The sequence below is a fragment of the Salarias fasciatus genome, chromosome 20 (assembly GCF_902148845.1).
Source record: "Salarias fasciatus chromosome 20, fSalaFa1.1, whole genome shotgun sequence".
Classification (NCBI taxonomy): Eukaryota; Metazoa; Chordata; class Actinopteri; order Blenniiformes; family Blenniidae; genus Salarias; species Salarias fasciatus.
The window spans coordinates 32,000,143-32,067,888 of NC_043764.1; the positions used below are offsets into that span (position 1 = coordinate 32,000,143).

The 67,746-nt window shown below is 52.0% G+C and overlaps 6 protein-coding genes across 10 annotated transcripts; 3 read left to right on the plus strand and 3 right to left on the minus strand.

Annotated features, from left to right (window-relative positions):
• The first annotated feature begins 6,747 nt into the window (after nt 1-6,747).
• On the plus strand, nt 6,748-16,892 carry stk35 (serine/threonine kinase 35). The gene is made up of 3 exons (XM_030119837.1): nt 6,748-7,469; nt 8,701-9,508; nt 13,520-16,892. Exons 1-2 carry the CDS (start codon nt 6,851-6,853, stop codon nt 9,441-9,443), a joined length of 1,362 nt encoding a protein of 453 aa, XP_029975697.1. The 5' UTR covers nt 6,748-6,850; the 3' UTR covers nt 9,444-9,508; nt 13,520-16,892.
• A 12,204-nt stretch (nt 16,893-29,096) lies between these two features.
• On the minus strand, nt 29,097-35,103 carry kiaa2013 (KIAA2013 ortholog). 3 transcript variants are annotated; one of them, XM_030119823.1, is made up of 3 exons: nt 33,563-35,103; nt 31,404-32,257; nt 29,097-29,618 (listed from the first exon to the last, which is right to left on the minus strand). In XM_030119823.1, the coding sequence occupies exons 1-3, from the start codon at nt 34,518-34,520 to the stop codon at nt 29,592-29,594; spliced, it is 1,839 nt and encodes a 612-aa protein (XP_029975683.1). In that variant the 5' UTR covers nt 34,521-35,103; the 3' UTR covers nt 29,097-29,591. The 3 variants fall into 3 exon arrangements, with proteins under 3 accessions (XP_029975683.1, XP_029975681.1, XP_029975684.1); XM_030119821.1 differs by having other exon boundaries at nt 29,097-29,621; XM_030119824.1 differs by lacking the exon at nt 29,097-29,618 and having other exon boundaries at nt 30,059-32,257.
• A 786-nt stretch (nt 35,104-35,889) lies between these two features.
• Nucleotides 35,890-51,227, plus strand: plod1a (procollagen-lysine, 2-oxoglutarate 5-dioxygenase 1a). 2 transcript variants are annotated; one of them, XM_030119818.1, is made up of 19 exons: nt 35,890-36,117; nt 37,111-37,202; nt 37,337-37,470; nt 38,364-38,527; nt 39,691-39,803; nt 40,105-40,168; nt 41,665-41,762; nt 42,078-42,179; nt 42,259-42,390; nt 42,525-42,646; nt 43,312-43,416; nt 43,493-43,618; nt 43,842-43,983; nt 44,061-44,174; nt 44,786-44,851; nt 44,998-45,102; nt 45,220-45,366; nt 46,784-46,909; nt 50,761-51,227. In XM_030119818.1, exons 1-19 carry the CDS (start codon nt 36,030-36,032, stop codon nt 50,914-50,916), a joined length of 2,196 nt encoding a protein of 731 aa, XP_029975678.1. In that variant the 5' UTR covers nt 35,890-36,029; the 3' UTR covers nt 50,917-51,227. The 2 variants fall into 2 exon arrangements, with proteins under 2 accessions (XP_029975678.1, XP_029975677.1); XM_030119817.1 differs by lacking the exon at nt 46,784-46,909 and adding an exon at nt 47,103-47,228 and having other exon boundaries at nt 35,896-36,117.
• Nucleotides 51,228-52,096: 869 nt separating this feature from the next.
• Nucleotides 52,097-57,044, minus strand: tpx2 (TPX2 microtubule nucleation factor). 2 transcript variants are annotated; one of them, XM_030119820.1, is made up of 17 exons: nt 56,971-57,044; nt 56,621-56,733; nt 55,687-55,953; nt 55,492-55,606; nt 55,278-55,337; nt 54,816-54,925; nt 54,567-54,715; nt 54,142-54,316; nt 53,933-54,071; nt 53,631-53,850; nt 53,427-53,519; nt 53,146-53,319; nt 52,923-53,069; nt 52,730-52,841; nt 52,486-52,652; nt 52,272-52,413; nt 52,097-52,189 (listed from the first exon to the last, which is right to left on the minus strand). In XM_030119820.1, the coding sequence occupies exons 2-16, from the start codon at nt 56,715-56,717 to the stop codon at nt 52,303-52,305; spliced, it is 2,136 nt and encodes a 711-aa protein (XP_029975680.1). In that variant the 5' UTR covers nt 56,718-56,733; nt 56,971-57,044; the 3' UTR covers nt 52,097-52,189; nt 52,272-52,302. The 2 variants fall into 2 exon arrangements, with proteins under 2 accessions (XP_029975680.1, XP_029975679.1); XM_030119819.1 differs by having other exon boundaries at nt 52,162-52,413.
• Nucleotides 57,045-58,535: 1,491 nt separating this feature from the next.
• Nucleotides 58,536-62,343, plus strand: LOC115408884 (rho-related GTP-binding protein RhoA-C-like). Its single transcript, XM_030119848.1, is given in 6 exon segments — nt 58,536-58,608; nt 60,518-60,673; nt 60,783-60,903; nt 60,976-61,005; nt 61,008-61,105; nt 61,197-62,343. Coding segments are annotated over 5 exon segments (579 nt in total). The 5' UTR covers nt 58,536-58,608; the 3' UTR covers nt 61,371-62,343.
• Nucleotides 62,344-62,673: 330 nt separating this feature from the next.
• On the minus strand, nt 62,674-65,760 carry tpk2 (thiamin pyrophosphokinase 2). The gene is made up of 8 exons (XM_030119842.1): nt 65,598-65,760; nt 64,505-64,746; nt 64,019-64,082; nt 63,812-63,942; nt 63,588-63,706; nt 63,301-63,433; nt 63,100-63,196; nt 62,674-63,027 (listed from the first exon to the last, which is right to left on the minus strand). The coding sequence occupies exons 1-8, from the start codon at nt 65,659-65,661 to the stop codon at nt 62,981-62,983; spliced, it is 897 nt and encodes a 298-aa protein (XP_029975702.1). The 5' UTR covers nt 65,662-65,760; the 3' UTR covers nt 62,674-62,980.
• Nucleotides 65,761-67,746: the final 1,986 nt, after the last annotated feature.

Sequence of the window (67,746 nt, forward strand, 5' to 3'; positions counted from 1 at the left end):
TGGTAAACCTGCTCCCCCCAGATAACTGGTACAGGACCTTAAAGACCAGGACCAACAGTCTCTGAACCCCCTGTTCCACCTGCTCCCTTCAACGCTTAGCAAACATTTTAATAAAACAAATATTCAAAGGAACAAACCTGCAGAACCAGACTCAGAGGAGACTTCCTGCTGATCTGGATGGAGCTTAGTGGACAGAAATGGACAGAAATGGACAGAAATGGAGAGAAGGGGTGTGCTGGGTGTACTGGGTGTGCTGGGTGGGGTGGGTGGGGGCTGCAGTCACCGTCTTCCTGGCTATAGTTGATATCTGAAAGGAGTTTTTCATCTATATTCTGTTCAGCATCAGAAGCTTGAAAGTGGAGCCCTGACGTCTGATCCGGCTGCACTTTGCGTTCGGTGTGTTTCTCTCATGTTTCCAGGAGTGACGCTGAACGGACAAACGGCGGGTTTTCACAGAGCAGAGACCCGAGCGGATCCCACTTCAGCAGCACTACAGAGGGAACTACACACAAAAGACGCCGGCAGAATGTCTCCGTATCTCCATACATGTCCATCTACCTCAGCGGCGCTGGCCTTCAAGTTGCCGTGGTAACTCCGGCTATGAGCACGACTGAGTCACACGCTGAAGTGAGCGTCCGTGAAACTTGTGAAAGATTTGTATCCTTGAGCGGAACAGGAAAAGAATAGATACTAATGTCTTTAGGCAAGGAGACGACCAGAGAGACACCAAGGTCAACACACACACACACACACACATTTGAATGTGCATGTGCACGCACATTCACAAGGAAAACAGGCACACAAAGGCTCTCACACAGAAGTGTACACACGCACACACACACACGCACGCTCACTCACACACACACACACACACACACACACACACACACACACACACACACACACACACACACACACACAAACAAATTAAATTTGAGATTTAATCTCATTTAAATTTGCAGGATTTTAAATCACCAGATCAGATGTCCAGCTGTGGAGCTCCAGCTGTGGAGGAGCTCCAGCTGTGGAGGAGGTCCAGCTGTGGAGGAGGTCCAGCTGTGGAGGAGGTCCAGCTGTGGAGCTCCAGCTGTGGAGGAGGTCCAGCTGTGGAGGAGCTCCAGCTGTGGAGGAGGACCAGCTGTGGAGGAGGTCCAGCTGTGGAGGAGGTCCAGCTGTGGAGGAGGTCCAGCTGTGGAGGAGGTCCAGCTGTGGAGCTCCAGCTGTGGAGGAGGTCCAGCTGTGGAGGAGGTCCAGCTGTGGAGGAGGTCCAGCTGTGGAGGAGGACCAGCTGTGGAGCTCCAGCTGTGGAGGCTCACCTGGTACCTGATGCTCTTCGCTCCTCCCCCCGGCTCAGTTGCTTCTCTGTGGACTGCCTGCTGATGCCACATGTGGCCAGCAGGGGGCAGTAGAGCCTGCTGCTGACAGGCAGTGACTGCTGCAGGTGGAGAGAGCTGCAGCATCAATACCCAGAAGAAAAGCTTCCTGTGTCCTCCTTGTTTGCCTCTCCTGTTCGTGTTTGTCTCAAAAGCTCCTGCTCTACAATGTCAACAGGTTTCCAGCAGAATAAAGCTTTTAATGTTTTCAGGCTCTTCTTTCTGACTGCCAGGATATTGATTTAAAAAAAATCAATGACATTATTCAGCCATTGACAGACATCTGGAGTCTTTCTTTCTGAAGTGGTAAACATCAAACACTACTACTACTATGAATACTTTTTAAATGTGGGAACAGCCAGCAGTAACTAGCACTTTCCTTCCTGCCAGTTTTTCTTCATCTCAGAGAGAAAAACCTCTTTGAGGCTGGAACAGAAGACTCCAGAGTCAGTGTGGATCACGGGATCAGCACTTCTTCAGCCACAGTGTTTAACAGTTGTTTTACACATTATAATGAACATTTTCACACAGTTAACAGGTCTTTACACTCAAGAAGCAAAACACCTGTCCAGAGAAGCACAACAATCAGCTCAGGCTCAGCTTCACACTTTTTGTTAAATATTACACACAGTCATTCAAGCAGTTCTTATCCAAACACTCTTCCTTCCAGCTTTAAACTGCAGTTTAATCCTTCGGGTTATTTCGACGCCAGCAGCTCCCAGTCTCTGCAGCAGATGTGAAGGTAACCACCAGCTCAACGTTTCACACACAAGACAGCCTCTGCAGTCATGTCTTCAGGTTCTCCTCCAGTCACTTAGCGCCCCCTATTGTTCTAAAGAGGTGGAGTAATGGGACAACGTGCACTGTTGTCCTTTTTCCTCAACACTGTGGAGGATTTTTCCATGATGACTGTGGTGCTGCGACGTTTCTGAGAAGTACTGTGTGACTGTGAGCAGGGATGAAGCTGTGGGGATCCGTGGGTGTGACCAGACCAACACCTCAGGTTTCAGGCTGAGTTTGAAGAAACTTTACTGTTAAAAAATGAGGCAATCCCATTTTGAAGATTCAGATTCAGAAAACTCTATTCATCCCTCAAGGAACAATTCACTTGCAGCCTCAGTGAGCTTTCACATTCAGGCATACACTCATTCCACAACTCAATACATAATCAGTCGAATCAATCAGTGAAGGAAACAAGTCCACCTTTCATATGGAGCTGAGCGAGATTTCTGAACAGCACGTACAACCACATACAGAATAAAAACAAGGCAGTAGAAATAATAATAATGATAATAATAATAATAATAATAATAATAATAATAATAATAAAAACGCAATAAGACAAGAAATAAAATGTTCAAGCTGTGAGTGAAACACAGAAAGAAGGCAAACTTCAGGTCCATCGGGTCGAACCGCAGTCCCCTCCAGACAGCCTCCCAGGAGGAACCTGGCATCAGGCACAGTGGTCACCGGCCCCAAATGAAGAAATGACGCATTTCTAAATTTCTACGTGGAACGCTACACCTCAGAGTCTGGAAGAATAAAATCCCCTGGAGACGTTTCCGTATCCTAAAGTCGGTGGAGACAAACTGTTCTCACCAAACTCACCGGTGAAGCGCGAGGCAGCCGGACAGCTGTCAGTCAACCGGATAAAGACGATTATTAAATCCCTCTATTTGTTCAGATATTTTCTGATTTATTGAGCAGACAATAGCATCACTTCTGTGGCTGAATAAGCCTCTTTGCATCACAGTTCCCCAAAAGGCCAATCTAAAGGCCCATCATTGGGCATGTGGCATTAAGAAGCTTTGGTTGGTTTGACAGTGAAGCTGAAACCAGTCCCTCATGGGCTCCAGCAGAACTGCAGTCTTCAAGGTTTTCTTTTCAATTCCTCCTTACTGCACATCTTCCTCTGAAGAGGAACAACGTCTCACAGCATCTTGTTAACAACCCACTGATAATTTGGCTGCTGAGCGGATCTGGAAACATTATGGTCTGAATGGCGGTTCGACTTTGGCCCAGATTGCTATAAAACATCAGTTTACGCCCGACAGGGGCCTGCTCCATGTCAAGGATATTTACAAAGAAAACATTTGAATTGATTTTACAGTTTGCAGCCAGTCTGGAACTACTTCACGCTTAGCTTTTCTGCAAGCCAGGCACTTGGTCCAAAGCACCTGCCGTCATGTCCCGAACCTCCCACCTGGATCTCTGACCCGCTCCGTGCTCTCCCTCCACCCCGACCAGAGACGCTCCAGGCCTGTGGTGTAAACGCCGCTGATTCCCTCGGCTCAAACGACCACAGTGAAACAGACCTGGGTGGAGGATACACTGAGGGAGAATCAGTCTGGAGGAGCTACTCCTCCAAACCTGGCAACCCTTCAAAGACAATTTAGCTGAAACTACAACTCATCTGGAACATGATTTGCTGATAGGTTCAGGGTTCTGGCTAGCTGTTCTCGGAATTTATTTAGGAAAGTAGAAATGAAAAATTTCAGTTTTTTTTTTTTTTTTTTTTTTTAAAGAGAGAGAGCCTAATTAAATTAAAACCTAAAATTCCAAAGCGGATGTGGATCAGAAAGTTTGTTCAGTGTACAGTTATAGTGGATGATGACCTGAAGTCAGGAAGCGTTGCTTCCCACACAGCGACGTGTCCCTGGTTCAACTCCTGATGATCGCTACGCCGTGGTCAAAGCCTCTGTTAATTCCTTTTTTGATAAGAGCCACAACTGAAGCTTTGCTGACCGCTGAGCTGAGAGAATGGACAGTCTGACCCGTGAGCCCAGCCGCCTGGTATGCAGCTGAACAATGCCGCACGGCGAGGTGAGATACAAAGGCAGGCCCTGTTTTCATGTCGCTCTGGAGCCTGTCAAAGCAGAGGGCTGCATGCACAGTCATGCCTGCTGGTCGCAGTAACTACCACTGCACAGTAACTAGCATAAACTCTATTTCATTCAAAAATCAGTCAAATTGAACCCCAGATCTCAACAAGTCTCCACTTATTACATTGAACAAACACAAACAGAATTAGCTTGGTGTGCCACCCAGAGGCCTCATTTCTAAATGCTGTTTACTCACAAAACAAGGCCAGAACGACGGGTACGTCACTTCGTACGCAACATTGGGATTTATGAAAAAATATAAGCTTGATGCGCAGCGGCACGTGAATTTTGATCTTTGAGCACAAACATTTTGGAGAGAGAGGAAGGAGGACAGATGGTGAGGCGGAGAACTAAAGCCAGATTCATCCCATATCAGACTGATGGTTTCATGCAGCTTTCAGCAGTTTTTAACAGCATTACAAGCTGCATTTTCAGGCATGACTTCCTAAACTGCTCATCATGATGTGCACACTCTCCCCACAAGTTTATTTTGTGCGTAAGCGTTTAGAAATGAGGCCTCTTGGTTCTCGTTCATCATGAGTGTGTAGAAAAGGTTCTAAATTTTGCCTCACAAATGAAATTTAGAATGTGTGTGAGTGCAACAACAACAACGACAACAACAAAAAAAGACAAATATGCATGTCGTACACACACCAGCAGTGTTGTTAAATCCTACCTGTTCTTTTCCTCCATGAGGATCATTTGTCTCCGTAAATGCCTCCAATTCATCAGATATGTCAGCAACACACCTCTTTATAAGCAAAGCTGACCACAGCTCATTCTGCGGGGTCACAGGAGAAATCATCGCCAGCAGAACCAACGTTTTTTAAAAAGTGGTTTGATGTTAAACCGACTGCTAAAAACCCAGAGATCACAGCAGCTGGATGAGCTCTGGGACGGCTTCACTTCTTCACGTCTCTCCCTCCATAGTGTGTAAATCACAGCACAGATCCATTATTATGGTCTGTTACTGCACCACTGGACTCACAGAACCCTGCAGAACTCTCAGGCAAAACAAGGAAACAGAACTTTACCTCCTGAGACGACGCTCTGCGCTCTCAGCAAACTCATCAGCTCCACTCGGAGCACTGGCTCCCCTCATGGTTCTCCAAATCTTCCAGATGAGCACTTCACACATTTCAAACTTTCACATAAACTTCTGCTTCTGTAGATGAAAGGACTAATTGAGCACTTTGATAAGAAGGAAGCAGAGGACATCATGTGGTGTTTGAGACTGCTGAGCGGCTGCTTCGACCCTCTTCATGCTCTCTGTCAGTAGTTCCACTGTTCTACCTCTGGTGTGTGTGTGTGTGTGTGTGTGTGTGTAAGCATGATCAGAGTTGTGCTTGTGTTTACATACATTCTTAAGTACAAGAACAAGTTGATAAATTCCAGACTGTGCACAGGAATGTTGATACACACTCACTACACACACATCTGTGAGTACACTGATGAGGCCCTGGGACTCTTCCACTGAGGAGCTGCTGTGATGGACGGGGGCGGAGCTTAGTAGAGTCCACAAATCACTGATTAACAATATCAATGAATAAGATCAAATTAAACCATGGCTGCTGCTCAGGGAGGATCTTTTAGTCCATCACTGTCTGGTTTATAAACACACTGTATTTAAGTTAACAGCCTCAAGTTGGAGCTGTGGACTGTGGTAGTTTGGGGGAAAATTATTTGTCTTGGAATGATTTCTTAAATGTAAATGTACAAAAACAGAAATCTCAATAAAAAAATAAATAAAAGCCAGGGCTTGTATTAGAGACAGACCGGAGGAAACATTGCCAATGGAGACATTTAGACTGGCTTCCTTAATACTGGTTTTCCTAATGCTCCATAAAAATTCAGAGGAGAGCGACGTGGAGCTGCATGGAGAGTATAAGACTATGTTTCAGAAGTTATGTAACTGAATACTTCATTGATATGGAGCATGTGAAGCAGAAGAGATATTTACACTTAAATGTAAATGCTGAATTTTTACTTCAATCACAAAATGCCGATGCAATGCAACAGTTTTACCTCCTTTTTTTCTTCAGTGAAACTAATATTATCCATATTATTATTATTGTTACTACAGTTGTTGTTGTTGTTGTTACTATTGTTGTTGTTGTTATCATGCTTTATGCCATGATATATGATCACACCCACTAACCATGAGGCTCCGCCCTGAGACCACCACGTTCTCCAGAAGAACTCCGTGTTCCCTCGGATGTGCCGACAGTGGCTTCTTGCTGGATTTGCAGGGGCCGTGTTTGGTCCGCGGGCCTGGGGTTTGAAGCTCGTGCTGCGGCCACGTGCTGTGTCCTCTCCCGTGTCCGTCCACGCTGCTGCAGACACGCAGATTACACGAGGAGAACATGGGAACGGAGGACGGAGGAGGCGGGGCCGCTCCGGCAGCTCCCTCCAATCAGCGGGCGGGGCCGCGACCCGAAGCCCCGCCCCTCTGCCCGAAGCCCCGCCCAGTGTTCTCAGCCGAGCTGCGGGAACATTCTGTTTACACCGATGAGCCGTCGAGCCGGGCAGGTTTCAGCGCTCTGCCGTGTCGCAGCACACAGTTAAAGTAATGACAGAGAAACTCTCCCGTCCTTCATGCTTACTTTCGACAAAAAGGAAGTTATGGATATTTGCGACGGGAGGAAGAGAAGAAAGCTAAGCGGCGGAGGAGGCGGCGCCGCGCGGGGCTGCAGGCGAGCCGCTGCCGGCAGGATGAAGCGGGACGCGGGGAAAGTGCTCCGCTCGCTCACCCTGGAGGACAACAACCACAAGAAGCCGCTGACGGAGGACGAGGCGGAGGACTGCTTCTCCATCAGCTTCATCCGCCACGACGTGCTGTCCCCGGGGCTGCCGGGCCGGGACCAGCCGGGCCCCCGCCCGCCGGGTCCCGGGCCGCCGGAGCCGTCCCGGGCCGCGGCGCCCCGCTACAGCCTGCTGCGGGAGGTGGGCCGCGGCAGCTACGGCGTGGTTTACGAGGCCATCGCGCGGAAGACCGGCGCCCGGGTGGCGGTCAAGAGACTCCAGTGCGACGCCCCGGAGAACGTGGAGCTGGCCCTGGCCGAGTTCTGGGCCCTGACGAGCCTGGAGAACCGGCACCAGAACGTGGTCCAGCTGGAGGAGTGCGTCCTGCAGAGGAACGGCCTGGCCCAGAAGATGAGCCACGGCAACAAGAGGTCCAAGCAGTACCTGCGCCTGGTGGAGACCTCCCTGAAAGGTAACCCCCCGACCCCTGACCCCTGACCCCTGACCCCTGACCCTGACCTGGACCCCAAACCCGGTCCGGATCACCCTCAGCCGCTGGGCTGGTTGATTGAAGCTTCCATAGATCACCTGGAAACATCTGTCTGCTGCTTGAGAGGAGCCACCCTGAAACCCCTAAACCCAAACCCCTTAACCCCCCTGAGACCCTAAAACCCTCACCCCTTCACCCCTCACCCCTTCACCTCACATCACACTGCAAAGGATTTATCCATTAGTCACTGGTTTTGGTGTGTGTGTGTGTGTGTGTGTGTGTGTGTGTGTGTGGGGCTCCTTCACTTCATCAGAGTACACGGTGTTCTACTTGGCAGTGTGTTCCTGCTCTGCTGGTCTCGGTTGAAGTGTCGTCTCTCACAGTGGTGCTGCGGTGTAATGAGACGCTGGACGGCGTCCCGGCCGTCCTCGCTTCATTTTAAGCCCACTTTTGTTGTGTTATTGTTGTGTTCTTGTTGTGTGATTGTTGTCAGTCCAGTTTGACCTACATTCCCGCCTTTGTTGTCTTTCTGCCAGTTCAGTAAAATAAAGTTAAATCCGATAAACACGGCGCTGAAATGTAACACGAGAGCGTTTTGTGAGTCTTTCTGTTAAAACCTTGACGTGTCACGTTTAAAAGCCAGAGTTGTTTTTTTAATAGCTCGGATGTTATATAAGGGCAAACGGTGAGGCTCTGCTCATGAAATATTCATCATGAGGATGTTTTTGTAACCGGTGAGTCAAACCTGAGGATTTATTTAGTTAAATTCTTCTACCGTGTGAGTGGGGAAATGAAATTTGAAGTGAAATCGTCCTTTCGAGCCTCCCTTTCATTTTTGCCACTTAACCTAGTTTCGAGGCGTGACGTGCTGCCTGGTCACTCCCATCTGTCAGCGGCGCTCAGCCCGACGCGCTGGGCCTCCGGCAGCCTTCAGGCTCCACTCTCTGGTGTGTGCCGTGTCTTCTCTGACGGCGTTCGCAGCTAAATTTACCTTAATCCAGTCGGCTGCATGTGAAGCAGGCGGATCAGTCCTCAAACGTGTCTCAGCTCTCCCGATACGACCCGCTGCACCTCCTTCGAACAGCTGATCACGCTCTGCTTCCTCTTCGGCCTGACTTTGTGTTCACGTTTTAACTCGGTAGTTGTGGATGAACGTCGCGGTCCGACGGCTCGCTGACCCCCCTCTCTTCTCGTCTTCACCCCCCCGCTGCAGGAGAGCGCATCCTGGGCTACCCCGAGGAGCCCTGCTACCTCTGGTTCGTCATGGAGTTCTGTGAGGGCGGGGACCTCAACCAGTACATCCTGTCCCGCCGGCCCGACCCCCAGACCAACAGGAGCTTCATGCGCCAGCTGACCAGCGCCGTCGCCTTCCTGCATAAGAACAACATCGTCCACCGCGACCTGAAGCCGGACAACATCCTCATCTCGCAGAAGTCGGGCTCTCCGGTCCTCAAAGTGGCGGACTTCGGCCTCAGCAAGGTGTGTGCCGGCCTGAGCTGTAAGGGCGTGGAGGAGCAGCCTCTGGCGGGAGCGGGCGGCCGGGACGGCAACCAGAACAACATCGTCAACGTCAACAAGTTCTGGCTGTCGTCGGCGTGCGGCTCGGACTTCTACATGGCGCCGGAGGTGTGGGAGGGCCACTACACGGCCAAGGCCGACATCTTCGCCCTGGGCATCATCATCTGGGCCATGATCGAGCGCATCACCTTCATCGACGCCGAGTCCAAGCGCGAGCTGCTGGGCACCTACATCCGGCAGGGCTCGGAGATCGTCCCGGTGGGGGAGGCCCTGCTGGAGAACCCCAAGATGGTGCTCCACATCCCGCAGAAGGCCCGCAGCTCCATGTCGGAGGGCGTGAAGAAGCTCCTCCAGGACATGCTGGCAGTCAACCCTCAGGACCGGCCGGACGCCTTCCAGCTGGAGGTGCGGATGGACCAAGTCACGTGCGCCGCGTGACGCCCCCCCAGAACCAGTCCTCTTCCACCCTCACCTGTCGAAGAAGGACGACTGTTCTTTCCAAGGTAAGGACTCCCGGAGTTCTCCCGCCGCCGCCTGTAGCTCCGGTCCGGCTGCTCGAGGATCCCCGGGGAGGGACGTGGGTCACTCTCTGTACGGCGCTGAGAAAGGCCGTTAAGTAATCACTGTGGCATGTAGCAGCGCACAAGTGTGTGTGTGTGTGTGTTGGTTGGTATTTCCTCATTTCTAGTGTGTTTTTGACTGCTTTCCAACCTGCTGCCTGTTTACTCTTGTTCTGCGCGTCAGGCTTTGTGACTGCTTCACCTGAGGCGATGGAGCTTCAGGTGTGACTGCAGTGGCTGAAAGCTTTCAGACGAGGCCAGAAACAAAGTTTCCGACTCTTCCGACTCTGAAGTCTCCTGGTCTACGGCTGTGACTGAGCCCGATCGAAGGACCTGAACCAGTTGTTTGACTGGAGTATGTGAGAGAACCAGAGTCCAGGGAACACACCCTGCCAGTGGAGCTGCTGCTGGAGCGTTATCCTGGAGTAGAACCGTTCCTGGTTCATTTCCTCTCATCTGGACGAGGAACCAGAGTCTGCCGCTGCCCGCCGGAGCCAGAGCTGATGGGATTACAGCCTCAGCCAGCGGAGGGACTTCCTGCCGTCTTCACACTGTCATACGTCAGTAATGGTTCTGAGGGTGGAGGCTCTCCGCTCCCTGCAGTCCTCTGGACATTAGCATGTAGCCTTTAGCTTCTCTGAAGCGCGTACCAGACTCGGCGCGTTCCAGAAGCTTCCAGAAGCCGTCAGTAAGTGAAGGGGAGCAGGTCTTAGTGATTCTGGTGCTGTGAGCGTCTCGGGGTAAAGGAAGCTTAAAGCTGCAGGTGGAAGTCCTCCGGCTGCTTTCGGGTCTGGATGAAGTGCATTTTGGGACAGCGCTCTCTTCTTTCTGATGAGACACGTGCCGCTTCCCCTCTAAAACAAACAGGGACGCACAACAAAGGTCCCAGTAAGATGACAATCGTTTCAATCTGCTTTTTGGAGCGGAAACTTCTCGCAGCGCGTCAAACGGCTGCTGAGAGGATGTTCAGCGACCCGCGGCGCCGCCGTTTGTCTCAGGGTGAACCCTCCGCCGACCACTGCTAACCTGGTGTTTGTTCTCCTCGCCGTCCCGCCCACCCACCTCCCGTTAACCCCTTCCGCTGTTCACACGCTGACGTAACAGCTCCCGGTCCCCGGCCGGCGGGGCGCCGCCATTGGCTGCGGAGGCGGCGTTGCGTGCCGGGCCGCCCTGTCAGGCTGGCCTCGTTCTGTGGCTGTGTGATGGGATTGCATGTTATGCAACAGACCCCAGCCCCAGTTCACTGGGAGAGGGGAGGGATTAGCGGCTGGTGAGCGTCAGCGCTGTGACCACCGGACATGTTGACTCAACAATCCTCCTGTAGAAACATTCATGGTAATTCAAATATCTGTGAGCATAGATACGTTATTACTCCTGAGAGCTCCAGCAGCGAGACCAGCCTCTCAAAACTCAGTCCACGCACGATGTGACGGAAACTAATATGACTAAAGATGTCAGTGTTGAGCTACTGAACCAGTCTGAGATGACTGGAGCTTTATGCCATGGCGCGTCAGAAGAAAGGGATGGACATGGTCCACAGCAAGACTCAGCAGGCTGTGGCGTTGGAACCATGCTCAGTTGGTACGAAGAGGCCCAAAGAGTGGCAGGAAGATACCCCCCTCACCATTAGACCACCAGCAGCCTGAACCGCTGGTACAAGGTTGATACCCAGCCAGCCCAATGTCCAGCAGAAATCAGACTCATCGCACCAGGCGGCGTTTTTCCAACCTTCTAGTGTCCAGTCTGGGTGAGCCTCGGTTTCCTGTTCTCGGCTGACAGGAGGGGCCCCGGTCTGGGTTCTGCTGCTGGAGCCCGTCTGCCTCCAGGTTCGGAGATGCTCCTCTGCAGACCTCGGTTACCAGCTCCAACCGGTCTGGCCATTCTCCTCTGACCTCTGACCTCTGGCATCAACAAGGCATTTCTGCCCACAGAACCGCCGCTCACTGGATATGTTCTCTTTCTCGGACCCCCGGTAGATCAGCACTTTCTGAAATACTCAGACCAACAACCCAAAACGTTCAAAGTCTCTTAAAATCACAGTTCTTCCCCCGTTCTGATTCTGATGCTCGCTTTGAGCGGCAGCAGGCCGTCTTCACCTCGTCTACATCCTGAATGCACTGAGCTGCTGCCGTGTGATTGGCTGATTTGAAATTTACGTTAACGAGCAGCTGGACAGGTGTTCCTAATAAAGTGGCCGGTGAGTGTGTTTTTACCTCTGCACTCCTCTGTTTGATCACTGTCCTGAAACAAGAAGTGACAGTGTGTCCAGCAGACTCCAGAGGCCACACACACCTCCAAGGGGGTGATTTGGGGAATCCCTCTCTCTCTCTCTCTCTCACACACACACACACACACACACACACACACACACACACACAGTGCAGTGCAGCAGGCAGTGGTGTTGGACTGCTGTGATGAAGGGAATGTGAAGGCGGCGGTGGCCAGATGACGCTGGGGGAGCGGTGTGTGTCTGACCCGTCCTCTCGGCCCCTCCTCCTCTGGCGGACAATGAGAGCGCGGCTGCTGCTTTACAGCTTACGGCGGCTTTGGTTGGGAACATTTTGTGCTCTGTGCGTGCCAGCGCCGTGCCGCCGCTGCAGAAACCAGGCCACGGCAGCGTAAGCCGCGGCCCTCCCCGTGTGCACGCCTCCCGCTTTGGGAATTCTTGTTTTGATTTTATTGACGCTCCATCCGTCCCTCTGCAAGCCGAGGCATTTCCAGGGTGGAGTCCTCATGCTGCGCCGTGCATGCTCAATGAAGGACGAGTATCGTCTCTGGCGGAGCCTCCAGTCTTCTGGAGAGCGTTTTCACTCTGCTGACATGGTGAAGTTGTGTCGGCGTGAGACTGCTGCTGTTCAGATCGATCCTCTGTGGTTTTTTTCTTGAGGTTGCTGACGTCCCATAAGCACTGTGAATGTCTGCTCAGTGTGTGAAAGAGTGTTTTGTGAGGAGCGCTGTTGATGAGGTGAGGCGGTGAGTCCGGCGGCGTGCAGCCAGGGTACAGTATGTTCTCTGTGCGTTGAGTCGGTGGGGGGCGGTGAATGGGGAGGGGGCCTGAGCGGCGGATCACTGCTCTTATGTAAGACTGTCAGCAGCATCCAGCGACTGAGAAGGTTGTAAATACTTTCTGTGAGCCCTCAGGGTTCGGAGCTGCTCAACGAGTTCCTGCGCCTGTTTCCTCTCCACTGCTGAAAACGGCTGCAGAGAAAAGAGCTGTCGGTGTTGTGTCGGGCGGCTTTGGGAGCGCGGCGGCGGGGCCTGCCGCTCGGCCCTGCAGCCCGCCGCTCCTGCTGCTGCCCTGACGTCAGAACAGCGGGAGAACGCCGGCTGAGCCGGTGACGGTGTCTGGTGGAGCAGAGCGAAGCTGCTTCGCTTCACACACTGTCCTCAGGCGGTGGAGGTGTTGCCGTAGCGATTGACTTTCTGAAGCAGTCTGTCATTCGATAAAAGCACCTGATTGGACCAAACGACAGCGGTCGTGCAACATCTGTCTTCCAGATGTCTGCTGGACATCCTGAGACGTCCATGTTTGTTTAACATTTCCAGGACAGGCGTCCTCCATCAGGAGGCAGCGGCGGCCTGGAGCTCAGGTCAGAACCCCACAGGTGACAGATCACCCCTGTGGATCCCTGAGCATGACCCCTGACCCCGCTGCCCCCCAGACGGAGACGGCCGCTGTCCTTTGTGTCCTCTGCGGCCGTCACAATGCGTGGAGCTGCGAACGTCAGCGTGCATAGCGACCCGTCTCCCTGAGTGGAATGTGCTGCTTTGTCTTCCCGGTCAAACGCCGGGCGGCCGCTCTCACCGGGCGGGGCCGGCCCCCACTGCCGCCCGGACGTACCGGTTCCAGCCGGTTTAGGGGACTGTGTCCTCTCCGGGGCTGTTTTGATTCGTCCTCTGGTTCCAGGTTGTTTGGCCCCACGCTGAACGTGTCCTGCCTCTGTCTCCCTGCAGCTGTGTTTACTACGGGACGGACTCCAGTGAATTACCAGACTGATAACTGAACTGTGAAGAATCCACAATCATCCCAGACGGGAAGTGACGGACCGGCTGCTGACTCCAGGACTCTGGCCCGGGACCAGGATGCAGACCTGCTGGTGGTCGGCTGAGAAGGAGCTGAGAAGGAGCTCCTGGGAGCGCACGCGTGTGTGCGTGTGTGTGCGTGTGCGTATGTGTGTGCGCATGTGTGTGCGCGTGTGTGTGCGTGTGCGTGCATGCGTGTGTGCGTGCGTGCGACAGCAAGCAGGTGTCAGTCGTTTCCTGTCTGCTGATTGTCGATCCTCTGCGCCCCACGCCGACCCGCTCTTCCTTCACGCCCTCCGCTGAGTCCAGCACGCCAGACGCCTCCGCCGTAGTGAGGACAGTGTGTAAATAGCCGACCCAGAGACTCGACACTGCCCGTCAATCACGTGCCTTACAAACCACTCACACCAAGTGCGACAGCACCTCGCTAAACGACGACTCGGTGTCTCACAGCGGAGGCTCGGACACAAACACCCTCCCTCTGCTTTTCAGTCTGTTTGCTTTCGTGACGTCACCTTTTTCAGTAGTTTTAGGACCACAGCGACTTCGAGGTCTCAGACACTTGGTGTGAACTAAAATGAAAGCTTCAATGTCAGACATGCACCTGTTGACACGTTTACACTCCCACACACACTCCTGAGGTAGAGGACGCCCGGCGGGGTTCGTGCCGGTTCACTGTTGTTTTCCAGCTGTGCTGTGAGTAGCAGGCCTGCATTTCCAATACTGTAGTGTTGTAACCAAACCATCCGGCCGCTAGGTCCCGTTGAATCCAAAGAGCGGCGGCACCGACGTGTTTACAGATTATCATAGGCCTGGAGAGGCAGGACGGCCTGTTGGGGGAACATCCTGGATGTCATTCAGCCTGAGATGTGAATCCCACCGGTTATCTGCTGACCGGTTCCCCGGTCAAACATATCGGAACAGGCCAGGATCAATAAAGCTATTGAATCGGAATGTGGGAAAAAAAAGGACTTGAGGTAGAACAAAGGGAAATGTTGTACAATAACCTCCGTTCTGATAGAAGTCCTGGGGGGCCAGCTGATTCTCTGCTCTTCTTTACGCCTGTTAGAAACACATTTTCAGACGGTGTGAATAACAGTGAATGTTGTGAAGTAATGTTAGTGTGACGTTCTCTCAGTGAGTCTCTTCCTGAAGGCAAACCTGCTTCCTTGATCATGTTGCTCATCGATGCTTCCTGTTGGTCCGTCAGCTTCCACGTGTCTCAACATCAGGTCGGTGCCAGTGTTTGATTAGCGTAGGCCAGGCCTCAGTCTTCATCCCCGGTACCTGCTGTAGCCAGCACCACCGGCCAGACGTGATGACCGGGGACGTTTGGGAAGCTCTGGCAGCAGAGCGGGAAGAAACCCTGGCTTCTCCGTTTTGAATGTTTCTCCACTCAAATGAATGTGGCCGTTCTGGGATCCGAACACAGAAAATACCAGGATCGTGGTTAAATTAGCCGTCAGTCAGACGTGTGAACGGCTGAAGGAGTCCTGTGTCATTTGAAGGGACAGCCTGGTCCCTGAGCAGTATTGAGCCGACTGGCAGAACCTTTCTTTCCTCTGATTTGAAGCCTGTCCCAGGACACTGAGGATTTATCCCCTCGTCTGAGCGCTCCCGACCCTCACTCCACTGAAGACGTTCAGACACCACCATGTATTCAGTTTCTCCCGGTTGGTGGAAGCTGGTAACTGTGAGTCGATCCTGAGGAGAGACGAAGACACTGCAGATGGAGGACGGACAGCAGAGGAAGCTCGCGGTGTGTGCGGTCCTACCTCATCCTCAGCTCAGCCCACACTGACCGTCTCCTCCCCGGAGGGACGACTCTTACCTCACAGCCAGGCTCTGGGTGGTCCTGCTGAGCACCGCTGCATCTCTCTCTGTAAACTGGCTGCTGGACGCATTCAACAACTACAGCGCCGTGCAGAAGCGAGAGGGAAGCAGCGCGTTATCTGTCCGCTGATAAGCATTAGAATGAGTGAATGAATGAATCACTGCCACATATCATGTGACAGCTGCTCAAGTCGGGCTTTATTTTTGACAATCTAAGTAATTCTCTAACACTGACCTTCATCCACACACCTACCAGTCAGGTTTCCCACAGTGACTACATCGGTTTATCAAACGTTAATTCTCTGCTCAAAAAATAAAGGGAACACTGCTGTGAAGTAACCTGTCCGCTAGGGGGCAACAGTGAGTCCACTTCACCTGCTGCTGTGCAACCGGAGCAACGAGCAACAGAACCCTGGTGGTGACCCCAGAACAGCTCTCCCTCCTGTGACGGAGTCTGGAGGCGCCGTGGAGAGCGCTCTGCTGCAGTATCCTCCGGTATGACCGTCTGGGGTCAGTGATGGTGTGGAGGCACTTCTCTGAAGGCCACACAGCCCTCTACGTTCCAGCCAGAGGAACCCTGACCCCCATCAGGTAGCGGGATGGGAACCTCCGACCCTTTGTGAGAACATCTGCGGGTCCAGTGGTCCCGGGGTTCCTACTGAAGCAGGACGATGCTCGGCCTCGTGTGGATGAAGTGAGTCGGCAGTTCCTCCATGATGGAGGTATTGATGGACCGACCTGATGGACAGATCTGGAGCATCAGGTCTGGCGCCATCCACCCGGTGTGGAGGCCCTCGGGAGAACCGCCATGGGACGATCATTCTCATTCACACTGATTATTTTTATGTTATCATGTTCTCAATGCATCCAGTATGTCCTGAATAAAGATTTTCAACTGGAACATTTCATTCATTGACATCCAGGATGTCTTTAGTGTTCTCTCTGTTTTTTGAGCAGGATATCCAAACCACCAAAACAGTCTTTTACATTGAACTCTCCACCGTAGTTCAGTCACTCCCTGCAGTAGCCGTGGCGTTTTGGTAGGAGAGGTCCGGTTTTAGCAGCGAGGCTGACCCAGTTCCAGACCATGAGAGCTGTAGTTGTTGAATGTGATTAAAGCGGCGTGTGTGGTCACGTGACGCTCGGCGGAGCTCACCAACAGGTTTTATCAGGTCACTGCTGTCTGTGTGTCTCCGACCACTCCAGCCTCGCAATGATTCCACTTGAAAACACTTTGACACACTATGCAAACTGGTTCACTGTAAACACTGTGCAGAGCCGCACCGTCTCAAACCTTCTGTTACTGCAGATTTCCAGTGTGTACAGAATTGTTTTTCAGATGTCGTGTAAAGTAAAATGTTTTTGTTATTGACGCTGATAGGAGCCATCAGATGTTTGAGAAAGCATCACGTTTTTCTTTTTTCCTGTAAATATGTTTGACAACTTTTCTTGAAATAAACCATCGAAGCTATTTGTGGGTGTGTTTTGGCTTTCTGAGCTCACTGAGTCATAGAAATATGATTGAAAGGTTTAGTTTTGAGTCGACTGCTTCTCTGCATCCTGAGGAATCAAACCTACAACCAGCGGTTTGGAAGACGACGGCTCTGCTTTCGTGAAGCTCGGGACTGCCAGCGTTTCTAAAAACAGACATCCAGGTCAGAGAAGGACAACAGCTGGGAGAGGAAGCTGTCACGTGGGATTCTGTGCTGCAGCAGAGATGCTTCCTGACCCGGCGTCGCTTCATCAACCTGAGGAATCAACACCTAGACCGAGTGTTGGTCGGTTCCGCCTCGTCTGCGGCTGCTGGTTGTTTACTCGGCCTCAGGCGCCCGGCACGAGAAGTTGTTTCCCACAGTCCACTAATCCGCCGAATCCTGGATGGATTAATCCACCGGGTTTGTTTGGTCAGTCTGGAATCAGCAGACAGGCTGCAGGCCAGCGCTCCAAACAACAGCCGCCACGACTGTACAACAACCGCCCAGCTGTACAACAACTGCTACGACTGTACAACAACCCCCACAACTGTAGAACAACTAATATGACTGTACAACAACCGCCACGACTGTGTAACAACCGCTATGGCTATACAACAACCGCTACAACTGTACGACAGCCACCATAACTGTACGACAACTGTTATGGCTGTACAATATCAGCTGAGACTGTACAACAACAGCTACAACTTTACAACAACCACCACGACTGTATGACTGCTACGGCTGTACAACATCAGTTGAGACTGTACAACAACTACTACAACTACAACTTTACCTCAACCGCCATGACTGTACAACAACGGCTACGACTGTACAACATTAGATAGGACTGTACAACCACTACAACTTTACAACAATTGCTACAACAGTACAACACCCACTACAACAGTACAACACCCACTACAACAGTACAACAACCACTACAACAGTACAACAACCACTACAACAGTACAACAACCACTACAACTGTTCAACGACTGCTGCGACTGTTCACCACCCACTGCCACTGTCCATGTCCATGATCCCTCTTGAGGAGTCGACTGTCCTGAAAGTGTGAGTAAAGTCGTGTCAGAAAAAATACAACTTCGCTGTAAAACAATATACACTTTCAGACTTGCACTGACTTGAATTCTATTAATTCAAAGCACATTTTTCATACAAAGTACATAAACATCACGTCATGGTAACTGGTTTTGGTAAACCGGTAAGAGGCATTCTGTTGTTTTCTGTGTTGATATCAGTGTGAACCAGTGTCTTCTCACGTTAACCACTCCCATCCAGACTTAGGGCACGGAGCTGAAGCAGCTCAGACTGTTCCTTTGTGTCTCTGAGTGTGTGAGTGTGTGTGGTGTGTGCAGTTTGATGGGAGTGCCGGCGGCTGTAGCAGCAGCTAATAGGTTTAAGGGAGAAGAGAGCAGTGATCGGATTGGAGGGGGAAAGTGGGATACCCCCCGCCGCCGCCACAGTGGGCAGTGTGAACGTCTCCCCAGGAGGTCCGGCCCGTCAGCCCCGATCAGAAACAAAGCCCCGCGTCTGATTAGCCGGCCCGCTTAATGAGAGGGTGTGGAGTCATGGGGGGCAGGAAGACCCCGGGATGGGTGGAGGGGGGGCAGTAAGACCCTGGTGACAGGCCCACGCTGTATCCCTCACCGTCAAACAATGCCTCGCTCTCTCACACCGCAGACAACAATATGCTGTTAATCTGTTCCCTTCATGTTCAGCCGGGGACACAGTGTTCTGCGAGCACAGGGAGGGGCAGATAGGAGGGGCAGATCGGGGGGGGCAGCTACACGCAGTGAGATGGAACTAAAAAGCAGGGGGCGGGTTGAAGGGATTTCAAAAGACGCAGCAGAGTGTTAGAAAGATAGAAACAGCTGTGACAGCAGCGCTGAACGACCAATAGGAGAACAGCGCTCCTGAAAAATCACAGTCAAGCAGCAGCCGTGTCTCCGGTGGTCTCCTGAGGAGGAGGAGGAGGAGGAGGAGGAGGAGGAGGAGGAGCAACTCTAGCTGTCATTAACTAATGTGAAATTAATTAAGAAGAACATGTGATTCAGTCAGCGGAGCCTCCAAAACACTGAGGACAGTTTCAAAACTCAGCTCAGGAGAAAATGATCATACTGTCGTTATAAAGCATCAGAATGTGTTTTCAGTGACGAGGTTGGCTACATCCATGTTTCCCTCCAGAGACCATGTGCTGACAGGATCAACTGTTGGACGTGTTGTCCTTGAGTTCTGGACCTCAGACTGTCACTTGCTGCGGAGGCCGACCTGTTCAGTACCGTGTCTGATCACACTCCACTGCCTGCCTGGCCTCACATCACCGTCAGTGAATCCTGTGCTCACCCCACCCTCCACCCCCCCAAACCTGCAGAGCTCTGCTGACTGGGTCCGAAAGGTCAGCTCAGGTCAGGAGGCTGTGAGGAGGCTCTGCTGCTGACCGACACTGACACACACCGGAACACCCAAACACACACCGGAACACCGGAACACACACCGGAACACACACAATACACCTTAAAACACGCCAGAACACCTGAACACACCCGGAGGACCTTAACATGTTCAGAGCACTTATACACACCTTTAGAAGCACAACACATCTACAGCATTGTGTGTGTGTGTGTGTGTGTGTGTGTGTGTGTGTGTGTGTGTGTGTGTGTGTGTGTGTGTGTGTGTGTGTGTGTGTGTGTGTGAGGTCATTCTCAGGCCGGTTCACAGAGAACAACATGTTCCTGATGGTATAGAGAGCAGGTGGGGTGTGTGTGCGTGCGCGCCCACACACACACACACACACACACACACACACACACACACACACACACACACAACACACACACAGGTGTCTCCCGTCAACATGTGTGGTCTTCTGTGTGAACTGACATCGATTATCTCAAGCCAGCCTCAGACTCTCATCAAACCTCCAGACAGAAACGTCTCGTCTCCTGCCTGCTGCCCATGTGACGAGCTCCTCCCTGTTCCTGTCACCAGCATTAAATATGTATGGAACTCCGTCTGATAGGTCCTGAGCATGAGATCGATGTGGATCAGGGATCAGTGTGAAGATCCGGGATCAACATATCATCAGCTGACCATGAAAATAAAAAATGAAGGATTTCCTGCAGAACCAGACTCAGGTGAGGAGGCGTCCTGCTGTTCTGGACGCTGTGGTCTCTGATGGTCTTGAGTCTCCTGGGTTTTGAAGCCAGTCTCTGTGATCCAGGGCGTGTCTGCTCTCCTGGATGCAGCGGATCATCGGTCCAGCTGTCTGTTCAGTCAGAGTCTCTGTTTCTTCAGTTCTCTTGTCTTGGTAGACTCAGACGATGTTCAGCAGTTCACTGGGATCGCTGGGAGACCACTGGCTGGACGCCGTCTCTCTTCAGTAAATCCAGGTCTGAGGGATCCATGGTGCCTGGACTCACAGAACCCAAACAGAACCCGGACTCTGCTGGCCCTCTGTGGCTCTCTCTGACAGGCGGGGCTTTGTTATTGTCTGAGTTGTTTTCTTCATTTCATGTAAAACTGTGGCACAGATTTGCCCCTCAGGGGTGATAAAGCCTCTTGATACCTTTTCCTGCTTTGCCCTGGTGTTTTGCTGAACTCAGTCTCTTGATCTTTCAGCGCTCCATTAGGTTCCGTCTTTTCAAACGCTGAGAGCTGATTATTTATTTTCTCCGGCTGATGATCTTGAATGTGCTTAATGTGCTGTTTGAGGAATCTAACATCCTCATTAATGGGGCTAATGGCCTGCTTTTCTCTTTGGATCCTCATAGAGAAAGCATTGATCCTCAGTCAGGCCTTTGTTCAGGCAGAGCGTCCAGAACTGAAAAGGGTTTGATCAATCATCCTGTGAGTCTGAAGGTTTGATCCCATCGTCTGTTTTTCGGTCCAGTCTGTCACGGACTCGAGAAAAACAACCTCGATCACATACGAGTGGAAAACAAGTATTAGATGCTCTCTTTATTTTTCAAGTGTTGAGAAAGAACAGAGAGGTGTGTGTATTTACACTTTAACAGCAACAGACAGAAAAAAACATGAAAGAGTGATGCTTTAATAATTCATTTGGCTTTATTGCATGAAACAAGCAGCTGATCAGCAGCCAGCCAGCAGGTTTTCCAGTCTGTCCATCAGGACATCAGGGACGGCTGTCCATCCGGGAGGGGTGACAGGATACGGCGGGATTAATGGACACGAGGTCACGTGGAATATTAGATCTGATCATATGATGGTGATCAGGTTCAGACTGTAGAAGTGAAGACTAAATGGCCCCAGATCTCCCTTTATTTCTGCGTGGGGCGGTTCTGTCGGCGCTGCTTCGTTGGGATGTTTGGATGAAAGCGGCGGGACGGGAAGCGTCAGGTGGGCGTGAAGGGGACGGAGCAGCGGCTCTGTTTGGAACCATTCATGGGATTAACCTGCGTGTCCAGTAGTGAACTCGGCTGTCTCCGTCCCGCTGCTGTCGCCGCTCGCCGCTGACCCGGTTCCCCCCGGCCCCTGGCGTCTGACCCCTCCACCCACCGCCTCTTCCTGCGCCCTGCTCAACTGACCTGCACTCAGGCTGAGGTGTGCACAGGTATCTTTAGGCCGCCCTAATCCTAATCCGCATGACTTTAATCTGCTGTGAGAACCAACCGTGGAGGAGCGGCCCCCTCAGGATGAGCCTGACCTGGTCCAGATGACGCAGCGGCGTCCGGTGCCGGGCCGGGATGACGCGGCCTGACTTATGGACGGCGCAGATTACAAAAACATAATCTGTTCTGTACATTCAAACAATTATGTAACATGACACATAACCAGCGGCTCCACGCTCACATATAGCACGGTCCTCTCCTTCTGCTCTAAGAATGGCCGCAAATCTCTGTCAGGGCCCACCAGGGAAAATGAGACCAGCAGAGAGTGGGCGGAGCCTGTCACAGGTGGCCTGATGATGGTTACAGTCAGCAGCTAACCTCACACACCAAAACACACAAACCCCACAGTATTCGTCCTGTGTGTGTCCAGAAGTGTTTCAGAGCGATGCTCAGACACCGGCAGGGTTTAACCCACAGCGAACCGTGAGGGAGACCAGGCTCTGGACCGCCAGACCGCCGGTCCGCCGGACCGCCGGACCGCCTGACCGCCAGACCGCCGGACCCAGCAGCTGCTCCTGGTCTGACGGAGGGACGGAGGCCTGGTGTTTGTGTGCGTGCAGCAGCACACTGTGTTCTGTACATCATGTCCCAGCACACACACATACACACACACACTCTGACACGAGGAGCTGCAGGAATGAGGTGGTGCTGCCCTCTATGTGTCAGCAGAGGAGCTGCAGGTGTGAGCCTCTGACCATGCTGTTAGATGGAGTTCAAACTGACCCAATGTTTAGAATCGGTTTATATTCTGCTCTTTGTTGCACCGACTCTTTTTTAGCAGCAGTTCTATTTCTCTGATGACCAGAGAGCAAGTTCCCCTCTCTCGTTGGCGTGTATCTGCAGATGAGGTGTTTGGAGGAATGGCGGCGGCAGTGAGGAGGAGGTTTCTGCCCCACGCTGCCCAGCTGCAACAGAGGCCAGTCAAGCATCTTTATGGAGGTAGTTTATGGAGAGCAGATCAGGGACGTTGAATGTGAAAGAGTGTTTTATAGTCAGATAAAACTCAGCCGGCGCTGAGCCTTCCTGCTCTAATCCTGCCTGTGTGGGCCCGGTCTCCAGAGCGCAGGACGGAGCTCAGGCCGGAGCGCTGCAGGCCGGAGCGGAGTGAGTGTGAGCCTGTTTGATTTAGATGCGGCTGATGGGCCGGCGCTCTGCAGCCCCCACAGCCCCGCCGCTCCACCGAGGAGAGAATTACACTGAGCTCTCTCTGTGAGCTGCTACCTGACCCATCAGAGTTTATGTGTTTGTCTTGTAGGTAGAGTCACGTGTGGTCTGGAAATCACCCCGGAGCTCCCAGGCCGCCGCAGGGCCGGCTCTGAGGCTGCCTTCCTTTCAGAGTGACTTCCAGGGTCAATGATCACAAGCAGGGGGAGCAGGATGAAGGCCATGATGGAGCTCGAGGCACTGAGAAGGACAGCTCGTTCAGAGGGTCTGTGCTGGGAGCAAGTTTAGATGTTATCTGACTCGACTCTCAGCTCAACTTGCCGTGTTTCACCTCATTCCTGCCTCATGGTGAACTTCAGGTTGCTCCGATTCTATTCTATCTTATTCTATTGGAGTCTCCTCCTCTGAGTCCGATGTGGAGACCTTCAGTCCCGGTCCCGGTCCCGGTCCCTGAGGAGCTCCTGGTGGACTGCATCTGTGTCTGACCTCCAGAGGAAAGCACTTCCTGAAGGGAAGCTTTACTGAGAAGCAGTTGCAGTTGATGTTTTCAGAATTGTTTTGTTTTTGTAATTTATCTCTTGTTTGTGTTTCACTATTGCAAAACTGTCACACAGTATTTAGCACCTTTGCCATCGAGGGTTAACTGAAAAATATCCATGCATGGGTTTACATAGAAAATACTGAAATGCCCTTGAAACGATTGTAGATATATATAATAACATGACTGGTATTAGCGTAAAACTCTGCATTCCGACTGAGAGAAAGCAGTAACACACGACCTGTACTGCTGAGAGGAACCTGGATCTTATGAGAACGTCTCAACCTTGAATGACTGACTTTGAATGAGCGATCGCTCCTTTATGAAACACGACGTGACGCTGAACAGCGTTCGCGCGGCGCACACACACGTGAAATAATGAGTCTGTCACATCTCAATCTCCACAATTAACTTCAATCAGAGTCCCGGGTCCTTATCAGCCTGCAGCAGCGTGCGGCTGCTCAGAAACAGCGCTCTCTGGACACGAGAGCGGCGGACAAACCGTCTGATGACAGCAGGGCCACAACAAAAGCATGCTGGGAGTCGGATGATTGCAGCCACTCGGGAGACAAAGGTGCATCAGGTCAGGATGGAGAAGGAACGGCGCTCATTCAAATGAAGTGATTGAGACGGCGATCCATTTCCTCGTGTCTTAACAGGGACGACCGAGCGCCCGGCGAACGTCAGAGCGGCGGGAAATGAAACGGTACTGATGAGAGGAGGAGGTCACTCTGAGGCTGAAACCACAAGCAAGACAAATCAGAAACTTCTGAAAGGTTGAGCTGGTGATGTTAAAATCTCATAAACACACACTTTAATGTTCTCTGCTTCCACATGATGAGACCCCGCTCCGTCCATCCGCCCGTCTTCTGGACAGCTTTAACCTGTCCAGGGGCTGGAGCCAATCAAAATGAGGTGGAACCTAGACAGGTGAGGACAGGAAGGATAGTCAAGGACAGGTACGAGTAAGTAATCCAGACCAGAGGTTCTGGTTCCACATGTCCACACACACTGGGCTGGAGCTCATCAGATGCCATGTGGACAGGGGGGCAGCCATGATGGAGGACTCCACCTCCTCACCTTCTGCACACTGCAGCCTGGATTCAAACCTCAGTCTGCCTGTCATCATCTGACAGAGCCAACCACTACACCACTGCACTGCAAACTCACTGACGTGAACCGTGAACCTGGTGGACCGGCCTGAGACACCTCTCATTTCCACATCTGGACGGGACGAACACATGAGTCCAGTTCCTCAGCTGCTCTGGTCTGGTCTGGTCCGGTCTGGTCTGGTCTGCTCTGGTCTGCTCTGGTCTGGTCTGGTCTGGTCTGGTCTGGTCTGGTCCGGTCTGGTCCAGTCTGCTCTGGTCTGGTCTAGTCTGGTCTGGTCTGGTCCGGTCTGGTCTGGTCCGGTCTGCTCTGGTCTGGTCTGGTCTGGAGCGTGATTCAGACAAGGTCAGACGCACTCTGCACTCCTCTTTTCAAGTGTATAGGTTTCTGAAACATGTGTGTGTGTGTGTGTGTGTGTGTGTGTGTGTGTGTGTGTGTGTGTGTGTGTGTGTGTGTGTGTGTGTGTGTGTGTGTGTGTGTGTGTGTGTGTGCGCGCGCGCGCCTTGGTAAATTGGAACAAAGTGAGGCCGTTCAAGCTGCTTTATATCAATCTGAGCTCCAGACGTTTCCATTTCACGACCTGCAGCCTCGGTCTGGCCTCCTGAATCCCGTCTGGAGGTTCCGTGGACGTCGAGCAGCCGCTTCTCCATCAGTCATGAACACACCTCATTTCGGTCCCTGGTGGTGGAGCGGGAGTTTTTCTCCTCCACAGAGACTCATAGCTTCATGTGGAACTTTGGGGTTTTTTCAGTAAAAGTGTCACAGGATGACCGTCCTGTTCCCGGTCCTCTGTAAATAAAGCTGAATTGAATTGAAATGAAAAGAACAGCAGTTCTTCTCCAAACGGCACGTGGTGACAGAACAGACCTTCTGCTTCACAGAGTCTTCATCAGATCTGCTGCTGTCAGAGAACAGGGCTGCTGGATGGAGGAGTACTGAAGGGGCGGAGCGCCCCCTGGTGGATGGTCGAGGAGCTCACCATGAAAACACAATAAAGCCTTCTGTCCATGTTGGTTAGCGAGCAGCCATGAACTGACTGGACACATGTGACTGTTCAGCTGAACATTGTGGCTCCTCCATGGGGAGGGTCGAGGGTCACTCAGTGAATATGGACAAAAAAAGTTTGAATCCAACAATACAGGAAAATAATCCAATCAAATCTCTTGCAACACTTTGCAAAGTTTATAATGCCATCTGTAGTTGAAACATTCTTTAAATGGGTCCTAAACAGTCAGGTCTAAGACATTAAGCAGTGCAGACCCAGTGAAGAAAATGTGGAAAACTTTGTGCTGCCAAACAACATAAAATATTATATTTGGGCAACCTTCTCCTTCCTTTACTGCAGTATTTCCTTCACCTCAGTTGAATTCAACTAGCAGATGAGTTCTGTCAGAAGCGCTCCTCAGCTCCGCCTCCTGGTTCACGTGAAGCCGTTAGAGTGGGCCGGATCTGGAAAGGCTTTTACCAGATCAGGACTGGAGTGCTGCAGTGGCGAATGGCGGCCTCAGCCAGTCTTCAGTCCCATGTGTCCAGCTGCTCCGGAGCGCTGCTGCTGATTTTTCAGGCACGTCCAGACGTGAACACATCAGCCTCGTCGTCTCTCCGCTGGCCTCCGGTTTATTCTCCATACCTCCACTGGCCTGGTGACCTCTGACCTGTTTCCGTGACCCTGGCAGGGCCCTGGGCTCTCCAGGTCAGCTTCTGCTGGAGGTCCTCAGGGCCAGGTTCAAGCAGTGGGTGATGGTTCCTCTGCTCGGATGCTCCTGGACTGTGGAACAGACTGCCAGACATCCACACCTCCTGATCCCAGTGGTTCTAAGCTGAAGATGAAGACCCTCTGTTCTGAGGGGAGCACTCTCATTTTTCTCGTATGTATTTTCTTCTGTGCTTTTATGCGCTCTTCTGAGAGGCTTTATTACCTGCAGCACGACGGCGCCTCCCACAGCCAACTGTTTCATGATCTCTGAGCTTTTTCCTGTTTTCTTTATGTAGAGCCCTTCGGTCAGCTTATGGTTTTGTAAAGTGCTGCAGAAATTAAATTTGATTTGATTTGTTTGGAAACAGAGACTCACATGGAAAGACGACATCGATGACATATTTCACAGCAACTCTTATTCTGCTGAAACTCACAGCACTGAAACATGAAGACAGTTCACTGTCCTACACTCAAACGTCTGTGGTGCTTTCTGCACAATTCAGACGTGACACATGTCAGGCTTCACCCTGCAGTGAGGCTTCATCCTGCAGTGAGGCTTCACCCTGCAGTGAGGCTTCACCCTGCAGTGAGGCTTCACCCTGCAGTGAGGCTTCACCCTGCAGTGAGGCTTCACCCTGCAGTGAGGCTTCATCCTGCAGTGAGGCTTCACCCTGCAGTGAGGCTTCACCCTGCAGTGAGGCTTCATCCTGCAGTGAGGCTTCACCCTGCAGTGAGGCTTCATCCTGCAGTGAGGCTTCATCCTGCAGTGAGGCTTCACCCTGCTGCAGTGAGGCTTCATCCTGCAGTGAGGCTTCATCCTGCTGCAGTGAGGCTTCATCCTGCTGCAGTGAGGCTTCATCCTGCAGTGAGGCTTCATCCTGCTGCAGTGAGGCTTCATCCTGCAGTGAGGCTTCATCCTGCAGTGAGGCTTCATCCTGCAGTGAGGCTTCACCCTGCAGTGAGGCTTCACCCTGCAGTGAGGCTTCACCCTGCAGTGAGGCTTCACCCTGCAGTGAGGCTTCACCCTGCAGTGAGGCTTCACCCTGCAGTGAGGCTTCATCCTGCAGTGAGGCTTCATCCTGCAGTGAGGCTTCACCCTGCAGTGAGGCTTCATCCTGCAGTGAGGCTTCACCCTGCAGTGAGGCTTCATCCTGCAGTGAGGCTTCATCCTGCTGCAGTGAGGCTTCATCCTGCAGTGAGGCTTCATCCTGCTGCAGTGAGGCTTCATCCTGCAGTGAGGCTTCATCCTGCAGTGAGGCTTCACCCTGCAGTGAGGCTTCATCCTGCAGTGAGGCTTCACCCTGCTGCAGTGAGGCTTCATCCTGCAGTGAGGCTTCACCCTGCAGTGAGGCTTCACCCTGCAGTGAGGCTTCATCCTGCAGTGAGGCTTCATCCTGCAGTGAGGCTTCACCCTGCAGTGAGGCTTCATCCTGCAGTGAGGCTTCACCCTGCAGTGAGGCTTCATCCTGCAGTGAGGCTTCATCCTGCTGCAGTGAGGCTTCATCCTGCAGTGAGGCTTCATCCTGCTGCAGTGAGGCTTCATCCTGCAGTGAGGCTTCATCCTGCAGTGAGGCTTCACCCTGCAGTGAGGCTTCATCCTGCAGTGAGGCTTCACCCTGCTGCAGTGAGGCTTCATCCTGCAGTGAGGCTTCACCCTGCAGTGAGGCTTCACCCTGCAGTGAGGCTTCACCCTGCAGTGAGGCTTCATCCTGCAGTGAGGCTTCATCCTGCAGTGAGGCTTCACCCTGCTGCAGTGAGGCTTCATCCTGCAGTGAGGCTTCACCCTGCAGTGAGGCTTCACCCTGCTGCAGTGAGGCTTCACCCTGCAGTGAGGCTTCACCCTGCAGTGAGGCTTCATCCTGCAGTGAGGCTTCATCCTGCAGTGAGGCTTCACCCTGCTGCAGTGAGGCTTCATCCTGCAGTGAGGCTTCACCCTGCAGTGAGGCTTCACCCTGCTGCAGTGAGGCTTCACCCTGCAGTGAGGCTTCACCCTGCAGTGAGGCTTCACCCTGCAGTGAGGCTTCACCCTGCAGTGAGGCTTCACCCTGCAGTGAGGCTTCATCCTGCAGTGAGGCTTCACCCTGCAGTGAGGCTTCACCCTGCAGTGAGGCTTCACCCTGCAGTGAGGCTTCACCCTGCAGTGAGGCTTCATCCTGCAGTGAGGCTTCACCCTGCAGTGAGGCTTCATCCTGCAGTGAGGCTTCACCCTGCAGTGAGGCTTCACCCTGCAGTGAGGCTTCATCCTTCAGTGAGGCTTCATCCTGCAGTGAGGCTTCACCCTGCAGTGAGGCTTCATCCTGCAGTGAGGCTTCATCCTGCTGCAGTGAGGCTTCATCCTGCAGTGAGGCTTCATCCTGCTGCAGTGAGGCTTCATCCTGCAGTGAGGCTTCATCCTGCAGTGAGGCTTCACCCTGCAGTGAGGCTTCATCCTGCAGTGAGGCTTCACCCTGCTGCAGTGAGGCTTCATCCTGCAGTGAGGCTTCACCCTGCAGTGAGGCTTCACCCTGCAGTGAGGCTTCACCCTGCAGTGAGGCTTCATCCTGCAGTGAGGCTTCATCCTGCAGTGAGGCTTCACCCTGCTGCAGTGAGGCTTCATCCTGCAGTGAGGCTTCACCCTGCAGTGAGGCTTCACCCTGCTGCAGTGAGGCTTCACCCTGCAGTGAGGCTTCACCCTGCAGTGAGGCTTCATCCTGCAGTGAGGCTTCATCCTGCAGTGAGGCTTCACCCTGCTGCAGTGAGGCTTCATCCTGCAGTGAGGCTTCATCCTGCAGTGAGGCTTCACCCTGCTGCAGTGAGGCTTCACCCTGCAGTGAGGCTTCACCCTGCAGTGAGGCTTCACCCTGCAGTGAGGCTTCACCCTGCAGTGAGGCTTCACCCTGCAGTGAGGCTTCATCCTGCAGTGAGGCTTCACCCTGCAGTGAGGCTTCACCCTGCAGTGAGGCTTCACCCTGCAGTGAGGCTTCACCCTGCAGTGAGGCTTCATCCTGCAGTGAGGCTTCACCCTGCAGTGAGGCTTCATCCTGCAGTGAGGCTTCACCCTGCAGTGAGGCTTCACCCTGCAGTGAGGCTTCATCCTTCAGTGAGGCTTCATCCTTCAGTGAGGCTTCACCCTGCTGCAGTGAGGCTTCACCCTGCTGCAGCGAGGCTTCATCCTGCTGCAGATTGGATCATTTTCCTTCAGGTTTTAGAAAAAAGCTATTATTCCATCAACTGACACTTTTTACATCTGTTTACCGTAAAAATCACAAGTGAAAGAGTTTTAACACCGATTAGATTTGAAAAGTAAACCATATGAATAGCACATGTGGTGTCCTACAAATAATTCTATCTGATCAAAAGAAAAATGATTTTAGCCATCAAATAGAGAGCAGACAGGAACAGGAGGCTCAGCATCACCAGAGCATCCTGCTTCAGCCTGATCAATCCCCGACACGCAGTGGAGTCATGAAGAAGTCCAGTGTCTGGTTCTCCATGGAACCCAGCCTCCTGCTGGCTCAACAACACTGCACAGTTCAGCAGGTTCCGGGCAGCCTCGTCAGCTTTCCTCCACTCTGCTGGAGACCTGCTGGAGTCAGAGGGCAGAGTAGAACATGAGGAGCCAGCTGCCACCGTCCAGATCCACACATCCAGCCAATACCCCTCCCATGATCCCACAACCCTACCCATCATCTCAACCAATCCCCCCAATACTCCACATACACCCAATATCCCAACCAATCCACTCACAACCCTACCTGCCCACCCACAATCCAACCCATCCACCCACCCATCATTGCACCCCTCATCCCAGTCTTCCATCCACCGCATGCAGCACTCATGATTCCAGCATCCACCCGTCCTCCCATTATCGCACTCAGATGCTATAATCCCGCACATCCACCCACCCCCATATTACCCCATCCACCGCACTCATCCGTGACCCCACCACCCCAGCAGAGCCCTGACATGCAGCAGAGGACAGGCGTGAGGGACATCAGGCGGAGGAAGGAGCAGAAGCCAAGCCACCGTTTCTTGTTAATTTAATCGAGTGATTCAATATAAAACATCATCAAACTGCAGAGGAAAGAGGAAAAGCAGAAAACTCTTCTGGTGAGCACAGTCCACACTCCTGTGAGGGACACTGTCCACGGCCACAGTCCTTTGTCTGTCCTGCTCTTTTACAGCCAGTGTACTCCTCTCAGTGAACAGAGAGACACCCTCCAGCTCCACTTCACATTTCTGTACAGAGGACATGAGGGAGGACATGACGGAGGAGGACATGACAGAGGAGGACATGACAGAGGAGGACAGGAGGGAGGACATGACGGAGGAGGACATGACAGAGGAGGACAAGAGGGAGGACATGACAGAGGAGGACATAACAAATGAGGACATGAGGGAGGAGGACATGAGGGAGGACATGACAGAGGACATGACGGAGGAGGACATGACGGAGGAGGACATGACAGAGGAGGACAAGAGGGAGGACATGACAGAGGAGGACATAACAAAGGAGGACATGAGGGAGGACATGACAGAGGACATGACGGAGGAGGACATGACGGAGGAGGACATGAGGAAGAGGACATGACGGAGGAAGACATGACAGCAGCACTGCAGGAACTGGAAACTGATCAGTCAACGCAATGAGACACACACACACACACACACACACACACACACACACACACACACACACACACACACACACACACACACACACACACACACACACACACACACACACACACACACACACACACACACACACACACACACACACACACACACACACACACGGTTGGGATATTCAGGCAGCAGGTGTTTTTAATGAAGTGGCAGAGTGAAGGTTGGAGTCCGTCTGTCCGTCTGCGGGTGTGAGGAGGATCGTCTCCAGGACGTCCAGCGAGGCGTCTTCACCGCGGGGGGTCTGACTGTTCAGGCTGACCACGGTGTCAGACGGTGGAGGTGAAGACTGACTGGAGACCAGAGGCAGGCTGGCCCGGCGGCCCAGACGGCTCAGCAGACGGGCGCCGTCACCGCTAACCGCTCAGACTCTCAGAGGAAGTGGACTGGACGTGCCGGACCGCCGCCGCTGTCCTCTGGGCGGGACGGCGGTTCGAGGCTCAGGACAACTCGACACAGGAGAAGAAGTTCACTGACAGAGAAGGCGAAAGTCCAAACCGAGAACCGAGAACCCAACAGAGAGAAGGAGGTTTGGGAACACACACTCACACAAACACAGACCCAGACCCGGACCCAGACCTGGACCGGACCCAGACCCGGACCCAGACCCGGACCCGGGGCGCACGCCGGGGCCGGGCACAGCGGACCGGCCTCACTCCTCGCTGTGCTTCTGGACTTATACCTTGCTCCTGAAGAGGGGCTTCGCTCCGGGGCCACAGTACTCGTTGTAAATGAGCTTGAAGAGGAAGAGGTGGAAGAGCGTGATGAGCGACGCCACGCTGAACCAGAAGAGGAAGGGCAGGCCCGGGTACCGGTTGGCCATGTGCTCCTCGTGGGCCAGGATGGCCTTGAGGTGCAGGGTGTGGCGCAGGTCCTGCAGGTGGCGCAGGTCGGTGGAGATGTAGAGCAGCGGCGTGATGGGCTGCGTCACCATCACCGGGAAGGTGTGACCCTTGACCTCGGAGGTGAGCTCCACCGGCTCGTTGAGGCAGCCGGCCTCGCAGGCGTACAGCTTGACCGGCGTCTCCTGCGGCTTCACCGACACGTGCAGGAAGGGCTTCCCCTCCACGTCCAGCAGCACGGCCAGGCTCAGGGTGTCCTGGTTGTAGTGGATGCCCCTCAGGGCGTAGCTGTTGTGCAGCACGTCGGGGTCGGCCTGGAACTGGAGGTGGTTCTCGGTGAACTGCAGCCCTCCGAAGCTGAGCACCATGCCCTGCATGGCGCCGTGCGCGCCGGCCGCCACCAGCACCTTGCAGCTCCGCTTCTGCAGCGTCAGGGTCCACAGGGTGACCAGCTGCAGGATCTGGGCCGTGCTGCTCAGCCGCTCGGGCCACAGGTTCTCGGCGTGCATGGTGGCGTGGCCGCTGAAGCAGTGGTCGGCGTAGCTGAGGGTGGACTCCAGGCGGGCGCGCTCCTCGCCGCTCAGCCTCCGGTCCAGCAGGGGCGCCGTGGAGGAGGACAGGATGTAGTAGAGGGTGGTGTTCACCGTGCGGCTGGACGGCGTGTGGGAGTCCGTGATCTTCCTCATCTCGATACCTGGAAGCAGAAGAAGCAGAGCGCCGCGTCACTGCGGTCCAGTGCGGGGGGGCGTGGTCAAACCGAGGAGGGACCGCTGTGATTGGTGGAGGGCTGGGTGTGTCTGTCATTTGCATCCAGCACTGGAGGAAGCTGCCATGGGACTGCTGAGCACAGGACCGTCACCATGGCGATGCTCAAACCATTTACTGTGCAGCTCTGTGAGTGAGGAGAGGATGTCCTCATCCAAGATGGCAGCCACACTGACGCGTGAGCGCTAACGGCCAGCAGCAGGCAGTGAGGAATTTAAACACGTGTGTGTGTGTGTGTGTGTGTGTGTGTGTGTGTGTGTGTTTTCTACATCTGGAGTGCACACACCCCAGACATACAAACAGAGGTGTGCGGTCCAGCATGTTTAGCGGAGAGGAGTCATTTCAACACATCTGAACAGGAATCCACTGGAATTACTGGTAATCAGAGTAACTCCTGGCTGAGGTTCAGGGGAAAGAAATGCATTGCCCGTCTGCTGATTTACATGCTGGACTCTGATCGTGTGAGCAGATATGATTGTCTTTGAGAGTGTGGATGTTGAGCCTGGACCGTGTGTCTCTCTGGCTTGCCTCTGTAAGACACTGTAACTGCTAAGTAATACAGAAATCAAAGAGCCACTAAACCCTGGAATCTGTTCTGTATCGGGACACACCACCAGCCGGTCTGCTGACCCGCCTTCCTGCTTCACAGCCATTTGACGCCTCCATTTTAATGCAGCTCAGTGAGTAAACTGTGTGGAAGAAGTGACGTTTCACAGCAAACCACGGTGTTTAGCAGCAGCGAGGCCTGCGTTTGTCCTCAGCTGCAGTTTAAACAGACCCCCAGATAACCTCAATATTTGCTTCATTCCAGCTGCTCTGTGTGTGACTGAGGTGTCTTCTCTGCAGAGAGCAGCTGGAGGGCAGAGATCGGTCAGCTTCAGGGGATCAAAGTGTGTCCTGCAGACGCTCTAGAAGCTTTTTGCAGTTTTCACACGCTGACTGTGCTCAGCGACGGCTGAATGCGACCTGAAGCTGTTTTCTACGAGCAGGACGATGAAGCCCAACCGGACGGGGCAGGGTGCGGACAGCTCAAAGTTCAACTCAATACAGCCTGTTTACTGCCAACTGCACACATTCTGACATTCATATTCACCGTTTCAGTTCTTTAAAGGGAATTCAAGTGATGAGTCTGTTAACGGCTGAAGGGCTGCAGCTGGAGGCAGTACTGACGGTTTGTGTGGTGTTGTGTAGTTTGTACCCTCAAACGTAGACGTCAGTCACTGCCTCGGCTCACCTGAGATGAACAGGTCCATCCAGGCCTTCTGGTGATCCATCACCAGGTCGTCCACGCTGGATCTCAGGAGGTCCGCCAGCTCCTTCTTGGCTCCATCTCTGAGGGCACTGAAGGTCTCCTCCAGTTTGGAGGGGTCGATGGGCTCCGAGGTCCACACCACCGACAGGACGTTGTCCGTGTAGTCCGACTTCGCAGAGACCTGGATCCTCACGTTGAGCTTCTTGGTGACCACCACCACCAGCACCATCCGGTTGTTCTCCACCGGCACCCTGCCGGAGGACAGCACGACCTCTCGGTCCTCCAGCTTCTCCACGCTGGTGGAGAACTTGCTGCCAAAGGAAGGATTCCCAGAAAACACGTCCAAGGCGGCAGGCCGGTCCGAGGGGTTGTGTATGTTGACCCGCTGCAGGTAGACATTGGGTCTGCTCCTGTGAGCGATGAACTCCTCCCTGATGGTGACACAGTCCCGGACCGACTGCAGGCTGGGAGGCAGGGCGCAACGGACGGACAGGACCGCTCCTTTCCGGAACCAGAGCAGGCTGGCCTGGACCTCGGCCCGCTCCCCCTCCAGATGGATGCCCACCCTGGGGGAGAATTCGGTCTGATGCACGGGAGCCGATCCGGGCTGCGAAGACGACGCCACCCACAGTCTGTTGGAGTCGACGTCGATCAGAATGTGGCCGTTACCCGTTACGAACGGCGTGTCCAGCTGTTCCTGAGGTGTGCTGTATATCCCCTCTCCACGGTCCACCAGAGACCGCCACCTGTGGATCTCAGCCAGGAGACACTGTCCGGCCGCCCCGCCGGGCATTGCCGAGCCGCTGAAGAACCTCCATCGCTGCTCCGCTCCCATGTACCAGTAGAAGATGAGGAAGAGCAGCAGTCCGATGAGCATCCTCCTGGCCCAGCTGCTGGACAGCAAGCCTGGCAGTCCCTTCAGGCGCTGCTGGAGCCACATAGTCCGAGCAAAGAGGGGGAGGCCGGCAAAGAGTCTGCGTCTGGAGACGGCACCCAGCGTGCAGACGAAAGCCTGTCACATGGAGTCCTGTCCTCCGGGTCCAGCGGCTTCTCCCACTGCCGGCTCAGGGAGCGAAGAGCCCGAGTCTGGAACCAGCAGCCAGGCTGGAAGGAAGTCACATGGAGACCTGTCCTCCAGCTGCAGGTCCGCGTCCAGGTCCAGGGGCATCAAGGGGAGCTGGCAGATTGTCTGTTACATGGAGATCCGTGCTCCAGGTTCGGGTACAGGTTCGGATCCAGGTCCAGGAGTACCAAACACACTGACTTCTCTGGTGGCTAATGAGTGAAGCTAGGTGGCTAACACGGTCAACGACAGCTGGAGAAAACACCCCGTTAATTCTTTCATCGCACTTATCTTCCTCGGGTGTGTCTTTCAGTCCTCAGGCTGTCCTGTCTCCTTTCATTCCGCTCGATGTTTGCTTTAAATGAGCAGAATTTTGACAGTTTGTGGAGGATTTCTGCTACGTCTGGGCACTTCTGGTTTGTCACAACTGTCGTAAAGCAGCACGGAAATGTCGCAAAACCCCGAACGTTTCCGATAAACATCGATTCTTCTTTCTATTATCTGAGGATGATTCTGTATAAAAACGTACCATTATATCTCATTTTATGTGTATATGCTGTTTAAATATTTCTTTGACTTTTTTTGTGTAACGCTGTGCCTTTTGTAAATAAAGATAATTATGTACGTCACCGTCTGCGCCATCTTGGTCCGGGCAGACTCACCTCTGACCTACAATGGTGAAGCGATAAGTCACATCTCCGCCATATCGGTCCGGGCGGATTATACTTTAAAAACATAATTATTTTAATTATATTAGCAATATATTGACGAGGTTTATGATCTGCATACGAGGTTTAGAACCACACCAAATCATGAATTTAATTGTTTTCAATTCCGTTTTTTTTCAGTTAAGGTGAAACATTTAGTTTGTTTAAAACTCCTTAGAGGATCTCAAAAACTAAAGATACAGTGTGATCATGAACCACTCAGAGAAAAACCCGCTTTAATGTCAGTCTGTGGGTCTATTCGGGATTTATTGACGTGTATTTGAGTGAAAAAAAGTCTCTTTTTTAAACCTTTTTCTCAGTTTGAGCTCAGGACATCTGCAGCTTGGCAGACTTTGTAAAATTCCAACAGAAAAGAATTCAGAGGAACTTCAACCTGTATGGACAGAACATGAGGACTCGGGGACTCGGGGTCTGGGGTCTGGGGTCTACGTGCGAGGCCTCATGTCCACTGTGGAACCCTTGCAGGCTGGAGGAGGGAACTCCCGGTGTGGAGGTGGACCCTGCACGGGACGGTCCTCCGGAGCAGGGTGTGTGTGGCGGTGTGTGTGTGTGTGTGTGTGTGTGTGCGGGAGCAGAGGCAGACAGGCAGCAGTGGACAGGATCTCCTGCTAGAGGACCATCGGGCTGCGGTGTGGAGCTGGACCGGGGCTTCCTGAACATGGACCGGGGCTTCGTGCTGCTCTTCCTGAGTCTCCTGAGTGCGGATCTCCCTCTGACCGCCTGCGAGCAGCAGCCAGCGGCCGCAGGTAAGCGGAGCTCCGAGCCCCGTCTGTCCGCTCTGTGCAGCGCGGGTCCCGGGTCAGACCGCCGCCGAGCCCCGGTGCTCCGCCGCCCACACCCGGGACTCGGTGCTCGGGGAAGAGGCGTGAGGAAGTTTGTCCTCCGGGTCTTTGGTTGAACCGAACGAGCCGCGGAGGAAAGTTGAGATTTAGAAGTTTGGAGTAGACAGAAAGTTGAGTTTGTTTGTGAAGCAGCGCCGCAGGAAGCCTCCCTGCAGCCGCTGACGTGGACCGGCGGCCCCGGAGCCGGGACCGGGAACGTTCCAGACAGCAGAACATGGAACGTTCCAGAGAACTTTCCAGACAGCAGAACATGGAACGTTCCAGAGAACGTTCCAGACAGCAGAACATAGGGCATTCCATAGAACATTCCTTAGAACATTCCATAGAATATTACAGATAACAAACCATAGAACATTCCATAGAACTTTCCAGAGAGCGGAACATAGAACGGTCCAAAGAACAAGCGGACCACCAGAACAGACCATTAGACCACAGAACTGACCTGCAGAACTGTTCAATTCAGCTTGTGTGTTTTGAGCAGCAGGTACAACACTGGTATTTCTGGGCACTGTTTCAGAGAAAAACACAGTTTTTCCACATGAGCAGCGTAAGAGGCTGTGGAAAGAAAAACTCTCTAGTTTTGCAAGTTGTTGCACCTCAATGTCTGGTTCTGCAGAAAGTCTCCTCTGAGTCTGGTTCTGCAGAAAGTCTCCTCTGAGTCTGGTTCTGCAGAAAGTCTCCTCTGAGTCTGGTTCTGCAGAGGAACCCTAGCCTCATGTTTGGCTGCCCAGCTTCTGGTTCCACAGATCTGTCCTTAACAGTGCAGCTCCGCTAAATTAAATCCATTACTGCACATTTAAATGTAAAATATGTGATTTTCTCTGTTTTCTCTCATAAACTCCGGCTAACCTTTCAGTATCTGTTTCTCACTTCCTCTGCCAATGTTGTGTCTTTCAGAAAACCTTCTTGTTGTGACAGTTGCAACCAAAGAGACTGATGGCTTCAGGCGTTTCTTGAGGTCTGCCAAACACTTTAACTACAGCGTAAAGGTAGGACCAGTGAGGACGGACGTCCAGCCCAGTTCTTTCTGATCTGACGCAGTCTCTACAGCCCCGTCCTGTGTCTGCTCAGAGCATCAGTCGACTACCAGCTGCAGTAAAAATCTACTCCCGTTTGTTTCCAGGTTCTGGGTCAAGGTCTGAAGTGGGAGGGGGGGGACTACATGTCTGCTCCAGGAGGAGGACAGAAAGTGCGACTTCTTAAGGCTGCTCTGGACCAGATGAAGGACGAGGATCAGATCATCCTGTTCATTGACAGGTAGAGAGACAGTAGCAACCTGCTAACAGCCTGAGACCTGCTGCCTGCTAACAGCCTGAGACCTGCTGCCTGCTAACAGCCTGAGACCTGCTGCCTGCTAACAGCCTGAGACCTGCTGCCTGCTAACAGCCTGAGACCTGCTGCCTGCTAACAGCCTGCTAACAGCCTGAGACCTGCTGCCTCCTAACATCCTGCTAACCGCCTGAGACCTGCTGCCTGCTAACCGCCTGAGACCTGCTGCCTGCTAACATCCTGCTAACAGCCTGAGACCTGCTGCCTGCTAACATCCTGCTAACAGCCTGAGACCTGCTGCCTGCTAACCGCCTGAGATCTGCTGCCTGCTAACATCCTGAGACCTGCTGCCTGCTAACATCCTGCTAACAGCCTGAGACCTGCTGCCTGCTAACATCCTGCTAACAGCCTGAGACCTGCTGCCTGCTAACCGCCTGAGATCTGCTGCCTGCTAACATCCTGAGACCTGCTGCCTGCTAACATCCTGCTAACCGCCTGAGACCTGCTGCCTGCTAACAGCCTGAGACCTGCTGCCTGCTAACAGCCTGAGACCTGCTGCCTGCTAACAGCCTGAGACCTGCTGCCTGCTAACAGCCTGAGACCTGCTGCCTGCTAACATCCTGCTAACAGCCTGAGACCTTCGACCTGCTGACATGTAAACCCTCTGACATGGTCTTGCTGGAGAGCCGTATGTTCACTCAGCTTAAAGTTAGTGTGTTGTTTTATAGTATTCAGCCAGTAAGCAGAACCACAGGCAACTTAACTCTCCGACTAAAGCGTGCTGGCATTCTATAAAAACTACCCCTTCATTTGTTTTAACGATGTGACTGGCTTCACACGCCTCAGAGCCTCAAACACTCAACCTTTGTTTTTCCACACAGCTACGATGTGATTTTTGCCTCGGATCCTAGAGAGTTGCTCAAAAAGTTCAAGCAGGCCAAACACAAGGTGGTGTTCTCCTCGGAGAGCCTCATCTGGCCCGACAGACACCTGGAGGACAAGCACCCCCACGTCAGGGAGGGCAACAGGTTCCTGGGCTCCGGGGGTAAGTCTGCCGAACCATCCCATTGGTTCAGGACGTCTGGACATCCAGTGGACAAATCTAGAAGTTTGAACTGGAGGACTTGGGGTTTGGCATTGAAACTCTGAGGGGAGGTTTTTGCTCTGAGGTGCAGATCATCTTGGGGCTCAGCTCAGACCTGCTGCTGACTCTTTTCCACAGATTTTCCACCTACTGTGAGCGAATCATTGGAAAAACCTTGAGAAACAAGTGGCGAAACTCAGGAACTCCTCCGTGAGCCTGTTTGATCAGCCATCGGACTTTCCTCATCCACACAGCAATAACAAGAGCGGAGAGGAATCTGAGCAGTGTGTGAACGGGTGGTGTGTGAATGGAGAGTGAACCGAGTGTGTTGTGGGGTGGAATTGATAGCTCTGCCTCTAACCCTCCTTTATCTGGGCTTTGAACCAGAAAACTGACCCAAAAGAGACACTTTGGCAGTTACTTAGGGCTTTTTTTTGGTTTGGTTTACTTTTCTGAAGTTGGAAGATCAATTGGGGAAAAAAAAAAAAAACCTGTCATTGTGGGAAGGTGGTGGGAACTCGTCTGTCCCCGATTCAGGTTCATTGTTAGTTTTTTCCTCTCTAACCCGGGCGGGACCAGCGGCTGCTGCTGGAGGTGCTGTGTTCCCCTGACCGCCGGGAGGGGCTCACGGCGGTTCTGTCCCACGTCGACCGTCTGTAAACTCCCTCCTGATGGTTGATCTGGAAGGAAGCGGTCACAGCTCACATGGAAATCAGAGTCAGATGACAGTAGATCTAGATAACGTTTTCGGAGCTTCTACGGGGATTTGGATTGTCTTGACTGGAAGTCTCCAGAAGGACTGTGAGGACTCTCCCAGCATGCAACACAACGAGCTTTTCTTTACAGTTATTTTCGTCCACCGTGGCAGCGACTCACACATTCCTGTAAAAGCGTTCTGCCCATGTGGCAGACTTCAGTTTACAGCCGGTGTTTAGTCAGCAGGTGGCTGAGGCCGTAAAACCGGGGAAAGAGTTGACCTGGCAGCGCTCATTAGAGGAGGAACGGTTCTTCATCAGAGGAGGAACGGTTCCTGTGTGCGTCTCAACGTGCACGCTCTGCACATGCTGAAGCTGAGCGGTTTCTCTAAACATGCGCTTCCTGCCTCATTCTTCCTTCTGCTTCAGGTTTCATGGGCTTCCTCCCCAACATCAAAGAAATGATCTCCAACTGGACCGGAGCAGACAGCGACAGCGACCAGCTGTTCTTCACCAGGATCTACACCGATCCAGCAAAAAGAGTGAGGCCTCTTCAGTACTCGCTCCCTTTGAGGAAAGCTTCCACACATTTGATTTGACGGCGTTTTGTCTTTAATTCAGTCACATGAAACGACGAGAAACACTTTAACATGGGATTTCCTGAAAACAGCACTTTCCAGTTCATGTAGCAGGAGCTGTACTTAGATGTTCTGAACATGTGTCACATTTAAATCCTTCCTGTTCCTGGTGGACTTTTAATCTGAAACAAGATGAACATGTTTAATCTGACTGATAATCCCGATGCAGTGTGTATTGACACTGTTTCCTCCTCCAATGTTTCAGAAATCCATCAATATCACCCTGGACAGCAAGTGCAGACTGTTCCAGAACCTCCATGGTGCTCTCGGTGAGTAGCTGCCAGTCCTGCTCCTGCCAGGAGAACCTCACTGTTCTATATTCCTCTGGATAGCGAGATACTTTCCATCAGTACGCCTCAGACATCTGTCTCCACATCTGAACATCATCTCAGCATCTCAGCATTATCTCAATATCTGAATCCGTCCGGTGAGTCATCTGCCCGGGGCCTGTTGGGCCTGGTAGATAAGATCAGAGTATTGATGGCCATCCAGGTTCAGTGAGCTGACGGACCTGTGTCCACCTCCACATGTTCAGCTGATGGGGGCCTGAGCCGGCCGGGCCTTCGTCGGATCAGAGGAGAGGGCTTTCTGAGTGGCAGCTGTGGTGATTGGCCCAGTAGAATTGCGCTGTGCGTGTTCCGGTTCTCAGGAGTTACCCAGCAGACATGGTCCACGGCGTCGGCTCTCGTTCAGAGGTCGATTCGTCGGACCGCCACTTCCCTCTGTCTGCCTTCGTCGCAGCGCAGAGCGACGGCTTCTCGGTGGAAGGGGTTCAGGAGCCGCTGCACGTCGAGACTTGACCTGAAGTCTCAGTAACACTTTGGCATTTTTCCCTGTGAGCCTGAGGAAGGAATTCCTCACATCTGTGTGAAGCGGATGTGTCTGTAACAGCTGGATCCAGAGGCATGAATGGATTCATTGAGGCCTGCTCGCATTCATAAAGACCCATTTTGAAAGCTCTCTGAAGGGATCCAGACTCATTAACAGAGGGATCTCCTCTCTTTAGTAGGACCATCTAATCTTCCTCTCACTCTGAACCTCATGCACTTCCACTGGAAAACACAGACGACACTTCTATTTGTGGTCCCGTGTCGTCCTCCAGCTCCAGACTCGAGGTTTTTATATGAATTGTAAGAGTTTCTCTCCAGTTTATTTAAAATCGTTGTAGTGGCTGATTTTAATATTCATGTTGGTGTTGACGAGTTCATTATGAGTCAGACTGAAGGTTAATAAATCCACTCATTAATTCAGTCACACCCTTGATCTTGTTCTCACTGATGGTTTTGAGGTAAATCTGTTTTCGCCATAGCCGTCTGTTGTCTGGTCACTTCCTGATATTGTTTGAGTACATATTAACTTCTATAAAGCACCTGAAAGAAAATAAAACATGGGAGATATCTGTCAAATAATGCTGGGACCAAATTCAAGAAAATAATCCATCAATATTGACTAATTTGATCTGCGGTTCAATGGAGAACAGCTGTGTTAGCGTTAGCATTAGCCTCACTAGCCTCACTAGCCTCACTTCACTTTTGATTCTGTTGATGTTGAGAGGAGGATAGCTCCATGGAAGAACCAACAGCTGAGAACATGAAAGAACAGGAGAAGAGGTGGAATTTGTATCGCCTGGGGAGATCGTTTGTTCATCTTTAAAAATCCAAACTGCCTACTGTTGATTATTAACAGTGTCTGTGTCTGTCTGTCCTGTTCCATCTCTTCCATCCGTCTGTCTGTCTGTCTGTTGTCTGTTGTCTGTTGGTTCCAGATGAGGTGGTGCTGAAGTTTGAGGATGGTCGGGTGCGAGCCAGAAACGTGCTGTACGATACTCTTCCTGTCATCGTTCATGGAAACGGTCCAACGAAGGTACTGAGCGGAACTCACCGGTCTGAAACTGCTGCGAACCGTCGTCTTCACTGATCAGACTGAAGCCTTCACACAACTAGAAAAGTGGACTGACTGGGACGACTCCTTAAACCTTCATCTGAAACTGAGACGTGTTTAAATAAAAACTATCAAACCTGCTTCAAGGATGACGGAGCTCTAAAGTGAGCAGCTCTAGTTTCCAGGCTCCAGCGGTGGAGGTCCATGTTGGTTCTGGAGGGTGTTTCACTTTAGGAGAGTGTCTCTGAAGTTCCCTCCACTCTGGACTGTTTCCAGTGACGAAACTCTGTTTTCCAGCTGCAGATCAACTACCTGGGTAACTACATCCCCAACATCTGGACGTTTGAAGGTGGCTGCAGCGTGTGCGATGAGAATCTCCGTCCTCTCGAAGCTCTCCAGGTTGGTGAGACGCTTCTGAAAGAAAGTCTGCCTGGAGGTGACAGCGATGCTCATTTCCTTCTTGTCTTGAATGGGCCAGGAGAGCGAGCACCCCCTGGTGATGGTCGGGGTCTTCATTCAGCAGCCCACTCCCTTCGTCACAGTGTTTTTTGAACGTCTGCTTCAGCTCCAGTATCCGAAGAACAGGCTCAAGCTCTTTATCTACAATCAGGTAAAGCGTGAGACTAAAATCATCTCTTGGTGTGCTTCTGGGTGAGCTTTCACCCCGTTTAGTGTGTTTCCGGTCGTGTGTGTGTGTGTGTGTATACTGATCTGGATGAATGATTGTTTTCTGTTGCTCTGCAGGAAGCTCATCATAAGCATCATGTCGACGCGTTCCTGCGGGATCATGGGAACCTTTATGAGAACATCAAGAACATTGAACCTGAAGAGGAGATGGACGCACCCTCCGCCCGCAACCTGCTTTTGTAAGTGAACTGAGACCATCGTTCACATGATAAACACATCTCCATCACAGACGGGTCTCCACTCACTTCACAGTATGACAACCAGTACCCAGGGTTACGGTGTGATGGTCTGCACACTTACACACATTGTGACAACACACTACCCTGCCCTCTACCCTGCCCTCTACCCTGCCCTCTACCCTCTACCCTCTACCCTGCCCTCTACCCTACCCTCTACCCTGCCCTCTACCCTGCCCTCTACCCTGCCCTCTACCCTCTACCCTCTACCCTGCCCTTTACCCTGCCCTCTACCCTGCCCTCTACCCTGCCCTCTACCCTCTACCCTGCCCTCTACCCTCTACCCTACCCTCTACCCTGCCCTCTGCCCTCTACCCTGCCCTATACCCTGCCCTGTACCCTCTACCCTGCCCTCTACCCTCTACCCTACCCTCTACCCTGCCCTGTACCCTCTACCCTGCCCTCTACCCTCTACCCTACCCTCTACCCTGCCCTCTGCCCTCTACCCTGCCCTCTACCCTGCCCTCTACCCTCTACCCTCTACCCTGCCCTCTACCCTGCCCTCTACCCTCTACCCTGCCCTCTACCCTCTACCCTCTACCCTGCCCTCTACCCTGCCCAGCTGCCTCCTGCCATGCGTTCATCTCAGTGTCTTCTCTTCCTGTTAGCGAGCTGTGCCGTAGGGATGAGGGCTGTGACTACGTGTTCAGCCTGGACGTGGAGGTGGTGCTGAAGAATGACAAGACGCTGAAGATCCTCATAGAACAGAACCTGTGAGTCCCTCGTCAGTGCACTTCCGCCAGTCCTTTCTGAAGGTCAGAACTCAGACAAAAACTACTGTTTTTCTAGTCCGATGATCGCACCAATGATCACTCGATCTGGTCGGCTCTGGAGCAACTTCTGGGGAGCGCTCAGCGCAGACGGCTACTACGCCCGGTCGGAGGACTACGTGGACATTGTTCAGGAACGGAGAGTGTGAGTTGGTGAAATTCAAACATCATCTGTGTTTTCAGCGAAGCTCAGAGTGTTTTTAATGCAGTCAGGAAAAACAGCTGGACTAGCTCCAACACCGCCTTCTTAATGTTTACTGGAGGAGAACCTCAATGAACTGGAGGTCAGTCCTGGAGAAAGTCTCCGGGGTCGAGTCCCACTGCTGACTGGTCTCCCTGTCCCTCCTCCCTCCTCGTCTGTCTCTCAGAGGTGTGTGGAACGTCCCCTACGTGTCCTCGGTCTTCCTGGTCGGCGGCAGCCTGCTGCGATCTGACCTGAGTGACCCGGAGCTCTTCAGCTCAGACGTTCTGGACCCCGATATGGCGTTCTGCCACCACGTCCGCAGGAAGGTCTGTGACGGAGCGACCCGTCAGTCTCTGGGGTCAGCACGTCCTCGGCGGCTGACCGCCTGTCGTCTGCTCCTCAGGGGGTCTTCATGTTCGTCACCAACATGCACACGTTTGGCCGCATCCTGTCAACGGAGAACTACCAGACGACTCGCCTCCATAATGACCTGTGGCAGATCTTCGAGAACCCCGTGGTGAGACGGAGGGCCTGTTTCTGAATGTTCATCACCAGGGTCATGGATGCTCTGACCTGGCTCTGTTGAGACGGTTGGAAATTCTATTTAATTTTATTTATATGGCGCCAATCTCAAAAAACTGCAGAGAAAAACTCAACAGTTCAGCTCTCAGGCTCCACCATATAGTCCCAAACTATCCAAAAAGCACTTGGTTCTCAGAGTGCTGGCCTGCCTGTTCCTCGGTTCTCTATCAGTAGAACAGGAGGCAGAGCTTTCAGCTGTCAGGCTCCTGTCATGTAGGACTAGCTCCCAGTTTCAGTGAGGGAGGCTGACACAGGCTCTGCCTTCATTTCTGTTTAATCACGCGAAGAGGAAGAGACTTCCTGCAGAACCAGACTCAGAGGAGGCTTTCTGCTGCTCTGCTTGTGGTGGCCGGGGGATAGAGGGAGAGAAAATGGGGGGCCAGACAGGTTGCTGACCGGGATTCAAACCCTGGCTCTGGTCAGGGACACAAACAAGAAGCACGCCGATTGACATAAATCTGGCTGCAGGTGTGATGGGAAAAGAGCTTCACACCATCAACCCTGTGTGTGTGTGCGTGTGTGTGTGTGCGTGTGCGTGCGCTGCAGGACTGGCAGGAGCGCTACATCCACCAGAACTACACCCTCATCATGAAGGACAAGCTGATTGAAATGGTGAGTTTGGACCAAACTGAGCTGCAGACAACGAATACACACAGGATCACTCCACAGATCACTCCACAGATCAGACAGATGAAGGGTGTTGAGGGGAACTCGTCCTGGGTTCTGAAGTCCCTGCTGCCTCTCTGTCTTCTCTGCAGCCCTGTCCAGATGTTTACTGGTTCCCACTTTTCACCAACGTGGCATGTGACCACCTGGTTGAAGAAATGGAGCATCATGGGAAGTGGTCAGGAGGCGGTAATGTGGTGCGTGTGTGTGGAGGATGGAGAAGTCTTCATGTCTTCTTCACGTGAGCCGCTCGGTGTTCATCAGATGTCCTCTGCTGAGTCCAGCTGACGCTGTGGTCGTCCTCTCGGTTCCAGGACAAAAGGATCCAGGGCGGCTATGAGAACGTCCCCACCATCGACATCCACATGAATCAGATCAGCTTCGATAAAGAGTGGCGGAAGTTACTGATGGAGTATGTCGCCCCCATCACAGAGAAGATGTACCCGGGTTACTACACCCAGGTGAGTCTGCTCCACCCCGTCTCTGACCTCCGTCTCCAGGCGTCTTGGGACTAATGCATTCTGTTTCACAGTACAGGTATCAGGCTGTTCTAGCAACACGGCCAGTGTGTGTCAGTATGTTCTGCTGCCAGCGAGACCAGGCAGTGTAGCCAGCAGCGTTCAGGCGCCGTAAACCCAGCTGCAGGCTGAGCTTCTCCCCGTTTCAGGTTCCAGACCCGTCCTTTGTTGGACCGCTTGGACTACTGCCTGTAACCCTCACACTGGTTCATCCACCCTCCATCATGAGCGCTGACACACAGATCCTCCAGTCGCTGGTCGTAATGTTTTGGCTGATCAGTGTGTGAACCCGTCACGTTTCCAGAAAGTTTTCTGAATGATCTCCAGTAGTCCGTCTGGATTCACACTCACTGCAGGGCGGAGGCTGTGTGTGTGCAGTCTGCATGTTCTCCCTGTGCATAAGAACTGGCTGCAGGAGGTGACGGTGTCGAGGACGGAGATCAGGGTCCACACTGAAGGCCGTCTTTCATCGCATGGTAGAGCAAGCATCGGGACTGAAAACAGGAATCGCACACATCGTCCAGGGCTCCAAGTCTCTGCTTTTGGTCCTGTTCTGAGGACAGGAGACCGGGACAGTGAGGACAGGAGACCGGGACAGTGAGGACAGGAGACCGGGACAGTGAGGACAGGAGACCGGGACAGTGAGGACTGGAGACCGGGACAGTGAGGACTGGAGACCGGGACAGTGAGGACTGGAGACCGGGACGATGAGGAGGACTGGAGACCGGGACGATGGGGAGGACTGGAGACCGGGACGATGAGGAGGACTGGAGACCGGGACGATGAGGAGGACTGGAGACCGGGACGATGAGGAGGACTGGAGACGGAGACGATGAGGAGGACTGGAGACGGGGACGATGAGGAGGACTGGAGACGGAGACGATGAGGAGGACTGGAGACGGGGACGACGGGGAGGACTGGAGACGGGGACGACGGGGAGGACTGGAGACGGGGACGACGGGGAGGACTGGAGACGGGGACGACGGGGAGGACTGGAGACGGGGACGATGGGGAGGACTGGAGACGGGGACGATGGGGAGGCCTGGAGACCCGGACGATGAGGACTGGAGACGGGAACGATGAGGAGGACTGGAGACGGGGACGATGGGGAGGACTGGAGACAGGGACTAAAAGACTGCAGGTCCTCTTAAAGACTGTAGGTTCTCCAGACATCCAGTAGATGGAGCTGAAAGACCCATGAGGCTCAGAGTGACTCCTCTGAAAAGTTCTCTGAGGGACTCTTCTCTTATTTCATACACATGGTTCGTCTCTCTCTCTCTCTCTCTCTCTCTCTCTCTCTCCCCCCCCCCCCCTCTCTCTCTCTCGCTCGCTCACTGACCATCATGTCTTCTCTCATCAGTGCTCCTCTCCCTTGAACTTTGTGGTGAGGTACAAACCTGACGAGCAGCCGCTGCTCGTCCCTCACCACGACGCCTCCACATTCACTATTAACATTGCTCTCAACAGCAAAGACGTGGACTACCAGGTAAATGAGGAGGAGGACGTCTGCAGGGGGTCTGCAGGAGGTCTTCTCTCTGCAGGGGGTCTGCAGGACGTCTTCTCTCTGCAGGAGGTCTTCTCTCTGCAGGTTCTCGCTCTTCTCTGCTTGTCTGCTGGACTGGGAGCCCCATCAGCTGTTTGTGTGCACATGCTTGCATGACCCCTCTCTGTGTTTGCAGGCTCTCTTTGACTTGGCCTTTGTAGTTAGGTATAAGCCAGACGAGCAGCCGTCTCTGCGGCCGCACCACGACGCCTCCACTTTCACTATAAACATTGCTCTGAACCAAGTGGGCCTGGACTACCAGGTGAGTGTTTGGAGGTCGGTAGACCCGCATCAGGTTTGATGTGATGGAAAGCAGAGCAGTGGGAGTTTAGTCATATCGGGGGGGGTTCAGGGAACGGAGCATGACGCTGGAATCCTCCTGTCATGGAAGCTGGAATGCCGCCATGCTGCTGGCATGCCGCTGCCCGTCCTCGGTGTCCCTCTCTCTCTGCATGCAGCCTGTTCTCCTGCATCGGCGTCATGAGAGCTGTGGTGTTGTGGACTGTGTGGATCAGGGCTGTCGGCTCAGGCTGAACAGATCCCATCCTGGAATCATGAGTTCTTGTTGAGAAAAGGTGCAGTCTCCCAGATGGTTCCAAACTCCAGCATGTTGACCTCCCTGGGAGTAAAATTACCCACAAGATGGAATATTTAGAGAAACACAATGGAAAGTCATTAACAGAACAACCAAATGGTCATGTGACCCATTCTGAGAGCATTAGCTTGAGCCCTCAATGTGAAACATTCATCAGTCCAAACAGGGACAATGTTGGCCAACTTAAAGGTGCTGTAGGCAGGATTCCGCATCTCCACCATCTTGCTTAGGTAAACCTAAGCAAGATGGCAATTTGACCCATCTAAGATGGCGATTTGAAACACAGCACAGCCAATCCTGTCCTGTTTTCTCTGACAATACGCCCTTATGCAAGTTAAGCCCCTCCCACAAGAACGTGCGACAAACGCCCCTCGACCAATCACGGTTAGAGCCTCAGGGGCTCTTCTGATTGGTCGAAGATACCTGGAGCTGTCGAGATTCCTTTTCAGCTCAGAACAGAGACAGATGGAAACGCTGCGCCCTTGTGGTAGTGCAATTATGCTACACTCCTAAAGGATTATCAATGGATACTCTAACATTTAATCCAAAGAAAACACAGAAAAATTAGCATTGACTAGCAAAATCCTGCCTACAGCACCTTTAATACGATGTCTTCATCCAACAGACTTTAAATTAACCGCAATTTTAAGGTCAAAGGTCACGGTGCTCAGTTGTCCCATGGGGACCGCCTGGGGAGGTGGTCTGAGTGAAACGGCCCCGGGGCCTGTTCACGTTGGCGGGAAACGGCCGCAGCTTCTCGCTGCAGCATGTTGCTGTTCAGTCCTTGATGTCGGCTTTCTGTTTTTGGAATATTGAGACCTCTAGTGGACAAATGCGGAACAGCAGTCACCTCTTTCTGTTGTTGAGGCTTAAAAGAATACTCCGAAGATTTTGGACCCACGCCCTATCCCTATCATTTACAAAGTGAGATAAGCTCATAAATACCTTTTTTGTGTCCGTTCGTCCAGTGCCTGGCTAACAGCTGTTAGCATCGTAGTTAGCTTAGCTCAACTACGGCAGTTGACGAGGAGACAGAGCCAGACTGAGAAAGTGGACATAATCCTCCTTCCAGTGGTCCAGGGGACGGCGTATTAGCATGCAAAGTAAATCCGAATGGTTATAAAACATTTTAAAAGACGTGTTTTCTTTTCAATCCCTTAAAATAGCGTTTTGATCCACAGACCTGCACAAGCATAGTGCTCTGCGGAAGGATACACCAGGCGCACAGCGGCTGAGTCTATGCTTCTACTGCTGTGCTCCGGTATATCCTTCCGCGGAGCACTGCGCATGCGCAGGTTTGTGTGTATCAAAACGTTATTTTAACGGATTGAAAAGATAACACGTCTTTTAAAATGTTTTATAACCATTCGGATTTACTTTGCGTGCTAATACGTCGTCCCCTGGACCGCTGGAAGGAGGATTATGTCCACTTTCTCAGTCTGGCTCTGTTTCCTCTTCACCTGCGGTAGTTGAGCTAAGCTAACTACGATGCTAACAGCTGTTAGCCAGGCACTGGATGAATGGACACAACAAAGGTTATTTATGAGCTTATCTAACTCTGTAAATGATAGGGATAGGGTGTGGGTCCAAAATCTTCGGAGTATTCCTTTAAATACCTGAAGCACCTCCCTAGCGTGACCACTAGATGTCAGTGTAAAAAACTAAATTGCAGTAGTTTGAGTTTGTGGGTAAGCTTTGTGAGATTTAGAGCAGGTTCTGCAATCTTTATGACCAAAGTTGTTCCCCATTTTTCGTGGTTTTGGCTATTTTTCCAAATTTTTACTTGTACCTTTGTTTGAATCCCTTTTGAACCAACAGTGACAGAGCTTTTGTAAAAGTACTCGGATGTTTATTAACGTTTTGTGTTTTGAAGGCTTCTTGAAGCCGCTACAGAGGGACTAAAGAGCCTCATGGCTCTTTAGTCCCTCTGTAGCGGCTCCACGAAGCCTTCACAACATGAACCATGAAAAAACATCTCACTTGGTATTACAGTGACACACCGCAGCGCTACGATCAGTCAGTCTTGGTTCAATAAGCGTTTAAAAAAGCTACAAGTAACATTGAGGAAAATAGCTGAAACCACAAGGCGGGGTGGTGGTGGGGGGGGGGGGGGGGGTGATGAGAGATTGGCTTGAAAAAAAAGATGAAAATGAAAAATGGTTGGACAAAAAGCATGCTAACTGCTTAAAAAGGTAAAATTCTAAAATGTGCTGTTTTGCATGGGCATCAAAACTGAAGTTTCCTGAGCTGCGTTTAGCCTCATGTTAAAGCGATACTTCAACATTTTGGCAAATTGGCCCATCTAGGGCAATTCGGTAGTCATTTAGAACAGCCTACTTACTTTTTTTGTGAGGGCGAGCTGTTGTTTATTCAGTGGTGCATCTGAGGAGAGCTTCACGGCGGACATAATGGAAGTGGATGGTACAGTTGCTTCCCTCGTCAAACTCATCAAATACACAATCCAACAACCCCAAAACACTCAGGTGGACACGTTATAATCCGCACATTCACTACGCTGTGAAATATTAATGCAAAATTACGAGATTGAGCGTTTTTTGCGAAGATTGCTAAAACGGAACTACTTACTAAACATGGCGTCTGGGTGTAGTGATTTAAAAAGAAAAAGTAGTTCCCAGTATTTGCTTCAATGTCGTAACGCTACAATATTATTTGTTGGTGTTTCACAGCGTAGTGAATGTGCGGATTATAACGTGTCCACCCGAGTGTTTTGGGGTTGTTGGATTGTGTATTTGATGAGTTTGACGAGGGAAGCAACTGTACCGTCCACTTCCATTATGTCCGCCGTGAAGCTCTCCTCAGACCCACTGCTGAATAAACAACAGCTCGCCCTCACAAAAAAAGTAAGTAGGCTGTTCTAAATGACTACCAAATTGCCCTAGATTGGCCAATTTGCCAAAATGTTGAAGTATCGCTTTAAAGGTTCCATGTTCTTCATGGGTCCAGATCAACAAAAATGGCTCTTTTGGTCATAGAGGTTGCAGAGCCCTGGTCTAGACCTTGTGATCTACCCGGTGACCGCTTTTGGCCCACGGGCCTTCAGTTGGATGAGCAGTTCGGACCCAGCGGTTGGTTGAATGCTGTTGGAGGACACAGCCCCACCTCGGGTGGCGTCTGTCCCGGTCCCGTCTCCTCCGTCAGCTGCCTGTTGGTGTAACTGATCCGATGGTCTCCTCTCCAGGGGGGCGGATGCCGGTTCCTCCGGTACAACTGCTCCGTCACGGCCCCCCGTAAAGGCTGGGCGCTCATGCACCCGGGCCGCCTCACCCACTACCACGAAGGCCTGCCCACCACCGCGGGGGTCCGCTACATCGCCGTGTCCTTCGTGGATCCCTGAGCCGCGCTCCACCAGCACCAAACGCACGACTCCGTAGTCCTGGACCGGGTCTCCGCCGCCAGCCGGGTTCACCCTCTGTTACACTCACTGCTGTCCTGGAACCAAAGCAGCTGTCTGGACTGCAGTGACGCTCTGAAGCCCGCCGGTTATTTATTTTTGTTACGTATTTGATAAAAGACGCTCCCTGACTTGTTTCCCTGTAAGATTTCATATTGGAATCAGAGATCAGTGTTTTCTACCAAACTCACACAATATTTCTTTGCTTTGTGTGTGCTCTGAACACAACAGAAATAAACCTGTGTGTGAATTTAGAGGTGTGTGTGTGTGCCGTCAGTGGAGCAGAATGTGTGTTTTCATAAATCATAGCAGGAGACCTTCAGATCCTGTCACACCTGGAGTTACACAGAATCAGAGCAAACGGTGAAACAAGAACAAATGCACTCGAAGGTCTGCATGTGCAGTGTGTGACCTACACACTGCACAGCACACACTAAACCAAATGAGAAGTTCTCCAAACACATTAACAAAACCAGCCCCATTTGCCTAAAATATAAACATCTTACATGAATCCATTTATTTTTGTACAGCCCAGTATCACAACAGCAGCTGCCTCAGAGGGCTTCAAGATGTTACACTGAATGGTAAAAATTTCAAAGATTGATAATGACCGATAATAAATCACAGTGTAGTGTCCAAACAGTCCACAGACAGAACAGAGTGAGAACGTTGACATCAGACCAATAAGGACCAGATGAAGACAGTTTACCAAACAGTCCTGTTCTCACAAATCCAAACACGTCTCCATGAAGCTGCTGGACCGGTCACTTTAAGGCTCGTGATGCAGAACTGAAGACACTTGTTGAAAATGATGTGACCACATCTATAAAGGCCAGTTCTGACTGTTGAAGGTTCCAGACGGACAGAGGAAGAGGAGGAAGACATTGAATTCAGCCTTTCACCTCCAGGAGGAGTCCCTGCTCTTCATGGTGAATCGGTCGTCCGTCACAGGGTCTGTTCACACTGATCCGGGACCGGCGTCGCCTGGCTTGATCAACACGTGGTCTCATCCTTGATCGGTCTTTAGGTTAACCACTGAAGCCCTGTGGTTCTGGACTGGAGGAGTCTGAACCCCCCGCCCCATCCTGGATGTCTGAATCCAGCTCTGAACAGGCCCCAGGACCAGCTGGAAGACCCTCCTTGTTCAGAGTGTTTCCTGACAGGTCCGGAAGAACGAGTGAGGCGGTCGGCCACTGTAGGTGAACTTTATTGTGAACTTAACAGTAAAATACAACCAAAAGTTAAAATGATGCAAAACAGGATTAAAATCTAAAACTAAACGAGGAGGCAATATTTACATTAAAAACAAAGTCAAGAAGTCGCTGGAGTTTATAGACGGAAGCGGTCGGAGAAGTTGGGCGACTCGGGGATGGTCAGAGGAATCTCGCTCTTCTTAACCGACACCGGCCGGTAGTGTCTGATGGGCTGGGCTTTGTGCACCTGCAGCACAAACAAGTCGTCATGTTCCTGCGGGACCAGCGAGGACCGCCTGTACAGATCATGCCGGGTTACCTGTTCCTGCCGCAGCCTGGCGATCTCCTCCCTCTCCTTCTGCTCCTCCTCCAGCCTCCTGGCCGCCTCCTGCTGGGCCTTCAAGACCTCTTTGAGGTCGGCCTGCTGCTCCAGCTCCTCCCAGTCCCTGGCCCGCCGCTCGGTGGCCAGCTCGAAGGCCTCCACGGCTGTGGGAACAGGAAGAAGCCAGGTCAGGACTCTGCAGGACCTCTGCTCGGAGCCTGCGGTGAAGCGCCGGTCTCACCGACGGCCGGGCGCTCCTCCTTCCGGGGTCTGAACGGCTCCTTGTGGACCACGGTGTTGGGGCGGGCCTTGAAGGTGGCGGCTTCCTGCTGGTGCTGCTGCTCCTCTTTGACCTGAAACACAGGAGCCAGGGTCAGGAGGGGACGGGGGTGGCTCTGGACCGCAGGGGGGGGGCGGGGGGCGGGCGCCGGTACCATCTGCTCCCAGCGGCTGGCCTTCACGGCTCCTCGCTCGTCCAGCAGCAGCCTGAAGGGCTCCGGCTTGGTGGGCTCCACCTTCTTCTTCTCGGGGAGCTGCACGGTGTTGAAGTCCGGCAGGGGCAGGGCCTTGAACTGGGCCACCTGGACGGGGGGCGGGACGGACACCGGTCAGCTCGGTTCTTTTAAATCAAAGAGCACGGAGAGAAAAAGGCTCCACCTCCTCCTTCTGCTGCTCCTTCAGCCGCTTCTCCTTCAGCGCCTGGCGCTCCCGCTCCCTCTGCTCGAAGGAGAACGGGCACACCTGGACCTGCGGGTTCTCCGGGAGGCGGGGCTGGAAGGGCACGCACGAGTGAAGCATGGAGCGCGTCTTTACAGGGGAGGGCCGCTTCACCTGGAGAACAGCACCCGTCTCAGAACAGACGTCCAAAAACACATCGAGGTGCGAGTCCGGCAGAGTCCGGCAGACCAGGAACCGGAGCTCCGGGCTCCAGGTCCTACCTCCACCGGGGGCTCCACTCGAACCCGCTTCTTCAGGACAAACGCTGGAGACTCTGGCACAGTGGGAAGGACCGTCTTCTTCTCTGGGACTCCCTGTGGACAGACAGGCCTTCATTACCACCTTGACACTGTCCTCTAGTCCACCACAGAACCGGATCCCCCTGGACCCCCCCTCCAGGACCTCTCAGGCAGGACTGGACTCACCTGGACTCCCTCCAGGACGTCTCTGGGCAGCGGTCTGGCTCTGAAGTTGTAGGGTGGGGGTCCCTCGGCGGTCCTCCTGGCGCTCTGCCTCTCCTGCAGCCTCCTCTCGATCTCCAGCTCGAAGCTCTCCGGCACCGTGGGCTCCCGCGTCGCCGGCCTCTTCAGAGGCTCCGCCCCCTCCAGGATCTTCCGGTTCAGCTCCAGAGCTTTGACCTTAAAGCTGAGAGCGACACGACAGGATCCGTCACCGCACCGTGACCGGATCTGGACTCGCTCGTCCCCGAGACGTGTGCAGGCCTCACTTCTTGACTTGCTCCGCCTCCTCGGCCTCCTGCTCGGCGCTGCTCTTCACCGAGGTGGGCCGGGCCCTGCGGAGGGTCATCAGGTGTGGCGAGTGAGGCTGGGTGATCTTCAGGTGGTCTCCTTTCCCCTGGGACGGCCCTGAGGGGACAGCTGGTCCAGTCAGCGACCTGGGGGGGCGGACGGTGGACGGGAGGCCGGCGCTGCTCACCTCGCTCCTGGGTGTGGCGGCTGGGCAGGTGGTAGCGCGGAGGAGTCTTGGTCTCGTACTGCTGGATCCTCTGAGCCATGGACACGAAGGCGGACGCCTCCTCCGGCTTCTTCTGCTTGGCGCCTCCGGACAGTTTGAAGGGCTTGGGGATTGTGGCGCCTCTCCTGGTCTTGATCTGCAAGCGGTTTGGCGGTAGACGTGTGAGGCTTCTCAAAATGACTCACAGGAACCAGATATCGCACTGGAGGTGGAACGGTCAGAAAGCGACCGCTTCAGGCGTTTCAGAGCTTAATCCCAGAGGACGGCCGTCCAACCAGAGCAGCTCACAATGGACCCGTGGCGCACGCATCCCAGAACACTGCTGGCTGCTTTTGCACCCAGGAAGTTGGTAGTTGAATGCCGTTGGCGTGTGTGTGTCTACGTACCGGGGAGGAGGGTTTCCGCAGCTGGCTGCTGAAGTCCAGCTCCTTCAGGGACGTGCTGGACGCAGCGGACGCCTTCACTCGACTGTCGGTGGAGAAGTGGAAGTCTTTTGGCACCGTGGCAGACGGGACCATCTTCTTTGGCGGCGGCACTGAAAGGAAAGCCGCCAACATCTTTAAAAGCTGAAGACACCACCTGGGACGTGGCTGAAGAGTGTTTTCATGTGGGTGTGTCGAGTGGACGTCACTCACTGCCAGCCAGCGCTGCCTTGAAGCTGGCCTCGTTCTTTTTGCGATGCTGAGCCACTTCTTTCTGCAGGTTCTTGATTCGCTCCAGCTCACGCTCTTCAGAAGTGCCCTGCCTGAGGGAAACAGTCAGTCTGGACAGAAGGTCTTTCCAGGTCACTCATGCCTCAACACCGTTTCTCAAATCAGAACCCGGTCTGAGGCTGTGACAAGGACAGAACAGCTTCTAACCTTCCCGTTTACGCTAAAGGAAGTGGGCCACCAGTTAACAGGGAGACAAGTTAATCCAAAACACCGACACGCAACCTCCGATCCACTGATGGAACTGAACATCTGCAGAGTCCTGTGTTTGTTTACTTTCCCCAGAGCCGGTTCAAAATGTGGCGACGGGTCAAACGGACCACATCCACGGCAGATGTCACCGTTTTAAAGCCACACTGAGACGAGCCAGGAGAGATGGAAACTTACTCTTTACGCTTTTTAGACGGCGGTGCCGAGGAGACACCAACTGTTAGACGCTTGGAAACCCTGAATTCAGGAGAAGAAGAAAGAAGAATTTCATTTTAGTCTATGTCCCACTTTGTGGCATTCATACATTTCCCACAATGCAACAACAGCACCAGCTGTCGACTTCCAGCCGGTGTGACACTGTGTGTTTGTGCAGCCGTGCTACACACTGTACCTGCGTGGCTGAGCAGGGCCCGGGTTGGAGTTGCTCCTCTTTGGTTGTGCACCAGTGCACCGTTCAGCCCCCCAGGAGGTGACCAGGTTCGGGGGCCGTGCAGAGGTTTCAGGGTCTGGAGGGGAAGAATCCAACCGGGATTACAAAAGCTGACGGTACGCTCAGAGTGGAGCCGAGAGTGGAAAACAGCCATACTCGAGTCCTGGGCCTTGTGAAAACAAGGGGCCACAGCAGCCTTGGGTCTAGTGTCGGCGCCAACAGACACCCCAGTAGCCTGGGGTCCGGCGCCGGCAGGCGGCCCCTGGGCCTGGGGTCCGGCGCCGGCAGGCGGCCCCTGGGCCTGGGGTCCGGCGCCGGCAGGCGGCCCCTGGGCCTGGGGTCCGGCGCCGGCAGCCTCAGGTTTACCATCAGCAGACGGCTCGGCCCTTTTCAGAGGGGTGACTGCAAAACGAGTCTTCTTTTCTGTTCAGGAAAAAAAAGGTTCAAATGTACAGTCTGACCACAAACATCCAAATATTTCTTTTTTCTTTTGTGTGTGTGTGTGTGTGTGTGTGTGTGTGGGGGGGGGGGGGGGGGGGGGGCGGTAATAGATTACACTGATGCAAGCAGCAGTGAGGAGAGTTGAAATGATATTAAAAGAAAGATGAAGGAAGGAGGGATGAGAAGCACCAGAACTGGAGAACAGCAAAGATCATTGAGCTGCAACAATATAAGGTTAGACCACCGCCATGTGCGCGGTGCGCGTGCAGCAGTCACACAACATTCCTGCAACGCTGGAGGCAAAAGAACCCAGAACCCAGCATTCCAGACAGGGAGCGAGCTGGACACCCAAAAATGACCAACAGACGGGACTGTGGCATGACTTCAAGGGCTATTCGGGTCACTTGTTGAAAATGACTTTTTTTATTATTACTATCTCAGGGGTAGAAAAAAAATCTGAACGTGTTTTTGCAATATGGCGCAGCCCAAAAGATCCCATCATCTTCATTGTTTTGGCACCAAATTCAGCTCAGACTTCAGAAGAGAGGCGGGGGAGCAACACAGAGAGATGGGGCAGTAATCCAGCGGTGGGTTAGTAATCCAGGGACGGGTTAGTAATCCAGTGATGGGTTAGTTAACACTCACTCACCGAACCACTGGTCGTCCACGTCTGAATTCAGGAGCTCCTGGAAGTTCTCGTGAGACGGGACGTCGAACTCGTAGAGCTCCTTCTCACTTTCTGCCATATTTACAGCTTTGTCCCTGAACAAGAAAGCAGAGTTTCACCTGGAGGAAGCGCCCCTCCGCCCCGGAGCTCGGGAAGCCGGGTTCTCTATTTATACAGTTGATCTGCCGTAACGCCTCGTCGGGAGAAGCTAACCGAGCCGTGAAGAGGCTAACCAGCAGCCGGGCGCACAGTTTGCCTTCGACCCGTGAACCCGGGAAGAACAGAGCGGGTCGTTTGTGTAAACAGAAGTAAATAAAAGCGGAAAAACTCACCGGCAGCGTCTTTTTCCGCAGCGAGAGCCAAAGACGGAGCAGAATGAAGAAACGAACGTCCTTCCTGCCCACAGCGCGCTCCAGCATTTGAACAGACCAGACTTTGAACCAGCCAATAAACGAGCGGTTCGCTACTCATTGGCGCAGCGGCGAACCACGTGACCCGCACTGACCAATGGCGACGTGACTGAGCCGCGCAGGACATTGTTTTCATTCCTCAGAGCTCAGCTTTTCTGTTCCTCTGGTGGGTCCAGCGTCTAAAGATTTATCTCAGATACAAGTTCTGTTGTTTTAGCATTGTTTTACTCACATTGACGTCGAGCAGCCATCCAGAAAATGTCTTCAGTAAGAGTATGAAAAGGACTTGAATATTTATTTATGTTTCTTCATCAGGAAGTGAAAATTTAGATACAATTAAGCTTTTAATTTCACATCTTTCACCTTTTTGTCATTAGTTTAGTATTTTTTCCCCAGAAATGAACAAACAATGAACATGAAGACCTTTAGATGAAGGCAAAAAAAAAAAAAAAAAAAAAAGACACCAAGAAGAAAATAAAAGCTTACATATTTACACGAGGAGACTGGTAAACACCTCCAGCTATGAAGACGAGCAAGATCAGTTAAAGAAGAAAAAAAAATCTAGTAGAGAGCACTTCAACACATTCCTTTCCATCAACAAAGTGTGTGGAATGTTGAATTTGAGTCAGTGGAACAACTGACAGCATGATAAACTGAATGTAGGAATGTAAGATAGAAATTAACTATTATGATTAAATAAGACTCACCTGCAGTCTTTATGGAAACTGAATATTTGAAACTTAAACTATTGATTAAAGACTTATTCCATTAATGAAAATGAACATAAAATCTATACTTTACAATATATTCAAAGAAAAATGTGCTGCATTGAAAACATAGTTATGATTTGAAAAGACTGCAAACTGAGATAAAACGTGAAAATAGGATTTATACTCAAACAGATGAAATACTTTTGAATGAAAATCACAAAATCCAGACGACAGCTACAGCTGCAGCTGATGGACTCACAGGTTGGTGAAGAAGATGATTTTCCTGGAGCAGACCTTAATTATTTTTTGGAATGCATATTAGTTAAACAAACACTGGAGGACACAGAAGGACATCCAAATAAAAGACATTGATCAGAAACAGAGAATGAGATCACTTATTTAGTGTGTTGTATGCAGAACCAAAGGCGGACCCAACCTTTCTTTTTTTAACTGTGCTTTGCTTTCATTGTAATATCTATTTTACAACTTGTGCACTTTTACACTATATTTTTTTTCTTTTGTAAAGCACTCCAGTCCGCTGTGGTTAATTCAGAGGTTCATTTTGTAGTTAATTTTAAGTAAAGCTGCTTTGATCGCTCCTATATTCAGAGAGACAGAGGACAGTCGTGTCCTCAGTGGTGATGATCTCTGGTGTCCCAGTGTCACAGCTCGGGAACACTGGCAATGACTTAGTAATGAATACTTCAGATTGATTGGACAAGTCACAAATCACTCATAACGTCATCGCTTTCTATTGGCTGAAAGTATTCACTGTGGGCGGGGCTTCCGGGGGCGGAACTGATCGGTCCGACAGGAAGACTGAGGTAAAGCGACTGTTTTCACTCAAAAGGTAAAGAAATCTTCTGCTGGCGACACTTTCTATTCGCTTTATCCGTGTTTCTATGCTAGAATCGAGTTTTATGTGAGTTTCCAGAGACCAGCTGTCCCGAAACACCGAGAAAAGTTAGCACGCTCGGCGTTAGCTTCACCAGATGGAATGGAATCTGCGGCTAGTTAGCATTTAGCATGTAGCTCTGTTGAGGTTTGCTGTTGATTTAAGGGAGTTACAATCAGCAGGATGTCACAGTGGCTTCATGATGCGGCCTCACGTCTGAAAGTTTTAATCCGAGAGTGTTCAACATGCGGTTCACGGCCCAAAACAGGCCTCACGGATGAATCTTTATGGACGGGACAGCCTGATTTTTAGGGTGTGGGATGATTGCTGGTTCACGACATCGGGTTTGAACCTGAAACGATTCAGACACTGATCCCAGTCCTCTGAAACACATCATGTATCGTCACACATGAAAAGACATGTTTTCACTTGATGACATGTCTGCCCAATCAGATGAGTCCCTCTGCACCAAGTCCCGCCCACCAGGCAGACCTGACATCAATCCCAGTTCCCCCACAATTCCACCCCAGAGGTTATGGTGGCCTTTAGCACTGGCTCTGATACAATCCCACGAGAGTCGGCATGCAAGAGAAATAGTGTATCTGTTGTAAAACCACATTTAAACCAGTCCTGGATGTTCCCACTAGGGGTGTCCTCAGATAGTCGACGATTCGTTCGAAGGGGCCTGATTCGACTGCCAATCACGCAGTCGAAGCATCGAAAAAATGTGATTATTAAACGAGGACCATTCCATTCCAGCTGTATGGGGGTGCTGAATGACTGATTCTACATAGAATTGCTTGGTTTTTTTTCCCCAAATAAACATGATATAAAGCCTATTTGATATATATGTTAGCCTATCAAATATACTGTGGAAAAATTTACTTAACTTGTAGTTTTATTCAATATTCTATCTATTTAGTGTCTGTGAATCAACCACCATGGTGAGTGGCACAATCCCATTTTGCGCAGAGCTCCGTCACAGAGCAGCATCTCGGTGGTGATTTGGCTGAACTTTAAAAGTCTTACAATGTCGGAAAAAAACAGAACTTCAGACCAAGTCAAAGATGATCCAAGAAAAGTCAAATGCAAATTGTGTCCTTTCATATCACTTCACAACAACATGGCTTTCCACATTAAACGGGTCAGTAGCCAGATAATTGGGCTATTAAAAGACGGTTCTGTTACTCAATTCTCATTTTTAATGCTGACTTTTATTTCTTTTAATTGTAATATTTTAGGTTATTATTATATTATTATTTTTATTTATCTAAAAGGCTAATTCTATTTAATTTAGTGTTTGTTTTTGCATGGATGTTGCGCTGCGAAACGGACCGACACAGTGCAATTAAGCCTATTTCATTTAATTTGAGCAGATAATGTGAGAAACTGTTTAGCCAAAAAATGTGATCTTATCTGCAGAGATTATAGATACAAATAAATGACATGCTGTAGCCCGTTTGTTAGAAGTGGGTTTGGTTCTGGTCATTTGAACTATACTTCATTTGTTTGATGTTTAGAGTTACCGACACTTTGTTCCAGTCTGTGTTTCAGTGTGTAGGAAAAAAATAAGTGTTGTTTTACCTGCCTGCGCTGTTTTTTTTTTTGTTTTTTTATTATTAGTGCAATCAGGGCCGGCTGTGGGTACAGGCGCCCCGACGCTCCGTGTGCTGTGTGAGCACCGCTCTGCACTGTGCTGCGCTGCTCCGACTCCCCGTGGAGGCACGCTCTGCAGCATCCCCCCCCCCCCCCCCCCCCCCCCCCCCCCCCCCGGGGACACCTCTAGTTCCCACAATCCAGTTCTCTGTCCAGACGGGCCCAGATCAGCCCGGTTCAGTCCTGTGTCTGCCGTGCGCTCTTCCAGATGGCGGCCATCAGAAAGAAGCTGGTGATCGTTGGTGACGGAGCCTGTGGAAAGACCTGTCTCCTCATCGTGTTCAGCAAGGACCAGTTCCCCGAGGTCTACGTGCCCACAGTGTTCGAGAACTACGTGGCAGACATCGAGGTGGATGGAAAACAGGTACAAACACATCTGAGCCCGAACAGAATGCTTTCCACATCAGCCGTCTCTGTTTGAGCTTTGCGCTGTTGAGTTTAACACGATGCCGCATGGATTTGACGATGTTCAGGTGGAGCTGGCCCTGTGGGACACCGCCGGCCAGGAGGACTACGACCGTCTGCGGCCCCTGTCCTACCCGGACACGGACGTCATCCTCATGTGCTTCTCCGTCGACAGCCCCGACAGCTTGGGTGGGTTTCGGTCCTGCGGCCGCCGCGTCTGCCCTGCTCAGTGGTTAAAGCGGCTCCCTGTTGTGTCTGCAGAGAATATTCCAGAGAAGTGGACCCCAGAAGTCAACACTTCTGCCCCAACGTGCCCATCATCCTGGTGGGGAACAAGAAGGACCTGCGGAACGACGAGCACACGCGGCGAGAGCTCGCCAAGATGAAACAGGTGGGCGGCGGTTTCATATCGGCAGAGGGATTCAAACCGACGGTGACCCGGATCGCTTCAACCGACTCAGCTGGTGGTTTCTTCCAATCAGGACCCGGTGAAGTCCGAAGAGGGGCGGGACATGGCGCACCGGATCAACGCCTTCGGCTACCTGGAGTGCTCGGCCAAGACCAAGGACGGCGTGCGGGAGGTGTTTGAGATGGCCACCAGGGCGGCGCTGCAGGCCAAGAAACGAGGCAAGAAGAACGGCTGCTCCCTGCTGTAGAGCGCCGGGCGGGGCGGGGCGGGGGCGGGGCCGACGCAGACACTGCTCCCAGGAGCTCCGGAGCTGCTCCAGCTGGACACACTGTCTCCTCCGTCAGTCCTCGTTTCCTCCGTCAGTCCCTGCAGAGAGCCTGCTGGGAGCCGCCCTCGGCCTGGACCTGCTCACACACTCTTTACTGTCGGACCACTGCTTTCATGAAGTGTCTTATCTGACTGGGGTCAATGAATCTCCTCCATGGTTCCTGTTTGCACACACACACACACACACACACACACACGGTGGCTGTTGGTGGCTGGGGTCTGTTTCACAGAGCTGGTTGAACGAACGCCGAGTGTCTCGGAGTTGATCCACTCGGTTCCAGATCAGCTGGTTGGAGTTAGGTTGTTCAGCTCGCAGGCGTTTCCCCCAGAATCAAAGCACATTGGCCACAAGTATAAAAAGACGGCATCGATTGAGCCCTGATTCTACGAGTCGCCATGGCAACGGGGAAGCGGCTGTTTAGCCCAGAATCTGACGTCTTAATGTGCTGAGACGGCGAGTTGGAACGTGTTCTTATAGAGCAGCGTCTCGCTGCTCGGGTCAGAGCGTCGGTTTAGCTGTAGTCCTCTGCAGTCACATAGTAATGAGTCAACAAAGGACTTCTAGTAGAGGATGACTGCCGTCTCTGAGCTGCCGACTCAGCCGGCTTTGTGAATCGGACCCCTGGTGCGTCGTACTGATGGAAACGTCTTATTTCCTGATTTGATTTGAACCTTTAGCTTCTCTCTCGTTCCTGTTTTACTGCTTTCTCTTCCTGCGTGTTTTAAAGGACTTTTTGCACACTCAGTGATCACTTCAGATGCAAACGATGTCAAATTGTGAAATACAAGCTCCTCTGGGAGAATGGTTTTGTAAAAGAAATCTTTTATATGCATTTGTATGCTCATAGTGTCTTTTCAGTGTATTCTAAAGGAATAAAGTGAGCAGTGAATGAGTGTCTGCTCAGTCTCACTTTTTTGTGTCAGACCTGGACAGTTTCTCTTCCTTCGTTCAGGAAACTCTGCATTGTTTGTCGAAGGTGCCGACAAACACCATGTTCACTTCAGGACTCACCTGTAGCTTCTCTTTGCCTGACTGGCCAGAGAACCCCAGCTGTGCCCCATCTGGCCCCCATCCAGTCCCAGGGTCTCTGTTCTTTGGTTTTTGGAAAATGTAATTCTTTTTAAAACACATTAACTGTTTTTTTACATTAAACTATGTAAAAAGTGTTTTCAGGAAATAGGAACCCTGAAATGAAAGGAAAGCTCTATGAATACCAGAGGGTGGGAAGCATTTATTGAACATCTGAAACGGGACATTTGGCTGAGAGCAGCCGACATTCCCAGTGAGCTCAGAGCTCAAACCACTCCCTGAATCCATCACTGCTGTTTTCCTCTGCTTCATTCGGTCAGCTCCACCGTTCCTTCTCCAACTCCACCTCTCAGTGAGACGCCGAGCTACAGGAAGTGGGGCTGAAGCCTGTCAGCTGACGGTCTCTGTTCGGCCTCATGAATGACAGCAGGAGCCCCGAGGGACGGACCCCGGTCCTCCTGCGGGTCTGCTGTGGGCGTGGCCGGCGTCTCCGCCTCGCCCTATAACGTCTGGTGGAGTCCTGCCACAAACTGCTGGTAGCACGGCTCTGAAAAGGAAAGGCCCTCTTAAGCTGGGACTTCTACCTGGAACCTGGCGTGTCCTGTGGACCATCACGGACCTGTGTCGGGATCAATGAAGGAGTGTCTGATGAGGAAATCCAGAACCACCATGGCGGAGTTGGGTTTGAAGTCGTCAGTGGCCAGCAGCTCTTTCACCTGAAACACCGTCACACTCGTCACCGCGCACCCTGAAAGCCCTCAGGAGTGTTTCTGTAGAACAGCAGGGTGGAGGAATGTTCTCCAGGTGTTCTCTTGATCACCTGGTCGATGGGCAGGAGGTAGAACTCCTGCACCTCCCCATCACCCACTGTGGGCCGGAAGTCCCCAGGAAGCTCCAAATCGAAGACGAACTGGCTCTCTGGGAACACGCCCTCCTCGTCATCGTAGGTGTAGCTGGAGAGCATCAGAGGAGACATGAGAAGCTGCTTCAGACGAGCTGATCCTGGAGCAGAGCAGCATCTGAGGAGGAGGAAGCCCTGAAACAGAACCGCCGTAGAGCGTCGTCGTTGTTGATTGTGTTTCAGGAGGCCAGCTGATGAAAACTCACCTCACCGTGGAAACAGCACGAGCCCGTGCTGCAATGGCTGCTGGGATACACGCCTCCTCCAGACATTCTTTGACCAGAGTGTGTCTGATACCGACCTCGGCAGCCAGACCTCCTGCGGCCTGAACAGACAACAGCCAATCAGAGAGCTGACCGGCTGGGTGATGGCGGAGGTGGTCAGGGTGGAGGTGGAGGTGACGGTGTCGGCGTGTGCAGCCTGTCCTCACCACGTTGTCCAGCAGTCCAGGGTAAGTCTGCTTGGTGACGGCGCGGCGAGCCAGCCACATGTTGACCACGCCTCCATCACCCAGGGTGTAGCCGTTGACGTGGACCCCGTAGCGCTTCACCCCGAACAGACCTGTGGCGTCAGCAGCACCGTCAGCTCACCGCGGCGAGAACGGTACGCCGTGACGGACCTGAGGACGGCGGCTTACTGGTAGCAGCTCGCTCCATCCACATCAGAGGAACGTCGGAGAACTGCGGCATCACGCTGTACCGCTGGAACGCCACGTGAAGAACACCACAGGAAGAACATCGTGAAGAACACCACAGGAAGAACATCGTGAAGAACACCACAGGAAGAACATCGTGAAGAACACCACAGGAAGAACATCGTGAAGAACACCACAGGAACATCACAAGAACACAGCATGAAGAACACCACGGGAAGCTGTGGGAAGCACCAGAACCGGGTTCTGTTCCAAGGTTCTAAGTCCAGCTGTGGTTTGATTTAGAGTTTCCAGTATGAAACGTTTGCTAAAGAATCTCATGAACACGTGAGTTCTACTCTGGACCTCCGGTTCTCCTGGAGCTGAATGAGTCAGAGTGAGGAGTCCACATCTGGACCGGAGGAGCAGAACCTGACTGGACCTGAGCACATCTGGACAGAGAGAGCAGGCCAGCGGTGACTGGAGGCGTACCTCGTCCCTCCATCCTCTCAGACAGGTGAAGCCGTCCTGCTGCCTCAGGTCCTGCAGGACGCCGTCCACGGCCTCGGACCGGGTCTTGGGGGTGTCCAGGCGGGGGCACAGCGACACCACGGCTCCCTGTGGCGGCAGGAACACATCCGGGTAGCGGGCCAGGACCGGGGCCACGTGAGGGGGAACCCAGCCCACCTGAGCCCCGCCCACCTCGAAGCGGAAGCAGCGGTCCCGGCTGGAGCCTGCAGGGGTCAGGGGTCAGGGGTCAGGGGGGTTTCTGCTTCATGCTACATCACAAAATCCCTCACGTTTCACGTTTCCCCTTCAGAAATAAAATCACATCATTCCCAGAAATCCTTCAGCACTGATCAGGAGGAAAACAGGAGAACCACAGTTTTATGTTTGTCACTCGGTTTGTAGTATTGAGACCGGTCTCAGTCTGGGCTCGGTCTCTACCACACTTTTACTCGGTCTTGGGCACAGGGGACTCAGGGATTTACTGCGAGACCAGCCTAGACCACGGCTGCAAGACCAGGACTGCCTGTCAGCTGCAGCATCAAAACAGGCGTGAACATCATTTTATGCTACTTCTGAGAGACTGGTTTTACTTTGAGAGTAATTCAGCAAATATTAGCAAGTAGTGAGGACTTTTTCAAAGCCTTTCAACACAAAGTGACGTGTTACCTCTGAAATGTCTCCTTCCCTGAATGACTGTCTTATTGGACAGATGTGGGCCTCAGCCCCTGGACATTCCCTCCGTTAACATGAGACTCTCCTTCCAAACATGGCTTTTTAACTCTTGCAGGGTTTTGCCATATATTATTTCACTTTCTCCATCTTCAACATGTATATAGAGATGGGTCCATTTATTTAATCTTTCCAACCTGGAAACCAGTGTGTGCGGCGTTTGATCTGTACAGGAAGTGCTGTACCGATACTTCACTTTTAACTGGGAAATTACAAACGGATGTTTCAGCTGACACTCGTGTTCAGAGGAGCTGTGGAGGCTGCAGAACAGCCGCAGAACAGCAGCAGAACAGCAGCAGAACAGCCGCTGAACAGCAGCAGAACAGCCGCTCCTCTCGGAACAGACCTGCCGAGCAGAAGCTGTTCATCCTGCGGAGCAGCTGCACCACCTTCTCCGACCACGCGCTCATCTCGGCCCCGCCGCGGACCCGGTTCTGCCCGGAGACGACTGTCACTGTCAGTACCCGATACCCGATCCGTGCACGAACCCGGTTCGTTCCGGGCGCTTCTGCGCATGCGCCCGCTTGATCACGATCCGATTTCCGGCGAGACAGTGAACTACGGCAAGTCGACCTGGACAAATTTTGTCAGGGCGTCAGTCCTGTTTAAAGTTTAGGAAAATGATATACTGACAGAAAAAAAATGTATATATATATATAGATCTCTCTCTCTCTCTCCTCTCTCTCTCTCTCCTCTCTCCTCTCTCTCTCCTCCTCTCTCTCTCTCTCTCTCTCTATCTGTGTGTGTGTGTGTGTGTTACATATATAGATAGGTCATTTTAGACATTAGTATATTTTAGATATTTTTAGATATTTTAGATATTAGTATATTTTAGAAAGATTCATATTTCCTATTATCACACTGAGAAATGATCATTTAAACATCATATATTGAAAAAGCCATCAAGCCAATCTCTAAACGTGAGGCAAGGACAGGCAATTTTATTTGTAAAGCCCATTTTACAAATCATTGTCTAGAACTGATTTACATAAGTAACATCCTCTGCTGTATACGCTCACAGCCACTGAGGAAAAACTCCAAGAAGACTCTCAACCGGGAAAATTGGGAGGAAGCTCAGTGTGAGCAGCAGAGGAGAGATCCCTCAGCAGGACGGCCAGAACCATCAGCAGATGTGACGGACAAGAAAACACTTTACAACACAGCATGCAAAACATGGAGACTGCTGAGAGGAGCTGAAGAAGAGAGGGAAGGGCAGGGAGAACAGGCCAAATAAAGACTATCAAATAATAATAGCGTCCTCAGTCAGTCTCAGGGATGGAACACATTATGAAAGTTACTTATTACACAGTGATTTCCAGTTTATTCAAAGGTTTGCTTTGTTGTGATTCATTTCTTGCGTATTATTGACGACACCCACACCGTCTGTGTCACCACCTTTGTTATGTGGATAGTATTATCTGACTAAAGCAGAGCTGCACATCTGCTTTATGAACATTAACCATGAAAAGATGCTTTAAAGGGAATCTAATCACAATAAGCTGCTGAACTGGGAGGTTTTTGGTCTGTGTCACAACACACACTTCAGTTCAGCTAAATGTACCTGTGGTGAATAGAGGTGTAATTACATGCGTATTACAGCGTAATCACATGAGCGATACGACGTAGTTACATGCAAGATACACTGTAATTACGTGAGTGTTGCGTGTTACAGCATAATCACATGCGTGATAGGCGTAATTACATGAATGATAGGCGCATTTACATGTGTATTACAGCGTAATTACATGTGCAATACGGCATAATTACATGCATGTTGCGCATTACAGCATAATTACATGCGTGTTACAGCGTGATTACATGCGCGATACGGCGTAATTACATGCGTTAGAGCGTATGGCATTACATGCAAACACACATTACGTGATTTCAAAGTAAACATTTCTCCCACATACTGTTCATTTCTCCACAATACTGTTATAGTAGCATTCCATTAACCCTGTTCTCCATAAATGTCTTCTTCCAGACAGTTTCTCATCAGTGGTTCTGCAAGTGACGCAGTACTTGCTGACCTGGGTGGTTTTTGAGCTGTTCTCTTTCATTTCACTTGCTCATTCCAAGGTGTGGACATATCTGTGTTAAAGGACTTGAACAACTGGATTTCCAGTTGCCCTGACCAGGATTTGAACCGCGGTCAGCTGAACCAAAGTCAGTGTCCTCTACCACTGAGCTATCCAGCGATCCAGCTGTTACGATGTCTGAACAGCTGGATGGCTGTTCTATGTCAATTTCCAAAAATGCAATAAAATCTGTAAACCAAGCTAATTTTAACCATATTTGGAAAAGGAAAACACTACATCAGGAAAGGAAATATGATTAAAGGTTATGAGGTCTGAAAGCCATCAATAGGTTGTATTAATGTCACGATTAATTTAACTGGCTAAGATCATTTTGAAGAAATGAAGCAGTCTTGGTTTCACACCCCAAAACAAATTTTCATGAAGTTAGGAGGCAATAATCTGCTCCTCAGAAGTGAC

Coding starts and splice junctions, on each gene's coding strand:
- stk35 (XM_030119837.1), top strand. CDS start 6,851: ATGCTTACTTTCGACAAAAAGGAAGTTATGGATATTTGCGACGGGAGG. Junction 7,470..8,700: donor GGTGGAGACCTCCCTGAAAG/GTAACCCCCCGA, acceptor CCCCCGCTGCAG/GAGAGCGCATCCTGGGCTAC.
- kiaa2013 (XM_030119821.1), bottom strand. CDS start 34,520: ATGTGGCTCCAGCAGCGCCTGAAGGGACTGCCAGGCTTGCTGTCCAGC. Junction 32,258..33,562: donor GATGGACCTGTTCATCTCAG/GTGAGCCGAGGC, acceptor TTCTGCTTCCAG/GTATCGAGATGAGGAAGATC. Junction 29,622..31,403: donor AGCCCCTCTTCAGGAGCAAG/GTATAAGTCCAG, acceptor CTCTGACTCCAG/CAGGTCTCCAGCAGAGTGGA.
- plod1a (XM_030119818.1), top strand. CDS start 36,030: ATGGACCGGGGCTTCGTGCTGCTCTTCCTGAGTCTCCTGAGTGCGGAT. Junction 38,528..39,690: donor CAGGTTCCTGGGCTCCGGGG/GTAAGTCTGCCG, acceptor CTTCTGCTTCAG/GTTTCATGGGCTTCCTCCCC. Junction 46,910..50,760: donor GCAAAGACGTGGACTACCAG/GTAAATGAGGAG, acceptor TCTCCTCTCCAG/GGGGGCGGATGCCGGTTCCT.
- tpx2 (XM_030119820.1), bottom strand. CDS start 56,717: ATGGCAGAAAGTGAGAAGGAGCTCTACGAGTTCGACGTCCCGTCTCAC. Junction 55,954..56,620: donor CGTGGACGACCAGTGGTTCG/GTGAGTGAGTGT, acceptor TTTCCTGAACAG/AAAAGAAGACTCGTTTTGCA. Junction 55,607..55,686: donor TCACAAGGCCCAGGACTCGA/GTATGGCTGTTT, acceptor CTTCCCCTCCAG/ACCCTGAAACCTCTGCACGG.
- tpk2 (XM_030119842.1), bottom strand. CDS start 65,661: ATGAGCGCGTGGTCGGAGAAGGTGGTGCAGCTGCTCCGCAGGATGAAC. Junction 64,083..64,504: donor TGAGAGGATGGAGGGACGAG/GTACGCCTCCAG, acceptor GTGGCGTTCCAG/CGGTACAGCGTGATGCCGCA. Junction 63,028..63,099: donor CTTCATTGATCCCGACACAG/GTCCGTGATGGT, acceptor TTTCCTTTTCAG/AGCCGTGCTACCAGCAGTTT.